This window comes from Hevea brasiliensis, chromosome 13, assembly GCF_030052815.1.
Source record: "Hevea brasiliensis isolate MT/VB/25A 57/8 chromosome 13, ASM3005281v1, whole genome shotgun sequence".
Lineage (NCBI taxonomy): Eukaryota > Viridiplantae > Streptophyta > Magnoliopsida > Malpighiales > Euphorbiaceae > Hevea > Hevea brasiliensis.
In genome coordinates this window covers 68,201,683-68,273,771 of record NC_079505.1, presented here as the reverse complement: position 1 = coordinate 68,273,771, position 72,089 = coordinate 68,201,683, and the positions used below count along the sequence as shown (strand labels likewise).

At 31.9% G+C, this 72,089-nt stretch overlaps 2 protein-coding genes across 3 annotated transcripts; one reads left to right on the top strand and one right to left on the bottom strand.

The window, feature by feature from the left end:
* Nucleotides 1-18,854: 18,854 nt before the first annotated feature.
* On the top strand, nt 18,855-41,026 carry LOC110660060 (calmodulin-binding receptor-like cytoplasmic kinase 3). Its single transcript, XM_058133125.1, has 8 exons — nt 18,855-18,971; nt 20,115-20,337; nt 21,576-21,827; nt 22,573-22,835; nt 27,965-28,130; nt 28,215-28,304; nt 38,913-39,211; nt 40,494-41,026. The coding sequence occupies exons 1-8, from the start codon at nt 18,855-18,857 to the stop codon at nt 40,701-40,703; spliced, it is 1,620 nt and encodes a 539-aa protein (XP_057989108.1). The 3' UTR covers nt 40,704-41,026.
* Nucleotides 41,027-54,386: 13,360 nt separating this feature from the next.
* Nucleotides 54,387-59,833, bottom strand: LOC110660061 (putative chloride channel-like protein CLC-g). 2 transcript variants are annotated; one of them, XM_021818219.2, is made up of 8 exons: nt 59,487-59,833; nt 59,178-59,378; nt 58,739-58,916; nt 57,506-57,768; nt 56,598-56,867; nt 56,325-56,497; nt 55,369-56,105; nt 54,387-54,922 (listed from the first exon to the last, which is right to left on the bottom strand). In XM_021818219.2, exons 1-8 carry the CDS (start codon nt 59,630-59,632, stop codon nt 54,788-54,790), a joined length of 2,103 nt encoding a protein of 700 aa, XP_021673911.2. In that variant the 5' UTR covers nt 59,633-59,833; the 3' UTR covers nt 54,387-54,787. The 2 variants fall into 2 exon arrangements, with proteins under 2 accessions (XP_021673911.2, XP_021673910.2); XM_021818218.2 differs by having other exon boundaries at nt 55,369-56,497.
* Between the last annotated feature and the right edge of the window lie 12,256 nt (nt 59,834-72,089).

The following is a 72,089-nucleotide window of genomic DNA, read 5'->3' as shown; positions in this document are numbered from 1 at the left end:
CTAAAATTGTTGGTATTGGTTGCCAATACCATTTCTAAGCTTAATGTTAATTGTTCAAAATTATCAGATTTCAAGCTTTGTGTTTACTGTTCCATTAGTCATTTTTGCAGTGGGAATTTGGCAAAGTGGTCAACATGAAAGTTGTTCCTTATTTTGTCTAGTTATATTTCGTTTTTTAAATCACTCAATTTAGAGTTTTGTAGCTCAAGTTATTGCTCAAAAACCACAACTGGCTGGATTATAAATTTTTCAGATTTTCTGGACTGACCAAATCTATAGTATTTTGAGCAGTGACTGCAGGTCACTTTTTGAATATGTTATGGTCATAATTTGGGTTAGGTTTCTCCATGAAAGTTGTAGGTCTATATCTCAGTTTGTTGCTGGTAAAATTTCAAGTCAATTGGACTTTTCTACACTGTGTTATGGCCAAATGACTAAACACTGTTCATTTGGTCATTTTGCTCAAGCAGAATGCAAGTCACCTGGATTAGGGCAATCTTTAGGTCAACTTGGTTTGGTTTTATGGGCATAGTTTCTTCACCAAAGTTGTGCCATTATGTGTCTAGTTTCATGTACAATTGGCCTTGCACTAATTGAACCTCTACAACTCCAGTTATTGCTGTTCAAACCTGCTGGACTCATGCCCAGTCCTGCAGGTCACCAAGGGCAGCCACACTAACCTCAATTCCCACTACACAAACCACTTCATTTCTTGTTTAAACATAACCAAATGGTTAACAATTGACCATTAAAACTCACTTTCACCATTACATAACCAAGGTCTCCATTTTATGCCCAAACCCTAACCCTAACATCACAAATCATGCATTTAACTTGCATTTCATCATTTCACTTAAAAGATTAATACTAAGGGCAGCCATACTACCATTTTAGCTCCATTAAATCATCAAAACCTTACCACATCCAAGGCTGCCGAAAATATGGGATGGGCATACATATAGTATTTATTAAATTTCTTTGTAATTTTGCACTCAATCATACTCCTTCAACATAAATTTAAAGAGAAAAACAAGTTTAAGTCACTAACCTCTAATGGAGCTAATCCAAAGCTTGCAAGAACTCTTCCTTTTGATTTCTTTTTGCTCCCAAAAGCTTTACTATGAGGAAAGAACAAGAATTTGTGTTGGGAACTTAGGCTTTAGTTGAGTGAAAACCAAGAAAATCAAGCCTTGGTTAGTTTGAAAATGGTGGACAAGGGAGAGAGATTTCGGCTTGAAGAAGAAGATAAGAAGCTTTTGATTTTTTTTTCTTTATTTTTCTGCCCATTAAGTCTTTTTAAATAATCCTGTGCCATGTGTCAATACTTGATTAGGTGGGAGAATTTTAATGACATCATTATGATGTCATAATTCCAATTTCTTTCATTTTTCCATTCTTTTCTTGTCTATTTAATTTCAATTAAATTTTTAACAATATTTATTCACATTTTATGTCATATAATTTATTTACATAAATGGACAAGTTAGTCAAAAATCATCTCTAAAGATGAAATGACCAAAATGCACTCCGTTTAGCTTAACGAGCCAAAATTATGTGTACCGATTGAAAAATTTTTCGAAGCATTTTCTTGGCATTCTAATGCATAGGAACCTTAATGACCCTTCTCTGGAGTCCTAAAAATTATTTTATAAATTTTTCCCCAGGTCTAGGGTTGTTAACGGCCTTCACCGTCACTTCCCCTTCAAGTTACTCATCAATGGGGTTTCGGCTCATTTAACTTTAGTGTATTTCATTCCTATAAATTTTTCTTGATTTTTATGAGTATTATTTAGTTTATTTATAACTCCTCACTCTAGTCTATTTATAATTTCAAACATTCTAGCTGCCCAGACCGATATTGGTCGCCGGAACAGTAGACTATATGGACTAGCTAAAGTGAGGATGTTACAACTCTTCCCCTCTAATAAAAATTTCATCCTCGAAATTTACCTGATGCAAACAGTTTAGGAAACTGTTGCCTCATTATCTCTTCATTTTCCCAAGTTGCCTCTTCAGTGTTGTGGTGCCTCCAAAGCACTTTCACCAGTGAAATTTGTTTATTTCTCAGTTCCTTCACTTCCCGAGCTAGGATCCATATAGGCTCTTCTGCATATGTCAAGTCCGGTTGGATTTCAATCTCTTCCATAGAGATGACATGTGAAGGGTCTGAGCGATATCTTCTCAGCATTGAAACATGGAATACATTATGGATTTTATCTAGTTCTGGTGGTAGAGCTAGACGATAGGCCACTGGTCCCACACGTTCAATGACTTCATATGGGCCAATGAACCTAGGGCTTAACTTACCCTTTCTTCCAAACCGTAGTACTTTCTTCCATGGTGAGACTTTGAGAAACACTTTGTCGCCAACTGTATACTCTATCTCTTTTCTCTTCAAGTAGGCATAAGATTTTTGTCTATCTGAAGCAACCTTTAAATTTGCTTTGATTATTTTCACTTTCTCCTCAGTCTGTTTCACTAGGTTTGGTCCTACCAGCTTATCTTCGCCCAATTTAGTCCAACATACGGGAATTCTACACTTCCTCCTATACAGTGCTTCATACGGGGCGATTTGAATGCTAGCTTGGTAGCTATTGTTATATGCAAATTCTGCCAGTGGGAGGTATCTATCCTAACTCCCCTCAAACTCAAGGACACAACTCCTCAGCATATCCTCCAGGATCTGGATTACTCGTTCTGACTGTCCATCCGTCTGAGGATGAAAAGCCGTGCTAAAAAGGAGTTGTGTGCCCAAGGCTTCTTGCAACTTTTTCCAAAATCTTAATGTAAACCTTGGGTCTCGATCAGATATGATGGAAAGTGGGATTCCATGCAATCTAACTATCTCACTGATATATAATTCTGCTAGCTTCTCCAGTGAGTAGTCAGTCCTAACTGGCAAAAAATGTATTGACTTCGTTAATCTATCCACTATCACCCATACTGCATCATGCTTCTTCTGGGTGAGAGGTAAACCACTAACAAAATCCATAGTGATTCGATCCTATTTCCATTCAGGTATGCTTATAGGCTGTAGCAATCCTGATGAAACTTAATGTTCTACTTTAACTTGCTGACATGTCAAACACTTAGTCACATAGTCAGCTATATCCCTCTTCATACCAGGCCACCAATAATGAGGCTTCAAATCATTATACATTTTTGTGTTTCCCGAGTGCATAACATAAACACTAGTGTGTGCTTCTTTTAGAATACTAGTCTTTAGTTTCCCATCATCTGGTACACACACTCTTCCTCTGTAATATAGACACCCATCTGCTTTCACCTCATAATCAGCTTCCTTTCCCTTTGGTTTTACCCACAATGGCCATTAATTTTTCATCTGCCTTCTGCCCATCTTGTATCTGCTGTAGCAGGTTTGGCCTCACTTGTAACTTGGCCAAAATAGCTCCATCTTGAGCTAAGGACAGACGGGCATTTAGTGATCTTAAAGCTATGATGGACTTCCTACTCAAAGCATCAGCAACTATATTTGCCTTCCCAGGATGATAATCTATCACATAATCATAGTCCTTTAGGAACTCAATCCATCGCCTCTGTCTAAGATTGAGCTCCTTCTGGGTTGGCAAATATTTTAGACTCTTGTGGTCTGTATAGATGTAGCATTTTTCATCATATAAATAATTCCTCCATATCTTCAGTGCGAAGATAATTGCTGCTAACTCCAGGTCATGAGTAGGGTAGTTCTGTTCATGTGGCCTTAACTGTCTAGAAGCATAGGCGACCACTTTCCCCTTTTGCATCAATACACACCCTAACCCATTATGCGAGGCATTACTGTAGACCATAAAGTCTTTTCCCAACACTGGCTATGTTAACACTGGTGCTTCTGTCAACATAGCCTTCAGCCTCTCAAAATTGGCTTGGCACTTGTCGTTCCAGCCAAATTTTGCATTCTTGTGCAACAACTTGGTCATTGAAGTAGCTATAAGAGAGAACCCCTTCACAAATCTTCTGTAATACCCAGCTAGCCCCAATAAACTTCTGACCTCAGTTGTATTTCTGGGAGGCTTCCATTCCATCACTGCTTCTATCTTTTTGGGATCCACTCTAATCCCCTCAGCTGATACTATGTGTCCAAGAAAAGAGATTTCACTCATCCAGAAGTCACACTTGGACAACTTAGCATACAACTTCTTTTCTCGCAGGGTTTGCAGAACAATCCTCAAATGTTCATCATGTTCTTCCCTGGTCTTAGAATACACCAGAATATCATCAATAAAGACCACTACAAACTAATCTAAATATGGATGAAAGATACGGTTCATAAGGTCCATAAATGCTACTGGTGCATTTGTTAACCCAAATGGTATCACTAGAAATTCATAATACCCATACCGGGTTCTGAATGCAGTTTTTGACACATCTGCATCCTTTACCCTCAACTGATGATACCCTGATCTGAGATTAATTTTTGAAAATACACCGGCTCCCTTCAACTGATCAAACAGATCATCAATTCTGGGCAACGGATATTTATTCTTCACAGTTACTTTGTTCAATTGCCGGTAATTAATATACAATCTCAAGGTTCCATCCTTCTTCTTCACAAACAGCACCGGAGCTCCCCATGGTGACACACTGGGGCATATGAACCCCTTATCGAGTAACTCCTGCAACTGAATTTTCAACTCTCTCAATTCAGTGGGTGCCATCCTATAAGGAGCAATAGAAATTGGTGTTGTACCCGGTATTACCTCAATAGCAAACTTGACTTCCCTTTCTGGTGGTAAACCAGGCAATTCTTCGGGAAACATATTTGGAAAGTCTCTTACTGTGGGTATATCACACAGATTCGGCTTAGCTTGCCTAGTATCAACCACGTGTGCTAGGTAAGCTTCACAGCCTTTTCTCATCAATCTTCTTGCAACTGTGGCTGAGATAACATTGGACAGGAAATCTGTCCTTTCACCCACAGCAGTAATCTCATTGCCCTCATAAGTTTTCAGAGAAATCCTCTTCAATTTGCAATCAACTATTGCCTGATGGCGTGATAACCGGTCCATTCCCAAAATCACATCAAACTCGTGGAAGGGCAATTCAATTAGGTATGCTAAGAATTTATACCCCTGAATCCTCAACGGGCAACCTTTATACACTTTATTCACTACCACACTGTGGCCTAGTGGATTTATAACTAGAATATCTTGATCACTCTCCTCTACTGAAACTCCCCTCTCTACGGGTAGTTTGATGCAGATGTATGAATGAGTGGATCCTGGATCCACCAATGCATGCACAAAAGTGTTGTAGAGAGAGAATGTACCCCTGATGACGTCCAGGGCATCTTGCTCCTCCTGAGCTCTGATGGCATAGGCCCTGGCAGGTACTCTGGACTCTGGCCTCTCAGCTGACTCAGATGCAGGCCTCAATGATGGACCAGCTGCTTCAGATTTACCGAGCTTTCCCTTTGTGGTGCAGGAGCAGGTTTGTCAACTTGTGTTGGAGCAGCTGTAGTAGTCCTCTTCAGACAATTCTTAATCTGATGTTCTGTAGATCCACACCGTAAGCATGCACCAGTCACTCACCAACAGTCCCCCTTGTGCCACTTCTGGCAGTGTGGACAGGCAGAAGATGCTGGGGCTGGTCCCCTAAACACCGTCCCTGGAGAGTTGCCCATTGATGGTGTGGACTGGCCTCTCCTAGGTGTGAACTGTGGTTTGGGCCCCTGGGACTGACCCTGACCTTGTGGTTATCTTGAACTCTGAGCAGGAGGACCTTTACTCTTCTTACTAGGAGCAGAAAATGAACTGGACTGACCTGGACCCCTCTTCCGCTGTCTTTCCCTTCTAATTTGCTCATTTATTCGGACTCTTTCTACTTTTGATGCAGCATATACTAATTTGGCAAAATCTGTGATCTCTAATGCCGTTATCATGACTTTGATATTGTCATTGAGCCCTTCTTCGAACCTTATGTACCTTTCTGCCTCTGTAGGGACTATCTCCCTCCCATACCGACTCAGTCTGACTAATTCTCGCTCATACTCTACCACTGATAGTTGCCTTTGTCTTAGACTGATAAATTTTCTTCTTCTCTCTTCTAAATATACTTTACTTACATATTTCTTCCTGAACTCTGTGAGGAAGAATTCTCAGGTGATTCGTTCCGGTTGCACCTCACTGGTTACTGTGTCTCACCACTGATATGCATCATCCTGAAGTAGGGACACAGCACCCTCCAGATTCTGCTTGGGAGTGCAATTAAGCTGTTTCAGCACTCTAATTGTTCTATCCAACCATTTTTCTGCTGTCATGGGATCATCCTCCTTCTTCCCAAAGAAATCCACAGCCCCATGTTTTCGCAGTTTCTCTAGATGGGACTTCTGTGGTGCTGGTGGAGGTTGTGGTGGTAGAATTGCCCCCATCATTTGCTGGTAAAACTCGATCATTTGTTGAAATAGTGCAAACTGAGGTTAGGCAGGTGCCTCAGCTGCTGGTAGAGCAGATTCTCCCCTGCCCCCAAATTCAGCCCTTGGTGGAGCGCGACTCTCCACCTCTTCATCAACTGCTCTTTGAGAAGTAGGATCCATATCCTAATCAAAATAAGAAAACAAACAGATCTGCATCAGTGTCACCTCAACACTTAAAAATGAAATACAATGGTATGCACTCTATCTAGGCCCAGAAACGCCTAAACCGATGCTCTAATACTACTAAATGTGACACCCCTTACCCGTCTATAGTGTAGCTAAGCACCAAATCATATTTCAATTCAATTTACCCTTTTTACTTATTTATTTACAATTTTTTTGATAAATATGAATTTTTTTACAAATTTTATAGAAAATCCGGCAGAGTGTCGGCTGTAAATTGGAAAAATAGTTCTTGTGAAACTGTTAAAAACACTTCTAATATAATCATAATTTCAATCTCAGCCAATCACCAACATATTTTCAACAATTTCTCAAATCTCTTCAGTATCTCAAAATTCAATTCCTTTCATATCACACTTAATTCAATGAGAAATGCTCACATCTATTACTAAACATAGTTCATAGATGATTACATCAAAAGCATAATTACATGAGTTTATAATATTCATTACAGAAGTTTACAAAATACAAAATATCAAAATACCAAAAGTGGCCTAATGTCCTACCAAATGCACTGCAAATGTGAGGTGACTCTGGACTCCGTGTGCAGATCTGAAAGCTCACCCTGCATGAGGTCTGCTGGACTCCCAAGCTATGTCTCCAGTACCTGCGCGTGGCAAAAGCGACGCGTTAAGCAATTCTGCTTAGTGGTGATAATATAAAATAAAATAACTAAAATAAAGTAAATATGCAGAATGTATGTTTACATTTTTTGTAGACTTAATTTCTGATATTTATTGCAGTATTATTCGATTAAAATTTGGTAAGATTTATTATCATTGCCCGAGTAACCCATACTAGTCGACTGGACTGGATAAATGGGTAAACTGGCACTGGGTACTAAGTACCTTGGACCATCACACTATCGGTCACATTGTGTTTCCCAGTGTGCAACAGAACAGCTAATAAGCTGTAATAATTATCAGGGATAAAACCCTAGTATAACAACTCAATCAACATAGCCAAACGCTATTATGTCACAGAATGGCACGTGAGGCCATAAAATATAGAATAGCATGAAGCCATATGTAGTACTACTAACAGAACCCTATTGGCATGCCAACCTATCCAAACCAATCTTGCTAGGTGTACTTGGGCATGTTACACTCTTAAATTATACAATTCTTGAAATTCAAGTTTAGGTGTTACTATTCAATTTATTAGTCAATAAAAATGTTGACTTTTACATAGACAATAGGTACATTGGTTTTAATACTCCCAACATACCACATTTTGCATTCTAAAATTGTTGGTATTGGTTGCCAATACCATTTCTAAGCTTAATGTTAATTGTTCAAAATTTTCATATTTCAAGCTTTGTGTTTACTGTTTCATTAATCATTTTTGCAGTGGGAATTTGGTAAAGTGGTCAACATGAAAGTTGTTCCTTATTTTGTCTAGTTACATTTCGTTTTTTGAATCACTCCATTTGGAGTTTTGTAACTCAAGTAATGGCTCAAAAACCACAACTGACTGGATTACAAATTTTCCAGATTTCCTAGACTGACCAAATCTACAGTATTTTGAGCAGTGATTGTAGGTCACTTTTTGAATATGTTATGGTCATAATTTGAGTTAGGTTTCTTCATAAAAGTTGTAGGTCTATATCTCAGTTTTGCTGGTAAAATTTCAGGTCAATTGGACTTTTCTACACTGAGTTATGGCCAAATGACTAAACACTATTCATTTGGTCATTTTGCCCAGGCAGAATGCAGGTCACCCAGATTAGGGCAATCTTTAGGTCAACTTGATTTGGTTTTATGGGCATGGTTTCTTCACCAAAGTTGTGCCATTATGTGTCTAGTTTTATGTACAATTAGCCTTGCACCAATTGAACCTCTACAACTCCAGTTATTGCTGTTCAAACCTACCGGACTCATGTCCAGTCCTACAGGTCACCAAGGGCAGCCACACTAACCTCAATTTCCACTACACAAACCACTTCATTTCTTATTTAAATATAACCAAATGGTCACTAATTGACCATTAAAACTCACTTTCACTATTACATGATCAAGGTCTTCATTTTATGCCCAAACCCTAACCCTAACATCTCAAATCATGTATTTAACTTGCATTTCTTCATTTCACTTAAAAGATTAATACTAAGGGCAGCCATACTACCATTTTAGCTCCATGAAAATCATCAAATCCTTACCACATCCAAGGCTGCCGAAAATATGAGATGGGCATACACATAGTATTTATTAAATTTTTTTGTAATTTTGCACTCAATCATACTCCTTCAACATGAATTTAATGAGAAAAACAAGTTTAGGTCATTAACCTCTAATGGAGCTAATCCAAAGCTTGCAAGAACTCTTCCTTTTGATTTCTTTTTGCTCTCAAAAGCTTTACTATGAGGAAAGAACAAGAATTTGTGTTGGGAACTTAGGCTTTAGTTGAGTGAAAACCAAGAAAATCAAGCTTTGGTTAGCTTGAAAATGGTGGACAAGGGAGAGAGATTTCTGCTTGAAGAAGAAGATAAGAAGCTTTTGATTTTTTTTTCTTTATTTTTCTGCCCATTAAGTCTTTTTAAATAATCTTGTGCCATGTGTCAACACTTGATTGGGTGGGAGAATTTTAATGACATCATTATGATGTCATAATTTCAATTTCTTTCATTTTTTCATCCTTTTCTTGTCTATTTAATTTCAATTAAATTTTTAACAATATTTATTCACATTTTATGTCATATAATTTATTTACATAAATGGACAAGTTGGTCAAAAATCATCTCTGAAGACGAAATGACCAAAATGCCCTCCGTTTGGCTTAACGGGCCAAAATTATGTGTACCGATTGAAAAATTTTTCGAAACATTTTCTTGGCATTCTAATGCCATAGGAACCTCAATGACCTTTCTCTGGAATCCCAAAAATTATTTTATAAATTTTTCTCTGGGTCTAGGATTGTTAACGGCCTTCACCGTCACTTCCCCTTCGGGTTACTCATCACTGGGGTTTCGGCTCGTTTAACTTTAGTGTATTTCATTCCTATAAATTTTTCTTGATTTTTATAAGTATTATTTCGTTTCTTTATAACTCCTCACTCTAGTCTATTTATAATTTCAAACATTCTGGCTGCCCAGACTGACATTGGTCGCCAGAACAGTAGACTGTGTGGACTAGCTAAAGTGAGGATGTTACATAAATAGTAGAAAAAAAATTTCCAATGAAAGTTTTACAATAAAAATTATATATAACAATTATTAAAAAATTATGTATTAAGTTTTTTATTAATTACTTATATGTATAATTAAAATTTTTAATTATTTATATTTATTAAATTTTATTAATTTTTATTTGCTTAAATTTATATTTTTATTATCAATGTTGTACATCGTGTTAGACCCACATACCCATTTTTATTTTAAGAAAAAATATTGCTTTCCCTTCTTATTTTGAAAAAATAAATACTAAATATAAGGTTTTACAAATTTTATATTTATTTAAATTATTAAATATTTTAATTTCAGTGACTGATTTTCTTTTAATTTATCTCTAAAAATTTCTCTCAAATTTAAGAATAATAATTTTATCTAATTAATTAATATTTAATATTAATTTTATCAACAAATAGATTAAATATTAAGTAAAAAATATAATTTTTATGGTATAAAAATTTATCTCTATTTATTTATACTCATAAAATCAAATTATTACTATTTATTATAATAATTATAATTTATTATTTTAAACAGAAATTAATTTAAAAATATGTCTGCATATACTGAAACTCTTAAATCTCAAATTTAATTTTTTTTATAGCATTTTAACTCTTTAATCTCTAAATAATAAATTAAATTCTTTAAAAATTAATGTTCTAATTGATGGCTAAAAATATTACAATAAATATTGATTATGGTTTATAAACATTCTTTATTAAGTTATTCCTAATTATTTAAAGTTAATAAAATATATAATTTATAAAAAAATAATTATTGTTTGATAAAAGTATAATTTATAAATTTTTATTAATTAAAATAATTATATGACTATTTAATTTTTCTTCTCTTCCAATTTTAATTCAGTATCCACCCCAATTGTATATAAAAACTTTTATCATATCTATATAGTATTTTAGTAAATATATTTAAGCCACCATATTACACATAATGTTGACAAAGGTTTGAAAGAATTTTTTTTCTTTCATTGCTGAAACCTTTTTATGATTCCACAAATTTTATTTTCCTTTAACTAAGTATAGTATTTATTTTTTTTGTCTGAAATTTAATTTCAATTTAGCTAATTTTATGTTTCCAAATTGAAATAGAATTGCGAAAAATATAATTTTATTAATTAAAATTTAGAGTATTAATTATTAGTGTAATTAAAAGCAATTTAATTTGAAATTGTTTATTTTTAAAAAAAAAGTAAATTCATGATTTTTTTTAAGGAAATATGAATTTATAAATTAATTTTTTTATAAGATTTTAATTTAAGTTGAAATAAATATTTTTATTAGTAAGGTTATAAATTTTAAATTTATAAAAACTCTAAAATTAATACAAATAATTAAAAATAATAAATTGTAAATAATATAACATTTAAAATTATTTTTATCCATTCAAAAGTTTGCCTATTCATATATATATATAGAGAGAGATGCTCTTTATCATTTATATTCTTTTATATTACTATGATAAAGCAATAAATTTTAATGATTAATTAAAAAGATAAATCTGAAAAAATAATTAAAATAAAATTAAAACACATTGAGTTTGATTTATATTATAATTATTGTTTTTATTATAATTATATTTAGAAAAGTATAATATCTGATTTTTATCTTTTTTTTTTTAAAATCAATTTTTTTAAACATGAAAATTACGATTTTTTTTATGAAAAAATGAATTTACAATTTTAATGAATTCTTATTTATAAAATTTTATTTTGGCTTACAGTTGAAAAAAAATGTAATTAAGTAGAAGTTGACCACAATTAGGACTATTAATTTTAAATTTATACAAATTCTAAAATTAATTTAAATAAATTATAATAAATTATTTGTAAAATTATAAATAATTTAAAAATTAAAGGTATTTGTATTTGTTTAAAAGTTCACATCCTCTTTCATACAATTATATAAATTAGATTAATTTATTTAATAGGTTAACAATATTATTTTTTTGAAGGTGTAATTAATTAACTTTTTGGCCAAACTCCATTAAATCAGAAAACTCTACTTATTTCCATGGAGCAAAACGCCAAACTAAAACTAAAATGAGATTATTAATTGCTTTGTGTCTACATATGTTTTTAATTGGTTTGAAGCTTAAATATATCTCTAGATATATTGAAGAAGTTTAATTTAATTATTTTTAATTTTTTATCTAATTTAATTCATAAATTTTAATTTTAATTTAATTTAGCTCAAAAATAAAAAAAAAAGAAATTAAGTTTCATAATTTTTGGGTTTAAATTAAGAAATTAATAAATTTAATTCCGAAATTAAGAAATTAAATTTCTTGATTTTTTATTTAAATCAAGAAATTAAAAAAATTTAACTCATAAATTTTAATTTTTAAGTTAAATTGAAACTTATAAACTAATTCAGATAAAAAGTTAAAAATAAGATAAATTCAACTTTCTCAATAAATACGGATGTTAAATCGAACATTTTGCCTTTTGTTATTCATTGTATGATGTGAGCATTAAAAATCTAAAATGGATTAATAATAATTAAAATTTTAGTTCAATTTACAATTATGACTAATATTTTAAACTTTATAAATAATATATTTTTTTTTATTTTAATGTTGAATTTACATTTTTAAAATTATTACCAAATTGTTAACATGATATATATTTTATTAGTATCATATATTAATTGTAAGAATTAGAAAAAAAAATTATTGATTATATTTAAAATAAATATTTATTACAGAAGATTTTGAAAAAAAAGAAAATAGAAGTGGGACAAAAATATTTTATATTATCAACACTAAAAAACTAGAAATATATATATTTTAATTTGTTTAAATAATTTATTTTTGGTGTGTACCTTTCCTGTCTTGTGTGCATGCATTTATTCTTAAATAATAAAATAAAAATAAAAATAAAATTTATTATATCCAAAGGCTAGATTAAGATTAATAAAACTAATATAGGATTTGCTAAAATGTAAAATATATATATATATATATATATATATATATATATATATATATATATATATATATTTATATTGTTATTAATAAACCTAAAAAATATATATTGGATTTTATTTCTTAAATTTGGCTGTAATTAATATTTATATAAATCTATATATTTGTGCAAGTAATAAAGTTAATAACTATAATAAATAATTACACAAATATTCAAAATTTTATTTTATTTTCTATCTTTACCAATTAATTTAATACTTAACATCATTATTCCCACATTCCTGATAAAAGCACAAGGAATAGATTGATTAGATTGATTAGGTATATACAATTTTAATTTTTTAATTATATTTTACAGAAATTTAAATTTATAATTTTATATTTTAAAAAATACTCAAATATTAAATTTAAATAATATTAACCAAATCTCCTTAAATCATTAATTTTTTTTTTCAACTTTTGCTAAATCATAATGAGAAAGAGAAAAGGAGGCAGTGGGGAAGAAAAGAAGTCAAATGAATAGCAGGCAGCAATAATAAGAAACATAATTATGGTATATCAGACCTGTAATTTTTAACCATACATGGGAAAGCAATACACCTCTATTCATTATTTTTCTATACTACTTGACATTTTTTAGACAATTTAAGTTTTTTTTTTTTTTTTTCAACTGTGATTTCATAAAGTATTATGAAGGAGAAGAAAAGAATTAAGATTTTATTATAATAAAAATAAATTTTAATTAAAAAAATAAAAAATAAACTATAATTTAATTCTTAAAATTTGCTTAAACCTACAATTTAATCCATATAGTTTTAAAACAAAGAAATTTAGTCTATAATATTTTTATAAAGCTACAAGTTAGTCTCAGTCATTAAAATTTTAATTAATTTACTATTAATTACAGCAAAAATAACTAAAATACTTTTAATTATATTTTTAATCTGAAAATAATTTAGTCCTAAGATTTTATTTTATATATAATTTAGTTTCTAAGATTTGACTAAATTATACATATATAATAAAATTAAATAACATTGATATCTCAAAACTTATTTCATATTAATTATAATTTATATGCCAATAAAACAATAACTTATTTAGATAAATTTTTCATTGTTATATGTATTACAAAACTAACTATAAAACATTTTTAATAACTTCAATCCTATATGTAGCTCAGTATTTAACTCAAAAATACCTTTTTTTTTAAATTAAACTAAATAAAAAATATGCTTAATTATATATGAAAAATACTAGCAATACCATTATATATTATCTTTTAACACTTTCTCTATTATTGAGCTTATTTTTAATGGGTAAATTAAATTTAGTCACTAAAATTTAGTAAAATCAATATATTATTATTTGCATTTTAAAATTTATCTATTTAGATTTTTACATTTGAATAAACCTATAAATTAATTAATGCTGTGTCATTAATTTTAGTAAAAATAATTAAAATATCTTTTATTATATTTTTTTATTTGAAACAATTTAGTATATGAGGTTTGACAAAACTATAAATTAGTCATCGCCAATTATAATTATTAAAAATATGGATTAATTTCTCTAAGACCCTTAAAATTCAAGTCAATAACAAAATTATCCATATATTTTACAAAATAATCCCTAAATTTGATAACTATCTACAAATAAGCCCTTATATATTTTAGTAATTAATAAAAAGATAAGGATTGATTTGTAAATAGTTATAATTATTAAAGTATGAATTAATTACTTTAAGATCATTATATTTTTGTTAATCACAAATTCATCCTTACATTCTAAAAATATAATATAAAACATAAATACAATTTAATAGTTATTTTGTAAAATTAGACACAATTTAAAAATAGTTAAAATTAGGATTTATCAATAGTTAATTTTGTAAAATTTTGCCCTACTAATTAATAGTTAATTTTTAATATAATTAATAATTAATTTTGTAAAATTAACTATTAATTATATTAAAAATTTTGACATGTAATTTATAAATTTTAAATTTGTAAAATTAAAATTAAAACAATTAAAATTTTTAGTTTTGTCAAAGCATGGACTATTTCGTTAATAAATCAAAATATCAAGAACTATACTATTTTTGTTTCATATTGAAATTCATAAGCATTTTTATTATTATTTTTTTAAAATTATCAATAATTTGGATGAAAAATTAGGAGGGACTAATCTATAGGTTTATCAAAATGTTAAAGGCTAAATAGATGGGTTCTAAAAATACAAAGATTAATTTATGAGTTTTGTCAAACCTTATGGACTAAATTATTTCAAATAAAAAATATAGTAAACGGCATTTGATCTTTTTTATTGAAATTAATAGCAATTTAACTATAATTCTAATAGTAGATATTAACTTGTAGTTTATTAAAATGTCAATGACTAAATAGGTAAATTTTAAAAATATAAGGACTAATTTATAGATTTTTTCAAGCCATAAAAATTAAATTGTAAGTTATCCAATTTTTTTTGATATAATTAAAAATATATTCTACAAGTAAAATAGAATTTGGCACTAATATTTATATTTTTCTATTTTTTAGTTGGATCACGTGAGAATTGATGAAATAAAAATAGCCAATGAAATATGATATAAACACAACACATCAACTAATTGAAGTTTTTGAGTTAATTCTTAATTATTAGATAATAAGACGAGCATGTTAGGTAACACTCTCCTTGTAGTAACTCCGTACATTCTATTGTTCCGGTGACCAGTGTCGATCCGGACAGCTAGAACATCCGGAAAAATATTTCAACTAAAGTGAGGAACCATAATTAACTCAAATATTCATAAAAAAAATTTAGGAAAAATTTAAGAAATAAAATACAACTAAGTTAAATGAGCCGGTGTCCTAACGATCGGTAACCTAGTAGGAAGTTGCGGTTCTCGCAACTAGGAGCCCTAGATCTGAGGAAAAATTCATAAAATAATTTTTGAGACTCCAGAGAATGGTCATTGAGGTTCCTATGGCATTAGAATGCCAAGAAAATACTTAGAAAAATTTTTCAATTGGTATAGACAATTTTAGTCTGTTAAGCCAAACGGAGGGCATTTTAATCATTTCGCTTCAGAGGTGATTTTTGGCCGACTTGTCTAGTTAAGTAAATAATTATCATGATACAAAATGTGAATAAATATTGTTAAAAATTGAATTGAAAATGAGTAAAAAAGAAAAAGGAAAGAAAATAGAATAAATGAGAATTTTGACATCATTATGATGTCATTAAAACCCCAATGACCAATCACATTGTGACACATGTCCTTAACCCATTTAAAATGAATAAAATGGGTAGAAAATAAAAGAAAAAACAGATTTTCTCTTCTTTCCCATTTTCAGCCGAACCTATCTCTCTCTTTCCCTCTATGGATGCTTTTCTTCTCACTAGATTCTCCTTGTAAATACACCATAAACCTTCTACTTTCCTTCATTAAAACTTGATATTACATCTTGAGCAAGTGTTTGGCTGCCAAGAAAGCTAAAGAAAGTGAAGGAATTTTAAGTGGAAAAATTCTGCTCACAAGGTTATGACCAATCTCTCTCTTCCTTTCTTTCAATAGATGTTTAAGGACTTGATTGAGCTAAAAATTTGCAAGGAATTGGAAAGAAAACTATAAGTATGCACTCTTCAAAATTTTGGCAGCCTTAGAGTATGTTAGGATTTCATTGATTAAATAAATTTATAGTTGTCCATGGCTGCCATTGAATATGAATTAGATGTCTTAATTCATTAATTGTATGTATATGAAGAATTGAAGTTGATGGAGTTAGGGTTTGGGCAAAACCTAGGGTTTTGCTCATGTGTTGGTGAATGAAAGTTTAAATGGTCAACTAGTGACCATTTGGCTGTATATGATGAGGAAATGAAGTGAGTTGAGGCTTGGCAATTGAGTGTGGGTGAGCTGCCTTGGCTGACCTGCAAGACTAAGCATGAGTCCAGCAGGTTTGGATAGTTATAAATGGAGTTGTAGAGGTTCAATTGGTGCAAAACCAATTGGACATGAAACTAAATACATAATGGCTCAACTTTGGTATAGAAACCCTGCCCAGAAAATCAAACCAAGTTGACCTAAAAATTACCCTAATCCGGGTGACTTGCATTCTGCCTGGGCAAAATGACCAAATGAACAATGTTTATTCATTTGGTCATAACTCAATGTAGAAAGGTCCAATTGACCTGAAATTTTAACAGCAGAAAGCTGTGACATAGACCTACAACTTTGATGAAGAATACAAATCCAAATTCTGACTATAACCTAGTCAAATTGCCAACCAAACTTAGGTTACCAAATCTGGTAGAACCAGTTTTGCCCAGAATTTTGGATTTTGTCCAATCTGGTCAGTTATGGTATTTAGGCTATAACTTGAGCTACAAAACTCCAAATAGAGTGATTCGAAAAAAGGAAATGTAACTAGATAAAATAAGGAACAACTTTCATGGAGACAACTTTGCCAAATTCCTACTGTACAAATGACTAATGAAACAGTAAACATAAGGCTTGAAATCTGAAAATTGTGAATAATTAACACTAATATTAGAAATGGTATTGGCAACCAATACAAACAACTTTAGAATGCAAAATGTGGTATGTTGAGAGTATTAGAACCAATGTACCTATTGTCTATGCAAAAGTCAACATTTTAGTTGACTAATGAAATAAATAGTAACACCTAAACTTAAATTTCAGGAATTGAAAATTTTAAAAGTGTAACATGCTCTAGTACACCTAGTACACCTAGTAAGATTGATTTGGATAGGTTGGCATGCCAATAGGCTTCAGTTAGCAGTACTGCACATGACATTATGCCATTCTGTGATTTCATAGCTTTTAGCCATTCTGTCATTATGTTGATACTTGGCCTTGTGCCTAATGTTATTACAGCTTATTAGCTGTTCTGTTGCACACCGGGAGATACATATGTGACTGATGGTGTGACGGCCCAAGGTACTTGATACCTAGTGCCAGTTTACCCTTTTATCCAGTCCAGTCATCCAGTATAGGTTACTTAGGCAACCAAAAATGAAAGTGGATAAATTTAATGAAATTATGAATATAACAAATACAAAATAATTAAGATTACCAATAATGATCGAAAAATTGTCTGTATAAGACATCAGAACATGCACTGCATATTTATTTTTTGTTATTTCTTTTCATTTTATTATTGGCACCATTAAGCATTATTGCTTAGAGCGTTACTTTTTGTCACGCGTAGGTTCTGGAGAGACCGACCGAGAGCCCAGTAGACCACAGACTGGGTGAGATCTCTTGCAGCTCTGCATAGTATCCGTGTCACCTCACCGACATCAGTGCATTGGTAGGACACTAGGTTTCATTTTGAGTATTTTGTAATTAACTTTTATTTTATCATATGAAATTGAGATTCATGTAATGTATTTTGTTATCAATATAAATAGTAAAAATTATGTTTATGAATGAAAAAGTGAATATTTATTAATGACCTTTAAATGAATAGCATATGAAATGAATGATTGAGAAATGGAAATGTTGTTAAAAAATATTGAGATTTTGTTGATGAAATAGAGTTTGGGATTTATTGAAAATTTTGAAAATGTTTTTCACAAGTTCTGAAGAATTGTTTTATCCATTTTTAGCTGGCACTCTGCCGAATTTTCTATAAAATTTGCGGAACCTTAAATAAATTATAATTTCAATAAATGACTTAAATAAATGATATTTCACGAATTATACTTCATAGTTATGAAAGAAATAAATTATGAAGAATAAAAAAATAATTGAATTAAAATAAGATGTTTCGATACACTGTGTGACATATCTTACTCAGCTATACAGTAGACGGGTAAGGAGTGTCACATATTATATTTATATTAAATAAGTCATTTTTTAATAATATTGAAATGATAAAATTTTGAATTTAAATTTAAATTTAAGAATTAAATAAATAAACAATAAGTCATATTATATTTGATATAATAATTGTTGGAAAATTTGATTGTAATTATATGCTTATTTTATAAAACAATAAAAGATAAAATTAATGTAAAAAGAGGGAAAGGAATAATTAGCAGCATGTGAGACACAGGGCACATCAGTCATTCTGACGCTGTCTGGAACCATAGAGAAAGGGCATGGTGCGAGCAGTGTGGGATGATGGTGGATGTGGCAAAAGGATATGGGGACGAGAGAGTGAAGGCACCGCGAGGGTTGGAGAGGCTGAGCCTGAGATGGGCCCTTGGATGAAGTGGGTTGGTGGGAGAAATGTGTATATATATATACTAAAAATTTAATATCTAATATTTTCTTCTATATTATTAGCATGTGATCAATAAATGATATATATTTTTTTATAAATGATTTCATAATTATTTAATAATTATTTCATTAATATTATAATAAATAATTATTATTATAAAATAATTTATAATATATTAATGTATATTAATTATATATATTTATATTTATATTATATATAAATAGAGTTTAATTATTTTTGTTATAAAATTTTTATTAAGAAATTTAATAGATAAAAATAATAAAATTAAAATTTAAAATAATTAATAAAAATTTAAAATATTATATTATTTTTATATATTAAAATTAAAATATATATATATATATAAATTAAAATTATTAATAGTCACGTGCATTAATATGAATAATTTTCTAGTGTATATATATAGAGAGCAATTTAAATTATTTTACAAGATTGCCATGTGTCATTTTAAAAAAAATTATCATATAGTATAGTGATGATATATTTTAATTATATATATATATATTAATAATTTATTTTTTTAATAAAATAAAATAGTAAAAAGTGATAAGAAGTGTGATTTTATTAAAAATTTAAATAAAAAATATAAAGATTAAAAATAAAGTATTAAAGTAAAAATATTATAATTACATGTTATATATTTTAATAATTAAAATTATATAAAATATTAAAAATAATTTAATAAAAAATAAAAAATTAAAATTAAAATTAAAATTAAATATATAAAAATTAATTTTTATTAAATTTGTACAAAGCAAACACATTTAACTAGTATGTAGGAAAGAGGGAAGTGAATTTTTCAAAATTAATGCAACTGAAAGAAAAGCATCCAACGGAAAACAAGTGACATTGTCCAAAATTCGGCTTCTCTTCTATTGTAGTTTTGTTCTAGCATTGTTTAATTTAGCCTCTAAATTATGATAATAATTATAATTTAATTTTTCATTTTAATTTAATTTTTCATTTTTAATAAAAAAAAATAAATTAATTTTTTAAATATATTTTATTAGCAGAATATTCATTTTATTAAAAATTATTGTTAATTAGTTATAAATTAAAGCATTAAGCATAAATTCAAGGAACTAAATTATTATAAACCTTTATTTAATATAATAATAATAATAATAAGAAGAAGAAGAAGAAGAAGGAGGAGACGGCAATCACTGCATCATTTCTCCACCATTTCCTCCCTTCCTTCCCTTCCCTCCTTTATTTCCTTCCAAAAGTCCTAACAAAATTTCTAGGCTGCTCAGTTTTCACTTCCTTTGATTCTTCTCTTAAAAAAAAAAAAGAAGTCAATCAATCATCTTATTTCTTTAGCCGCCCCCTTTCTTCAGGTTTGCTACTTTCATTGTTTTTATTTTTTTAATTTGTAGCTATCATGTCATATGAAGCAACTTAGGAATCGTTGTATTTGTTCATTGTTAATGTTGAATTCTGAAGTTTTGGTTGCTTTTATTATGTGGGTTTGATTCGTTTTATCGTTTGATTTTATGGGTATAGGAGGATTTTGTTCCACTGTAAGGTTTTTGGCACTTTTGAGGTCTTGGAGAGTTGTAGCTGGAATTTCGATCTACAGCTATTGTAGCAACTGGGCTTTGAACACTATGTTAGTTAGGTGAGCAGGAATAATTTTTGTTTAGCACAAATTTTGAGGGATAACAGTTAATATCAACTTATCAATCCTTTGCAGTTTTTTGAATTTGCTCTTGAAGATTGTATTTGGTTCTTTGGTGATAGGGAGAATTTGATATTTCTTGTTTAGGGCAGTTTGATTCCTTGAATTCGAAGTATCTTTGGGTGTTTGAATTTCAGCTACTCTCTTATCCGGGCTATACCTTCTGTCAACTTGGCAAATTGGAATTTGAAGAATTCAGTCGAGTTTCATGGTGATCGTCCAAAATTGAGCTCTGTTTGGAGCTCTATGAACCTGTGAACGCGAAGATTTGTGGGTTTTGAACTTCAAGCTATTTTTCTATCTTGGTTTCTCAACATAATTGATTGAGAGCAGTGGGTGTGAATTGGTTGAATTCTAAGGTTTCCGAGGTTGCAGTTTTGTGTTTTCTGAACTTATATTCATTTTATATAGCTTAGTTGTGGCTTGCAGAATATAGAAATGTTTTCATTATGTTTAAATTCTCAAAGATGGAAATGGAGCACAATATTTCATTGATGATGGCTTTTCTGCATTGGCTTTGTTTTTATTGGTGCAATTTCCAAGCATAATTGCCTCTGGGTTTGACACACAATCAAAGGTTTGTGGTACCGATCACAGTCTATTCGAATTTTCATTGTCAGGAATTGTTTTATGTTAATGGGAGTCCTGTAGGCAAAGTTTCATTCTGCAAGGTCCTCCACTTCTATTATACAAATGGTTGCATCTTTGAGAGCTATTACAGCAGTAGCTACTGTGGGTTGGACCTGCCATTATTTATGTGCTGATGCAAGATGCTTGCTTTGGTTTTCTGCTTTAGAAGTCTATATAGCTGTTTGTTGTGAGCTTGCAATTCTATGAAGTTCATTCAATACTCAATTCTCAAGTTGAATTTCTAATTAGCAGTTACTGTTTTGGCAGCTAACTTGTCCCTCAATCGAGGAAGAAAACTTTTGCAAAAGCAGATAGCGGAAGAGTCCAAAAGCCGTGATATTGTTCAGGATATTCCTCTAGAAGAGAAGAAAAATGATCCTACAACTTTTTCAACCCCAAAACAAGTAGGTTTAGTAGCAACTAGAATTGTTGTTATGGGTTGCGGTCTTCTGTGTCCCTGTTTTTACAGGAAAAGGAAAGCAACTACCCACTCTGTTATTGCTAAGGATCTGAATTCAAGTAAGTCTAGTATTTGTATCTCATCATTTATAATTTGGACAAACTCTTTTCTCAACAATTTTAAGGGTATGATATTTACCATCTGCAGTTATAAATTGACAGATTTAAATCAAATTTCAACTATTTTAATACTTTTGCTTTGTTTTGACTTTATTTTTTGTTTGGTCTATTGTTCCGATAACCAAATAAATCCAAGCTTCAGCCAAATTTTCATTTATGTTCAGTTCTTCTATTTATATCAATTATGCACATAAATTTTTAACATTTGTATCAATTATGGACAGCCCTACATAACCCCATGCTGAATGTGTTAATGCTGTAAAAGTCTTCCAAATATACTTTGAACTTGTACCTCTACCTCTACTCATCCCAGTTTCACATCTAGAGTTCATTTGCATTTCTCCTGAGTCCATTCACCTCCTTCTATTCTACTTGTATAAGCCATGCTATCTGCACTTTCCCCACCTCTAACTCAGATTACAAGTCTAGCTGCATCACTTTTTCCAACCACAATTCAAGTGTGCTCCAATCATATTTTAGATGTGAATTAGCACAACCGAGCTGAGAGCTGACAGGGCTGTTCATAAATTAAATCTGGCATATAGTTTATATAAATAAAATAATTGGCTATAATTGATGAGTTAATGAAGAAGTGGATTTATTTGGTGATCAACCCTTTTTTTTTTTTTTTTGTTAGTATGCTTTGATATAAACTTTGACACTTTACTCAATTGCATTGTTGCAGTGGATTCAGTATCCTCTTTGGATGTGAATTCTGGTCCTGAAAAAGTTCCACCCAGTCCACTTCGGGTGCCACCTAGTCCTTCTAGATTTTCAATGTCTCCTAAACTCACTAGACTGGCGTCAATTCATCTCAATTTGAATCAGGTTACAAGAGCTACACACAACTTTTCTCCATCACTTCGGATAGGAGAAGGAGGCTTTGGAACTGTCTACAAGGCCCAACTAGAAGATGGGCAGATGGTTGCCATAAAACGAGCAAAGAAGGTAAATAGTAATTTCCTTCATGAGCTTTACTAAAAGAACTTCTTAGGATTATCTTACTAATGTTAGACTGAAGAAATGTGTACTCCATCAAATTCAAATGAAGAGGATCATCCACTTTGATACTGAAGTGATGTCTGACCGGTTTAAAAGGATATTTGATGGCACATAACAAGTTGATTGACGATTGAAATGTGGAAACTGTGTTGGAGTTTTAAGACAGAATCGAGTGGATAGAGTTTAGGTTGTTTATATAGGAGATTCGATGATGCTGAATTGAGTGGATATTAGCACAAATGATGTAAACAAATGCAAAGAGAAATTACTTATAATAAATCAGTGTAACAACAACTAATAACAACTATGCCTTGTCGCCCTCATCCCAAACTAGTGGGGGCGTTATATGGATCTCTTTTCGTCATTCAATTCAGCTTTGTTTGAAATTAATTCCGCATCAATATTCAAAAATTTATAAATCTTTCAATACTACTTTTCTTTGCGTCATTTGAGGTCTTCCTCTTTTCCTTTTCACTTCATGTGCTACTAACTTATTACACATTTATATTGAGGCATTCGATACTCTACGTTGGACATGACCAAACCATCTCACTCGATCATCTCTTGTTTTATCTTCAATATATGGTACATGCACCCTCAAGCGGATGTGGGCATTCTTAATCTTATCCATTATTGTGTTACTAGACATTCATCTTAACATTTACATTTTTGCTACACTTAATATATTGTACTTTAATGCCCAACATTAACTCCCATACAACATAGTTAGGTTGACCATGGTTCTATAGAACTTACTGTTCATTTTGTTAGATCCTATGGTCGCATAGCACACTTGTCGCACTCCTTCGTTTCATCTATCCTATTTTGATCCTATGAGCTACATTCTCATTTATTATTTCGTTCTTTTGGATGATATAACATAAATACTTGAATTTATTGCATTTTGCCACCAAGACTCCATCCAATTGAACCTCAACTCCATTACTTCTATTAGAGTTAAACTCACAATGCATATATTCTGTTTTACTTTTACTTGGCCTAAAACCCTTACTTTCAAGAGTCTTTATGCATAACTCAAACTTTTTGTTAACTTTTTTACTAGTTTCATCCATTAAAATAACATCATTTGCAAATAACATGCACCACGGAACATGCATTTTGAAAATGGTTGGTTAGCTCATTTGTAATTAAATTAAACTAGTATGGACTAAAAGTCGATTCTTGATGTAAACCCATAGACAATTATGGGAAACTCATCCTTATCATCTCCAACTGTTTTTACATTTATAATCACTCCCTCATACATGTCCTTAATGACATTTACATATTTGAGATGAACTCATTTCTTCTCTAGCAACAATCAAAAAATTTCTCTCGGTACTTTATCATATGCCTTTTCTAGGTTAATAAATATCATGTGGGAGATCCTTCTTCATCTCTCAATAAATTTCCATTAATACTCTCAACAGAAAGACTCTATTGTAGATCTACCAAGTATAAAGCCAAACTAGTTCTATGATACTTTTGTAGTGTCCCTAAGTTTACGTTCAATCACTCTTGAACTACAATCTTTGGCTCTGAAACTAAATCATTTCCTTCTATCCAAGAACTTGAAGATTAATAGAAAGGAAGCTTAATTGAAATGAATCAAAAGTTTCTTTTATGATTGATCTGTGTATATAGCAACAATTCAAAATTGGATCAAAAGCCTCAACAAATAAGTGCATGGGCCAATGAAATCCTACCTAATGGAGACATTGCTAGAGAAGTGACAAAAACCTTGAACTTTTTTTTTTTTACAAAAACCAATAAATTTGAACTAGATGGTTATTTTGGAAATTGGGCCTTTTCAAAATAAAAATAAATATTTTGGAGATTAACTGACATGTTCACAAAAAAAGTCCCTTTGTCCAAATGGAAAATCCTTTTCTAGACAATTATACTCAACTCAACTAATCATTTATCCTAAAAATTTATTGGGGTCGGCTATACGGATTCTTTCTCTAATCTAAACGATTTTGGGTTAAATCTTCTGAAATGTGTAATGCTTTTAAGTCATGTTATACTACTCTCCTCCAAGTCAGTTTTAGATCTACCCCTTCTTTTCTTTTTATCCTCTAACCCAATGTGCTCTACTTGTCTAACTGGAGCCTTCGTATGTCTATGCTTCACATGACCAAATCACCTCAATCTCCCTTCTCTCAACTTATCCTCAATTGACACCACTCCTACCTTTTCTCTAATACTCTCATTACGGACTTTATCTAGTCTAGTATGGCTACTCATCCATCTTAACATTCTCATATCCGCAACTCTCATCTTAGACACATACGGCTCCTTCATTGCCCAATACTCACTACCATATAACATAGCCGATCGTATGGCTGTACGGTAAAATTTTCCTTTCAACTTATTGGGAATCTTGCGATCGCATAAAACTCTCGTGGAACGTTTCCAATTCAACCATCCGGCTTTAATCCTATGACTAACATCCTCCTCACATCCCCCATCTATTTGCAGGATTAAGCCGATATATTTAAAGTGATTACTTTAGGGCAATACCACTCCATCCAAACTAACTTCTTCCCTATCACCGGTTCGGCCTTCACTGAACTTACAATGTATGTATTTTGTTCGTTCTATTTAACTTAAAGCCCTTTGACTCTAGAGTACTTCTTCAAAGTTCTAGCTTTCTATTGACTCATTCTCGCGTCTCATTTATCAGAACTATATCATCCGCAAATATATGCACCAAGGGATACTCTTTTGTAAATGTTTTGTCAAATCATCTAGAATTAATGTAAAAAGGTAACGGCTCACAGCTGAACCTTGGTGTAATCCAACTGAGATAGGAAAATCTCTTGTATCCCCTCCCACTGTGCGCACAATAGTAGTTGCTCTTTCATACATATCTTTTAACACTTGTATGTACTAATAGATATCCCCTTTTGTTCTAACACTCTCCATAAGATATCTCTTGGAACACTATCATAAGCGTTCTCCAAATCGATAAAAACTATATGTAAATCTTTCTTCCCATCTCTATATTTCTTCCCATCTCTTTTGAGGGTAGTCTATATCCTCTAAACTCTCCAAGTACTTTTCTAGTTACTTCTCTAATCTTTGATGTCATCTGTATCCATATATCATTAGCCTCTACATCCAACTTCCATGCTTCAGACTCGAGAAGCTTATTTTTGAACTTCACTTGCTTTACTCTTTTAAACTCCCACCACTTTGTTCGAGCTATCATATTTCTCCTAACCTTACTTGAATTATTCCTAAACTTGACATCTAAGACCACTAATCGATGTTGACTTGTTAAAGCCTCTCCCGGAATAATCTTGCAATCCTTGCATAGAGCTTTATTTGTCTTCCTGGTTAAGAGGAAGTCAGTTTGGCTTTTATGTTGTTCACTTTTGAAAGTCACTAAGTGCGACTCCCTTTTTACAAAGTAGGTATTTGTTAGCATTAGTTCGTACACCATTGCAAAATCCAAAATGCTTTTCTCTTCCTCATTTCGGCTACCAAAACCAAACCTTCCATGAACATTCTCATAACCTTACCTATCACCTCCTGTATGTCCATTCAAATCTCCACCGATGAGAACATATCGGTATGCTTTGCATTAGATCATCCATATCTTCCAAAAATTTTTGTTTACTCTCACTATCTAGTCCTATTTGTGGGGCATAAGTACTAACTACATTTATTGTTTCTCCTTCTAGTACTAGCTTTATTAGTATAATTCTATCGTTTACTCTTTTCACAGCTATTACGGCATCTTTCAATATCATATATATAATTATGCCCACTCCGTTCTTGTTTTTCTCCTTTCCGGTAAACCACAGTTTGTATCCTGGATTATCCACTTCCTTGCTTTTCTCTCCTATCAATTTAGTCTCCTGAATGCAAGCAATATTCATCATTCTCCTTTACAAGGTATTCACAAGCTCCATTAATTTTCCTGTAAGTGATCCAATATTCCAAATACCAACTTTGATTCTCCTCCTATCCTGTTCCTTCCTAATTGATCTCTTTCTATGATATCTTCTATCGTTCTCTATGCCTATCTTATATTTTGTTCCACTATCCGTTCTACTATCTGTTCTATGGATTAATTTCTTTACCCACACCCATTCATGATGTGGGAACTCTTGCTCATTTAACATTACACCCGGGAGTCGGTATGACGCGTTGATTTCGGCGAACACCCAACACGCTTGCATATTTCACACCACACCCGGACTCTGATATAACGCGTCGTAAGTAGAGGACGCCCCAACGTTTATATCGTAAGAATCAATATCATGAGATGTGATGAAATTTTTACGCTAGTTATCACCTATCGCAACCCTCCTCCTTTATCCGAGCTTGGGACCGACTAAACACAAACTATTTAGGGGGAGTTTTTCTAGACAATCAAATCTTTAAAAAAAAAAAGAAAAGGAAGAGCTTCAAGCGTAGCGTAGAAAAATGAATAATGTTAGCATGGTCCTAGTAATGTGGGATAAGGTAGTGAAAATGGATGATGTGGCCCTAGGCTTTTCTGCAAATTTATCTCTAAATCGGGTATAATTGAGGAAAAATATCTAATTGGGAACATTGTTTTTATTTTGTAAGGACTTATTTTGAGTTGACAAGGACACACATTTAGGGTCAATTTGGCATTGTGTTTTGGAGCGACAAAAGCTGTTTTTATTTTTGGAAAAGCGACATTCTAGATGCTGTTGAAAAAGTGGTTTAAAAGTGCTGGTTAGCTATTTTAGAGATTTTATGACCAAAACAAATCAAATTTCACTTAAAAATAAATTTTAGTAGCATGTAATTACCATATTTAAGGTGCTGCTTTTCTAAACAACAGTTCAAACAACAATGCGAACCTAGCCCATGTGTGCGTGCATGTTAAATTCGCTTCCTGCACCCCACACCCCCCCCCCCCCCCCCCACTTTTCTTCCTTCTCTCTTTTTTGAGTTGGCTTTATTGTTCATGAATGTTAAAGGTGGCTTGAGTGTTTAGATAATTCATTTTATCTTCCCATCACTGGATCTGTAAATTAGTCATTTTATTTTCTTAAGCCTCTTTTGTTGGTTGATGAGAAAACATTGTATAGGAACACTATGAGAAATTGCAAACTGAATTCAGCAGTGAAGTTGAGCTTCTAGCAAAAATTGATCATCGGAATCTGGTGAAGTTACTTGGTTTTGTTGATCAAGGAAATGAGCGTCTTATTATTACAGAGTATGTGCCAAATGGTAGTCTAAGAGAACATTTGGACGGTAAGCTTATGTAAATAAGATCATAAGAAATTTCAATCTGGACAATAACCTTTATACTAATGGTCTTGTTGTAAGTCTCTGCAGGTCAGCGTGGAAAAATTCTAGACTTTAATCAAAGGCTTGAAATATCCATCGATGTGGCACATGCATTAACTTATCTCCACACGTATGCAGGTTAGACGAGGTCAATTTAGTTTGTTTCTGAAGTTCCATAATTCTATAAACTAGGATATCAGTTGAACTCAAATGACAAATCTAAGAAACATCTGAGAAGAATATTTTAGAATTCTTTTATATTATATATGTAGTGGGAGTTCTTGTACATATATTAGTTAATAGTGTGGCATTTTGAAGTTTATTAGTTTGCTTTTACAAGCTAAAGCTTTGTATGGCTGCTAAGATAAAACATTCGCATGCAGAATCACTTATAGATGCTTTAGCCTGCAAGTATTTAAGTCACAACTGCATCAATTTGTTTCTGTAATATTAACACTTACACTCTTTGCGTGTTTTGACACATGGGAAAAGAGCTAGTTAATGCAGAATAGGAAGTTTAGAATTTTATTTAGGAATTTTAATTATTATAGAATTAGAAAATTTAAAGAATTTTTATATTTTAGGAATTTTATTATTATTAGGTTTATTATTTCCTAATTTATTTATTATTTAGGAATTTTATTATTATTAGACCTATTATTTCCTATTTTATCTTATTTAGTATTCCTAATTAGAGTTGATTAGAGTTTCTATTTCTAAATTGATTAGGGTTGTAAGTTCTATAAATAAAGCTAATTTTATATTATTTAATAGCTTTGACTATGATTATTATTGAGATTAAATAAAATTATTGAGAATTAGTTCTCTTTTCAAGGATTGGTCCTTCATTTTTTTGTTCTTTCTCTTTGTTCTACATAAAATTTGGTATCAATGCCTAAAATTGATCTAAATTCTATTGTTTTTCTTCCCATTCCTTAGATTCCCACCGATATATTTGTCCTTCAAAATTTTTCCTTATTGCCTACAGTTCAAAAAAAAAAAAAAAGTCAAAAACCGTAAGAACCCAATAACTTGCTATTAGCCGATCTGTCTCTTTGCATCATTGGAATTTCAGTCCGACCCCCCTGGAGATTTAACTTGACGGCAATAAGCTCATCTAGCTTTATTGTGAGTCTACAAGTAACGAATTTGGCCCTAGCAACAACCCACATCAAATAGCCACATCAACTTGTTTCTTCAACGCCACATCACCTACCATCACTGCCATGTTAGCAAAATTTTAAGAGTTTCTTTCCTTACTAAGTTCGACACCTTGCATTTGATTTTGTAGCTCGTTTTCAGTAGAAACAACTCTTAAAAGCTGAATTTTGAGTTTTTTTTTTCTTCAAGACATGTTTTTTTACTTCAAATGCCATAGAAATTTATATTGAAAGGCTAGAAGAGGAGATCAATACTACAAAAATATTCTCGAAGAAATAAATTATGACATTCGATTTCATAAGGGTCAATTACTATCTCTACGTCATTGAATAGATAATTATAGTTATAAACGTGATCGTGAAAGGTGTTCTTTCTTACATGGTGAATATCGAGAAGTTAGATAGATTTTACTAAATAAGAAAAGGGAATATGAAGATTTACAACAATTCTTACAAGTTAAGAAAAAAGAGCTTGAAGAATGCAAGAAAGAACTTGTGATTTCAAGTGTAAAAAAATTGAATGCACAACTTGATAAGTTTCCCAAAGTAAAGCTTAATGAATTATCAAAAGTAGAGTTTAATGAATTATCAGTAGCATTGCAAGGACATAAAAAATAAATTCAAATTATAAATCAAGGAAAAAAAATTTGATGTTGAAGATGAACAAGAAGAAGAATTCGAAGAGCAGCTTGAAGATGAGAATGAGGAACAAAAAAGTGCAAAGTGGAGAAACTAAGCTTAAAGAGTATGAGATTAAAGAATCTGAAGATTCGAGTCTTGAACATTCATATGTTGAAGAGCCTATTCCAGAGCAAGAAGTTGATAAAACTGTACAAGCAAAGCTTGAGGAAGATATACTTGGGAATGAAGAAGATTCTATGAAGAAATCAATGAAAATTGAAGATCCTGTTGAGTTAAAGGGCATTTTAACTATTGTTTTAATTAATTTTATCAATCTAGATGTTTCCAAGAGTACAAACTTCTTCAATTCAATCTTGCTGCTATCATAAATGAAGATAGTACTGTGTGTTCTCTGCATTTAATTTGTGATTCTTCAACACTTCAAGACTCGAGGGCGAGTTTTCTTTAACTATGGGAGAATAATGCAGAATATGAAGTTTAAAATTTTATTTAGGAATTTTAGTTATTATAAAACTCAACTCAACTAAGCCTTTATCCCAAGAATTTGGGGTCGGCTATATGAATTCTTTTTTTCCATTCTAAACGATTTTGAGTTAAATTATCAGAAATGTGTAATATTTCTAGGTCATGTTGTACTATTCTCCTCCAAGTCAGTTTAGATCTACCTCTTCTTTTCTTTCTATCCTCTAACCTAATGTGCTCTACTTGTCTAATTGGAGCCTCTGTATGTCTACACTTCACATGACCAAACCATCTCAATCTCCATTCTCTCAACTTATCCTCAATTGGCACCACTCCTACCTTTTCTCTAATACTCTCATTACAAATTTTATCTAGTCTAGTACGACCACTCATCCACCTTAACATTCTCATCTCCGCAACTCTTATCTTAGACACATACGACTCCTTCAGTGCCCAACACTTACTATCATATAACATGGCCGGTCGTATGGTTGTACGGTAAAATTTTTCTTTCAACTTTTTGGGAATTTTGAGATCACATAAAACTCTTGTGGCACTTCTCCACTTCAACCATCCGGCTTTAATCTTATGACTAACATCCTCCTCATATCCCCCATCTACTTGAAGGATTGAGCCAAGATATTTAAAGTGATTACTTTGGGGCAGTACCACTCCATCCAAACTAACTCCTTCCCTATCACCATCAATTTGGCCTTCACTGAACTTGCAATGCATATATTCTGTCTTCGTTCAACTTAACTCAAAACCCTTTGACTCTAGAGTACTTCTCCAAAGCTTTAGCTTTTCATTGACACTTTCTTGCTTCTCATCTATTCAGTGTTATTAAAGGCGCTCAAGGCGCCCTGGCGAGGCGAGGCGCCACTCTCACGCCTCGCCTAGCACCGCCTGGGTTCCCTTCAAAGAGGCGAGCGCCCCGAAGCAAAGAGGCGAGAGGCGAGAGGCCCCTTGAGGCGACGCCTCTGTAATGCAATGACAATTTTTTTTTTTAATTATTTAAAGCCAAATAAAAGAAAAATCCCTAAGCCACCTGCCTCAGTTCTCACGAGAAAGGAAGATCGGCACTCTCAAGTCTCAACTGTGGCATTCAGCAGCACTTTCAGGTTTCTCTCTCTCTCTCTCTCTCTCTCTCTCTCTCTCTCTCTCTCTCCCTCTTTCTTCTTCTTCTTCTTCTTCTTCTTCTTCCCCTATTCCTTCTTTTCTGACACTGGAAACCCTTTTTTTTTTTTTTCCTTGTCCTCTCCTCCTCTGGTGCTGTTGTTTCTTCGTCTTCTTCTTCTTCTTCTTCTTCTTCTTCTTCTTCCCCTATTCCTTCTTCTTTTTCTGACACAGGAAACCCTTTTTTTTTTCCTTTTCCTCTCCTCCTCTGGGGCTGCTGTATGGGCATTATTCACCAGGGAAACCATTTTTTTTTTTTCCTTTTCCTCCCCTTCTTATATAATTTTGCTGTATGGGTATTAGGTGTGCAGTAGTCTAGTTAATTTTCTATTTTGTTCAGTTTTTTTTTTTATTTTAATTGTTAATTTGTTTACTTTTTTATTCTTTTTATTCTTAATATTTTGTTGTTAATTTGTTAATTAGTTGGTAATTAGTTGTTTAAATTATACGGATAATGTTAATTTGTTAATTTTTTTTACTTTAACTTTGTTAATTTATTAATTTGTTATTATTCTTGTTACTTTAACTTGATATTCTTATTGATTAGTTGTTTAATTTATATGGGTGTTGTTAATTTGTTTACTTTCACTTTGTTAATTTGTTCTTATTTTTGTTAATTTAATTTGATATTCTTGTTAATTAGTTGTTTAACTTTTATAAATATTGTTAATTTGTTGTTATTCTTATTACTTTAACTTGACATTCTTGTTAATTAGTTATTTAATTTATTGTTTAATTTGTTAATATTTAGAAGTACACACACACATATATAATTTAGGTAATTTAGACTATGGCGCCTTGCTTTAAAAAGGCCTCGCCTCGCCTCGCCTCTCGCCTCTCGCCTAAGGCCATAAGGCCCCCTGTCGCCTTAGTGTCGCCTTTCGCCTTGATAACACTGCATCTATTAGAACTATATCATTTGCAAATATCATGCATCAAGGGATACTCTCTTGTGTATATTTCGTTAATTCATCTAAAACTAATGTAAAAAGGTCAGGGCTTACAGCTTAACCTTGGTGTAATCTAATTGAGATATTAAAATCTTGTGTCTCTTCCCACTGTGCACACAATAGTAGTTGCTCTTTCATACATATCTTTTCACACTTGTATGTACCTAATAGATACCCTTTTTTGTTTTAACACTCTCCATAAGACATCTCTTGGAACGCTATCATAAGTCTTCTCCAAATCAATAAAAACCATGTGTAGATCTTTCTTCACATCTCTATATTTCTCTATCAAGCTTCTAATGAGAAAGATTGCTTCCATAGTTGAACGACCGGGCATGAAGCCAAATTGATTAGGAGAGATAGAAGTGTCATGACGTAGTCGATGTTCAACAACTCTCTTCCATAATTTCATACTATGGCTCATGAGTTTAATTCCCCTATAGTTTGAGCAACTCTGTATGTCTCCCTTATTTTTAAAAAAAGGTACTAAAATACTCCTCCATTTATCAGGCATTTTCTTTGAGTTTAGAATCTTATTAAATAATTTAGTTAATCATGTCACTCCCATATCTCCCAAATACTTTCACACTTCAATTGGTATTCCATCGAATCCACAGACTTTACTCACTTTTATTCTCTTAAGTACTTCCTTTACTTCTAAAGATCTAATCCTTTTAGTATAATTCACATTCTTTTCTATTGCTCTGTAGTCTATATTCACGCTATTATCACTTTGACTATTGTTAAAAAGATCATCAAAATAATTGCTCCATCTTTCTTTAATGTCCTCATATTTCACCAATACTTTTCCTTCTTTATCCTTAATGCACCTAACTTGATTGAGATCTTGACATTTCTTTTCTCTCCTCCTTGCTAATCTATAAATATCTTTCTACCCTTCTTTAGTTCCAAGTTTCTCATATAACTTTTCAAAGGCCTGCGCTCTTGCTTGATTAATTATCTTTTTTACCTCTTTCTTTGCTATCTTGTACTGTTCATATGCCTCATTATTATCACATTTAGGTAATTTCTTATACCATTCCCTCTTTCTCTTCACTGCCTTTTGTACTTGCTCATTTCACCACCATCTCTCTTTTAAGGGTAGTCTATATCTCTAGACTTTCCAAGTACTTTTCTAGTTGCTTCTCTAATCTTTGATACCATCTGTATCCACATATCATTAGTCTCTACATCCAACTTCCATGCTTCAGACTCCAGAAGCTCATTTTTGAACTTTACTTGCTTTACTTCTTTGAACTCCCACCACTTTGTTCGAGCTATCATATTTCTCCTAACCTTACTTGAATTATTGCTAAACTTGACATCCAAGACCATTAACCGATGTTGACTTGTTAAAACTTCTCTCGAAATAACCTTGCAATCCTTGCATAGAGCTTTATTTGTCTTCCTGGTTAAGAGGAAGTCAATTTGGCTTCTATGTTGCCCACTTTTAAAAGTCATTAAATATGACTCTCTTTTTATAAAGTAGATATTTGCTAATCTTAGGTCGTATGCCATAACAAAATCCATGATATTTTTTCCCTCTTCATTTCGGCTGCCAAAACTAAAACCTTTATGAACATTCTTATAATCTTGCTTATCACTTCCTACATGTCCATTTAAATCTCTACCGATGAAAATATTCTCTTCATTCGGTATGCTTTGCATTAGATGATTCATATCTTTCCAAAACTTTTGTTTACTCTCACTAACTAGTCCTATTTGTGGGGTATAAGCAATAACTACATTTATTGTTTTTCCTTCTAGTACTAGCTTTACCAGTATAATTCTATTTCCTATTCTTTTCACAGCTACTACAGTATCTTTCAATGTCTTGTCTATGATTATGCCTACTTCGTTCTTGTTCCTCTCCTTACCGGTAAATCACAGTTTATACCCTGAATTATCCACTTCCTTGCTTTTCTCTCCTACCCATTTAGTCTCCTGAATGCAAGCAATATTCACCATTCTTCTTTCGAAGGTATCCACAAGCTCCATTAATTTTCCTGTAAGTGATCAAACATTCTAAGTACCAACCCTGATTCTCCTTCTATCCTGTTTCTTCTTAATTGATCTCCTTCTATGTCTATCTTGTGCTTTGTTCTACTATCTGTTCTACTATTTATCTTAAGGATTAACTTCTTTACCCACACTCGTCCATTATGTGGGAATCCTTGCTCATTTAACACCACACCCGGGCGTTGACATGGCGCGTCGCTTTCGGTGAACGCTCTACACCCTTGCATATTTCTCACTACACCTGGGCTCTGATGTAGCACGTCATAACTAGAGGACGCCTCAAGTTTATCACTAGTTTATCTCATTAGATTTTTTTTCCTTAGTTTAAAAAAAGGTTTTTGGGCCAGAGAAGGTGGTAGAAGGTCATTTCACCTGTGCTAATGTCATTGGTCAACAGTTATGATATTCTCACCCTTTCTGTAATGAAATGTTATGATGATGGCTATCAACCTTAACTCTCCACTGAACAAGAAAGTTAAAAGACCAATGATAATTATTACCTTCGATAATCATATGACTGACTAGTCAATTTTACTTTGAGATTCTAGCTTATGATTTTCACTTTTGCAATCTCACTGACCAACATCTCATTTCGTGGAAACAAAACATGAACCATACATTTAAAAGATCTATTTTTATCCTTTCTGTCAAGAAGCTAAATGCTTAGAGTGAAATATGCTGTCAGCCAAGTGCTACTGCAACTTTCTTATCCCAACCATTAATTATCTCACTAGCTTCCATCTCAATGCATATGCCATCAATGACATATTATGCCAATTCCAAATAGCTCTCTTGGAACCATGGCACTTGCTAGCAGGACCTAATAAATGCCATCTTCCTTCATCTTTTTTACATTGTTTGAGGAAGGTAGTTTAGCAGCAAACCTTATCTTGGATCAAAGCTAAACTGATTACATGATGCAAACCCCATACATACAAAGGAAAGAAAAAAGAAATCATATTAAGAAACCCATGATGTGTTTGATGCAGAACACTTGACTAAAATTGCCATGAATCTTTTGCTCTTGAAGATCCATTTTGCTGACCTTTTAAACATCAACACTTCCACTAGTGGTCTTTGGGTTTAAGGGGAAAATTCATGTTGAATTTCCAAAGTTATGGGAAGCAGGTCTGTTGCTTTTTATTTCTGTTAAATTTAATGACCATGCAAATTAGGGAATCATTTCAAAGGTCCTTAATAATCTCATATCTTAATATTCTACAACTAGGGGTCCACAAGACAAATTTGGATTTTGGAGTTGTCTGTGTCCAGTTAAATATGAAACACATATGTGAATGTGAAAAATATGAGATTTTAATTGATTATATACCATTGTCCTTTGAGTAACTCAAGGTACATTTGGAATGCCGGTTCTTGAAATCCTATAACCTTTTCAAATCTTAGGAATTGGAAAAAAAAAAAAAAGTAAGAATATTGAATCATAGGAATCACACAATTCTCTCGTTCAGTATACAGTCCGAATTCTGGAAACTGAAGGGCAGTTTGGTAATTTAAAAGGGTCTTGAAATCTCTTATCTCTTTTCAGTGAGAGATTTAACCAAACCCATCTAGGAGGTGGCATTAAATACCCCACATTTTCTAGAGATTTCCAAAGACAAGGGAATCATAAAAAATTCACCAATTCTCTGTTGATTTGGGCATTTGGCTATTACCAAATAATGGGAATTTTTCCGTACAGGTGTGAATGAAGTATTAAATTTATGGGAAAAGGTGCAAATGAGCTAAATTATAGAAAGGGGGTGAAAGAAAGTCAACTGACAGAAAGACGCCAATCAAAATAGCGTACAAACATCAAAACGCTAATAATAATAGCGTTTATACATTGTGGCCCACTTCTAAACTGGCAGCACAACAAAATGCTAACAAAAATAGCGAACAAAGAGTAAAACGCTAATAAAAATAGCGTATATGAATTGTGGGGTAAAACGTTGTTGGACTGTGACCCCAAAACGCTAATGATAATAGCGTTCCTCCTACACAATCCTCTTCTGATCCATTTATTTAATATTATTAAAATAAGTTTTGTTTTATATTATATTATTACTGTCCATTTATTTAATATTTATTATTTAATGTTTAAAATAAGTTTTTGTTTATAAATAAAACTAATGATGTATTTTTTTTTGTTTTATTTTTAAAATATATTAAAATAATAATTTTTAAAAATAATTTTTAAAAATTCAAAATTAATATATTTTAAAAATAAAAAAAAATAAGTACATTATTATTTTTATTTATAAACAAAAACTTATTTTAAGCATTAAATAATAAATATTAAATAAATGGATGGGAAGAGAATTGTGCAGGAGGAACGCTATTATCATTAACGTTTTGGGGTCACAATCCAACAGCGTTTTACCTTGCATATACGCTAATTTTATTAGCGTTTTACTCTTTGTACGTTATTTTTATTAGCGTTTTGCTGTGCTGCCAGTTTAGAAGTGGGCCACAATGTATAAACGCTATTATTATTAGCATTTTGGTGTTGGTACGCTATATTGATTAGCGTCTTTTTGTCAGTTGACTTTATTTCACCCCCTTTCTGTAATTTAGTTCATTTGCATCTTTTTCCCGTAAATTTAATACTTCATTCACACCTGTACGGAAAAATTCCCCCAAATAATGGATTCATTCAGTTTGCTCTCCCAAGGTTCCTCATGCGAAATGTTTCTGTTTGAACCTAAGTTAAGGGGCCCACGTGGAGAGTATTGACCCATGATCCATGCACAAGTAGTGAAGCTGAGTCACTTAATAAGCAGCAAGTGAATGGTTAAAAGATGGACAACAATTATTGCAATGTGGATGACGGGCAAAAGCAACGCCAAAGCTAAATGATAAGACAGCAGTTACCGCAACGTGGATAATGAGCAAAAGCAGCACTATAATTAAAAGTACGAGGCAATTACTGCAACGTGGTTTCTATAACGTTGAAAGGTAGGAGCAACACTATATATGAGTAGTTGGATACAACAAGGATCCCCTTCTAATCCAACAACTGCAATAGACAATACTCTACAGCAAGTTTAGTTTAGCAAAGCTAACAACAATTTCCTTTAGTTTTAGCTCAGCTTTAGTTTAGCTCAGTTCAGTCTCTAACCATTTTCAATTTCCTGATATTTCATTTCAATTATTTGTTATTGCACTTCAGTTTTCTCATCAGTAAATATCCATTTCAATTCCAATTTCAGTTCAGTTACTTTTCAATCTGCTTTTATTGCTCAGTCCTTTCAGTTATTCATTTTTGTACTTTTGACTGCATTTCCTTTATTTTCTTTAGTACATATTCAATTCCTGCAATTTACATTTTCAGCACAAGCAATTTACTTTTTCAAGCTCAGCAATTTACAATTTCAATACAAGTAATTTGCATTTTCAACTCCTGCAATTTACAATTTCAATACAAGTAATTTGCATTTTCAACTCCTGCAATTTACATTTATGCCATTTTAGAAAACTGTAGAATTTGGACAATTTTCGTTTATTATTTCTGTTACACAATCATTTTGCCTAGAAGTCTAGGCGAACTTTTCATTTTAATTTAAATTTCGAGATTCTACCATCTTCAGCATGCCTTTCAAATAAATTTTTGGCATGCTTAGCAGTTCAATACCATAGAACCATGTCATCGTTTTCCTAAGCATCTTACCTTGTCACTAGCTAGTAATGCTTATTGTGTCGCTGCATTTGGTTGTATCCAAATGATAGTCTTCCAAAACCACAACTAGTCGCATTCACAGTGAAGGCTATTTTTTTTTTAGTGAACTTGGCAAGTTACCTTGATCATGCAGAAATGCCCACAAGAATCATTGCTGGAAAGTGGGCAATGTGGATTAGGTCTTATACAATGCTAACATGAAAATCTGATCCACCACATATCAGCTGAATTTAACTAAGGTTTAATTTCAACTTGGAAATTGTTTAGGCCTCTAGGAGAGAGAGGGAAAAAATAAAGGAGTGATATACTAAAATATGTATAGGAATTTCTATGAACTGTTTAAGTTGCCTTTGTGTATGATTCAGATGCTAGAGTATAAAGCATACTAGACCTGCAAGGCCATAGCATATATTACTCTATAAATTAATATGCTGTAATTTCTACATGTCTGATGTATCGTCTTGTATTGGTATTTTTTACATTTTTTTTTTTTAAATATGATCGAAACTTATAGTACCCTAGAATTATATTCTTATCATCCTCTTGCTGACCTGTTTCTCAGATGCTTTGTATTCTTATTAATTCATCATTACTGTATTGGTTATTTACTTGCGAGACCCTTGGTTTGTGTTTGATTATAAGTGTTATTTACTCACAACAGAGAAGCAGATTATCCACCGAGATGTCAAATCATCCAACATTCTTTTGACAGAAAGCATGAGGGCCAAGGTTGCTGATTTTGGATTTGCAAGACTTGGTCCTTTGGATGCTGATCAGACTCATATTTCAACCAAAGTGAAAGGGACAGTGGGTTACCTTGACCCTGAATATATGAAGACTTATCAACTCACCCCAAAGAGTGACGTATACTCATTTGGGATTTTACTTATAGAAGTTCTGACAGGCCGCCGTCCTGTGGAACTGAAGAGACCTGCAGATGAGCGGGTGACACTTAGATGGGTAAGCTTATCCTCTCTGCGTGTTGCATGTTTTATTTTTTCCGTAATTATGATTATTGGTGTGCCTATTCAATACCTTGCCACATTTATAATTTGCAAAAACATGGGTTATTGTCATTGAGTACCTTCCATGTTTTTAGTAAATGATTGACTATTGATAGTCAATAAGGATCTTCCATGCCAAAACTGTAGAATGAGATGACCAAAGCTTCATGTTTTGGAGGCAACTAGAAGTTATATCAGACTTTCTGTGGGAAGGCCCTGCCCAACTTTAGCAATTGCTTTGCAGTGAGAGTTATGCCGCACCCCCAGCCTTTGTGCTGACAATACTCATGGGTATATTCAATATTGATTGTTGAATTTTGAACCCAGGAGTGTAAATATCAAATTGGCAAGCTACAGATTGAGCTTGAGACTGGGCTCCCCATAAGCAAAATGACCTTAGCCATTTTGGTTTGGTTTGCCAACATTTATATGCACTTTAATTTTCTTGTACATTACTGATGCGGAACTTGTTCCCACAAGTGATATTCCAACATAGATAAAAGAGTTAAACAGTTAGTCTGATTCACACTTTGGTCTTTTTCTTTTCCCCTTACCAAAATCAAACATTTGATTTTGGTGTCTGAATTCTATAACATTCTCTTTAATGCTTTAATAAAACAAAACATTATCATTTTGGACTTATTTTAGCCCAAGAAGACTGAAGTGTTGATTTTTATGAAGTTCAAGAGCTGATTTGGTTTTGAAAAATGGAGGACCAGTGTATATTTGGCTAAACCTCAGAAAGTTTCCTAGATGATATGGTAGTCTACTTTTGTATCATGATCTAAGTGTTTCCAATATACTAGGTTTTCCCCTCAGGGGTAAGAACGCTTGCATTAAGTATTTGATTATTGAACTTGCAAGGACAAATTGTTTCCAAACATATATTGAAACTTAGCCAAACGAAAACTTTTGTTCTGTGTACTAGAGTAACTGCTCGTAGAACTTAGATTCTGTTTTGTCAGGATTAGCTTTTGTAGATCTGTACGCCATAGTATTAAAGCCTTGGTGTGTTGTTGGTAGTTTGTTCTTTAAGGAGGAGATTCTTGCTCTGTAATTAGCTAATTGGAACTTTTTAAAACCTGATTGCCTTTCTAACATTGGCACAGTAGTGAGGTTCCAATTTCAGAGACCACCTTTGTAGTGTTGTTCGTTAATCCATCCCACCCAGTATGTAGCCTGCTAGTTCACTTCCAAGCACTAAAACTTTCATATGATTTAATTTCAAATTTGTGCAGGCCTTCAGAAAGTATAATGAAGGAACTGTAGTGGATATGGTGGATCCATTATTGGAAGAAAAAGTAGATGGGGAGGTACTCATGAAATTGTTTGCTTTGGCAATCCAGTGTGCTGCACCCATTCGCACTGATCGACCAGACATGAAAACAGTCTCAGAGCAGCTGTGGGCAATAAGGGCAGACTATATGAGAAGTGCAAAGCGTGCTTAAAAAAGAAAAAAGAAATATGAATGGCCTCCTCGTATTAGTACAATTAGCTTGAACTTGGGACCTATTGCCGTAGTCACTGAGCTAAAACTCATTGGTGGCCTCCTCATATTCTATTGTGCTCTTTTTATCACATTTTCAAACTCCATTTGAATGTTGATACAAAAGTTACTTCAATCTTGGCCCAATAATCTTGCTTCACTATTCATCCTTTTTAGAACGTAACTGGCATCTTGGATGCTTTTTGTATTTTAACTTGTTATGTAACAAGAAGTCCTGTTATGAAATAGACAAATGTATAAAGATGAAGCTCATTTGCTTTGGAAGATTGCTCTGCCAAGTGACAGGTTATTTTTATACAACAAATCACTAGTTTATGGATTGATTACTGTAACAATTTTCAAAATAATGTTACATTCTTGAGTATTAGATTGAAAATCTACATTTTCAAGAAAAATGACTTAACACAGAAATATTGAATTTTGACAGTCAAATGATAAAATAAATTATAATATCTCCAACAAGCTCCCTCAGCAGGAGCATTATAATATATTCTTAAACTCTTGCCTGTAAGTTTTGAGGCTTCAAATTTACTGTTTTTTTTAAAAACAAAAAAAAAAACAAAACAAAACAAAGCAAAATTCAAGCCAACTTTTTTCTTGTTGAGTTTAGTTAATAAAAATGGGATAATTATACAACACACTGGAGCATTGGCTTTTAGTATTCCTTGGACACAATTTTCACCTTTTCCATATTTTAAGGGTTTAGGATACATGATTTTATATAGAGAAATTTTAATAGCCATTCTTAAACTTTATAGGTTATAATAGAATTGTCTTTAAACTTAAAAATATAACATACTTTAAAATTTTACACAATAAAATATTTTTGATTTTCAATAATCGGTTTATAAGTAATACGTTAATGTAAACAATCTAAAATAGTGATAATGTGAATAATTGCTATTATTTTTTTAATGCATAGTCTCTCTAATAAGCTTTTATGCATCTAGTGTGTCATTATTCCATATGATTGAAATTCTTTTATGGTTATTCTGAGAAAAAAATTATAGTTAGTTTTGCCACTATTACGTAGAGGAAAAAAAATTATTCACATCACTATTATTCTGGATTGTATAAATCGGCTATTGAAAATTAGAAAGATTTTATTGTGTAAAATTTTAAAGTTCAAGAGGTTTTATGTCACATTTTTAACTTTATGGATGATACTAAAGTTTAGTGACGACTCTTTAAATTTACCCTTTTATATAAAGATAACATGAATTTTAGTTGTATATAATAATTTTTCATAAAAATGAGTATCCAAATTTTATCTTCTCACCTTTTGTTTCAAGAGGCGCTGATACTAATCTAAAGCTTGAAGTTTATGATTAAGAATATGAGAATAAATTTTAAATATCTAATAATTATTTATTTCTTTTTCTATGTATAAAATTTGCATAACTTTCCCATGTCTAAGTTACAGATTTTTTTTAACACAATGTATAAGTTAAATATTGTGAGCAATAAGCATCACAAACTTTGTATTGTAATTAGCTTTTTTTTTTTTTTTCTCAATCTATCAATGCTAAATTTATTCTAGTCGACTATATATATTTCTTAGAAATGATTTACTGATATTAAAAAATACAACAAGCTACAAGACTATGTTTTTAAATTGACCCATCCTTGCCTAATTATTAGTATTTTCAATTTAAAAGTTATGAAATATTGGGGAAAACTAATTATTATAGTTATTCGGATAGCACAAATTTGTTTTTTTTTTTTAATTTAGCTAGTGATATTAGGGTCCATTTGAATGGCAGAATTTAAATCTTATATTATTTTTATTATTTGAGTTTTTAGTTCAAAATTATGCAATTTAGGATTTAAACTTAAAAATGATATAAAAATAAATAAATAAATATGGTGAAGCCAAATTTTAGAGGGTGTAATGGGAAATCCTTGTAGGTATTTGTTCATATTCTTATTTTCATTTCCACTTTTTTAAGGAGACGAAACACAACCTTTTAATGTCTTCTAAAGTGGCATAGAACAGAAACTCTGCAAATTATGTAAGATATAGCATGGCTCAGGCTAAGTTTTTTGAGAACTTGAGGCATAATTATTAGCAGGGTCAGCAAGGAATGCATACCACACCAGCACCCTTTGGTGGCGGCGAACGTCATGTTATACCCTTTACAAAGATATTTTAGCTGCCCGAGCAACTTTAGTGTCATTGGTGGGTTTGATATTTTATTATTGGTCTCAAGCTGTTAATGGAATGGAAGCAACAGCAATTTTTTTTTTTTTTTTTAAGATAGAAAATTTCATTAATGTAACAATAATACAGACGAGAATAAGCTCATTAAAAAGTTGAAAGAAGAAAAATATAACCCTTATAAGTATATGGGGTCTACCTTTATATACACAAATGCTGTAAACAAGTGAAAAATACATTGATCTCTGAGTAAATCGGTTTAAAGGTTTTATACCATTTATAATCCGATGGCATTACATAAGCTCACCTTAATTTTTGCTTGAAAATCTTATTGTCCATCAAGTAAGCTGAGACAAGGATCTTCAAGACACTGTAAACATATAACTCTCTTCATAGCTTAGAAATTCCACCAACAGTTATGGGAGGCTAACTCCACAAAATGAAAAGAAAACTAAGCAAATCTATGAAAACATCCATGAATATGAAAAAGAGAACTAAAGGGCCATTGCCAACCAAAGAAAGGCCAGTAGCAGCCCTTAATGGTGCTGCAAGAGAAGGGAACGCCAAAAAAATAGAAAAAGCAAATTAACTAGTGAATTTGAGAAAGTTTAATATTGTGCTCTTTTTATCACATTTTCTTTTCAGCCTCTGTAAACAAACTCCATCTGAATGTTGAGACAAAAATTACTTCAATCTTGGCTCCTTAATTTTACTTCACTATTCATCTTTTTTAGAACAGAATAATCTTGGATACGTTCTGCTCTTTAACTTGTTATATATAACAAGAAATCCTATCATAAAATAAACAAAAGTATAAAAGATGAAGGACATTAGCTTATGAAGATTGTTCTACCAAATGAACAGGTTATTTGTACACAACAAATCACTAGTTTTTGTACTCATGATGACATATAATAGCGTGAATTGTGCTCAGTAATAAGTGTGACAATTTCAAAATAATGTTACATTCTTGAATTATTACAATGAAAAATCTACATTTTCAAGAAAATTTTAAACCGAAATATTGAATTCTGACAATCAATTGATAAAATAAATTATAATATCCTCAACAAGCTCCCTCATCATAAGCATTATAATATGTTCTTCAATTCTTGTAGGGTTGAGTACTATTCAGTTTGAACAGAATAAATTCAATCAAATCACCTTAATTTAGTTCGATTTTACATTTTAAGAATTTTAGTTATTTCGGTTCGGTTTGAGTTTACAAAGAAAAAATTGATTGTACAAAACCGAACTGAATTGTTTTATTGATTTTTAAATTAATTTATTTTTATAAGAAATTTATGAATTATATATATATTTATATTTATATATATTGTTTAATTTCATTAATTAATGGTTATTAATTTCAAATTAAGGTCAAAATCAAACTAAATAACTTAAAAATCATTTCTAAATAAAAAAAAATCAAAACTCAAAAACCAATTAGTTGAAATTGAATCGAACAGAAATAGAGAGCGGTTCGGTTTCATTCGGTTTTTTATTTATTTCAATTTGATTCATTTTCTAAAATATAATAATTTTATTAATTCGATTTTGATTATTCAATTCAGTACAGTTCGATTTGAACCGAATGCATTTTTGCTTGTAAGTTTGAGACTTTAAATTTACTGGTTTTTTATAAAATAGGTTTTGAAAAACACTAACTTCAGGCCAACTTTTTCTTGTTGAAGCTAAATTAATAAAAATGAGTGTCCAAATTTTAACTTCCCACCTTTGGTTTCAAGGGGTGCTAATACTAATCTAAAACTTGAAGTTTATAATAAAGAATATGAGAATAAATTTTAAATATCTAATAATTATTTTTTTTTTTTTATCAAATTTGCACAACTTTTCCATGTATAAGTTACCACAATGTATAAGTTAAATATTGTGAGCAATAAGCATCACAAACTTTGTGTTGTAGCTATTTTTTTTTTTTCCCATTCATGCTAAATTTATTTTACTCGACTATATATTTCTTAAAAATGATTTACTGACCTTAGAAAAATATAATAATCTAAAGATTATGTTTTTAAATTGGACCACACATATATCCTTATCTAATTATTAGTAGTTTCAATTTAAAAGTTATGAAATATTAGAGAAAACTAATTATTATAGCTATTTAAATAGCGATTAGCATTGATTTAAATATTTTCGACAGTAATTTAATACACTATTGCGATTGGAGTAAAATTTTTTAAAAGAGACAGAAGAAAAATTAAGCATGAATCTCGATCTTTGTCACAGCACTACGCAATTATCAATCATGTCGCAGAGCCAGGAAAATCATAATGAAGTGCATAAAACATAAGTGAAATGTTGTGCAGCAAGAGAATGAAGAATTAAAGAGAATATTGAGTATAGAGAATTACTTTTATAGCAATCATTTTAATATTTTAATGTACTAAAAAATTATAAAATATTTTAATTATTAAAATTTATTTTTTGAGATTGAATTTTTTATTTATTATTGATTGGTTTATTTCAAATTTTAATTATGGTTAAAAATTTATTATTTATATGTGTAATTAAAATTAATTAATTAAATAAATGATCCCACAAGATAAAATTTCTAATGAGCTCGGAGCCTTTTGTGCGGCGGTCGACCCACGCCCATGGTGATGGGGCCAGGCCCCATCCTGCCAATTTTTTTAATTGATGTGGTAATTTGCAATTCTATAAAAAAATTAAATTTTAGTAATTTGTATATTTAAATTATTAAAAATTTTAATTTTAATGATTAGTTTTATTAATGTCTCTAAAAATATTCTTCCATAAGAATAATAATTTTATTGAATTTAATATTTAAAATTAATTTTATCATTAATTATAAAAATAAATTAAATAATAAAAATTTAATTTTTTTACCATAAAAATTTACATCAATTTATTTTATTTTTATGGAATCAAAATTTTTAGTTATTATTTATTATAATAAATTATTATTTTAAGCAATAATTAATTAAAAATTATCTCTATGCACACTTAAACTTTTAAAACTTAAATTTAGTTTTTTAAAACACCTTTAACTCTTTAAAGCATCATTACAAAATTGACATTTTGATGTTGTGTTTTGACTTTTAATTTCTTAAACAATAAATTCAATAATCATACTATAGAATTACTTATTCTTAATTTAGTTTTAGAAATTCATAAAAAAAAAATGTGTACATTAGAATTGATGGCATTTGCCAATTGAAAATAAATTTCTTTTCCGCTACATGCTATTTTGTATACTCCACTTAACTCAACTCAACTAAGTTTTTATCTCAAAAATTTATTGAGGTCAGCTATATGGATTCTCTTTCTCCACTCTAAACGATTTTGGGTTAAATCATCGAAAATTTGTAATACTTCTAGGTCATGTTGTACTACTCTCCTCCAAGTCAGTTTAGGTCTACCTCTTCTTTTTTTTTTCTATCCTCTAACACAATGTGCTCTACTTGTCTAACTGGAGCCTCCGTATCTCTACGCTTCACATGACCAAACCAACTCAATCTCCCTTCTCTCAACTTATCCTCAATTAGCACCACTCCTTTCTTTTCTCTAATACTCTCATTACGGACTTTATCTAGTATAGTATGGCCACTCATCCACCTTAACATTCTCATCTCCGCAACTCTTATCTTAGACATATACGACTCCTTCATTACCCAATACTCACTACCATATAACATGGCCGGTCGTATGGTTGTACAGTAAAATTTTCCTTTCAACTTATTGGGAATCTTGCGATCACATAAAACTCTCGTGGCACATCTCTACTTCAACCATTCGGCTTTAATTCTATGACTAACATCCTCCTCACATCCCCCATCTACTTAAAGGATTGAGCCAAGATATTTAAAGTGATTACTTTGGAGCAATACCACACTATCCAAACTAACTCTTTCCCTATCATCAATTCGGCTTTCACTGAACTGGCAATACATGTATTCTGTCTTCGTTCTATTTAACTTAAAGCCCTTTAGCTCTAGAGTACTTCTCCAAAGCTCTAGCTTTCTATTGACTCCTTCTTACGTCTTATTTATTAAAACTATATCATCCGCAAATATCATACACTAAGGGATACTCTCTTGTATATGTTTCGTCAATTCATCTAGAACTAATGTAAAAAGGTAAGCGCTTATGGGTGAACCTCAGTGTAATCCAACTGAGATAGGAAAATATCTTGTATCCTCTTCTACTGTGCGCACAATAGTAGTTGCTACTTCATACATATCTTTCAACACTTGTATGTACCTAATAGATGCTGACTTTTGTTCTAACACTCTCCATAAGATATCCCTTGGAACACTATCATAAGCCTTTTCCAAATCGATAAAAACCACATGTAGATCTTTCTTCACATCTTTATATTTCTTCATCAAGCTTCTAATGAGAAAGATCGCTTTCATAGTTAAACGACCGGGCATGAAGCCAAATTGATTAGGAGATATAGAAGTGTCATGACATAGTCGATGTTTTACAACTCTCTCCCACGACTTCATAGTATGGCTCATGAGTTTAATTTTCCTATGGTTTGAGTAACTCTGTATGTCTCCCTTATTTTTAAAAATAGATACTAAAATACTCCTTCTCCACTCATCAGAGATTTTCTTTGAGTTTAGAATCCTATTAAACAATTTAGTTAACCATGCCACTCTCATATCTCCCAAACACTTCCACACTTCAATTGGTATTTCATCGGGTCCACAGGCTTTACCCACTTTCATTCTCTTAAGTGCTTCCTTTACTTCTGAAGATTTAATCCTTCTAGTATAATTCACATTCTTTTCTTTTGCTCTAGAGTCTATATTTACGCTATTACCACTTTAACTATTATTAAAGAGATCATCAAAATAATTTCTCTATCTTCCTTTAATAATTAGGTAATTTCTTATATCATTCTCTCTTTCTCTTCACTGCCTTTTGTACTTTCTCATTCCACCACCATCTCTCTTTTGAGGGTAATCCATGTCTTCTAGACTCTCCAAGTACTTTTCTAGCTACTTCTTTAATCTTTGATGCCATCTGTATCCACATACCATTGGCCTCCATATCCAGTTCCATACTTCGAACTCAAGAGGCTCATTTTTGAACTTTACTTGCTTTACTCCTTTGAACTCCCACCACTTTGTTCGAGCTACATTATTTCTTCTAGCCTTACTTGAATTATTTCTAAACTTAACATCCAAGATCATTAATCAATGTTGACTTGTTAAAGTCTCTCCCGAAATGACCTTGCAATCCTTACATAGAGCTCTATTTGTCTTCCTGGTTAAGAGGAAGTCAATTTGGCTTCTAAGTTGCCCACTTTTAAAAGTCACTAAATGTGACCCCCTTTTTATAAAGTAGGTATTTGCTAGTATTAGTGTGACACCTCTCACCCGTCTACAGTGTAGCCAAGTAAGGAATGCCACACAGTATGCCAGAGCACCATATCTTATCTTATTCCAATTTACAGTTCTTAATTTGTTGATTAAAAGGCTTTTGAGTGAAATTCATGACATTTATGTCATTTATTGAAATTTTGATTAATTCGAATTTCCGCAAATTTTACAAAAAATCCGGCAGAGTATCGGCTATATATTGAAAAAATAGTTCTTCGGAACCTGTGAAAAACACTCCCAGTATGTTCATCATATTCTCAACTCCAATAACCATCAACAAAGTCTGAACAATTCTCAATATTTCCAAAACTCAATTTCACGCATATCATAATTAAACTCAATTTCATGGAGAAATACTCAAATTTTATTAATTAACAAAATTTACAGATAATTACAGTAACATACAATTACATGAGTTTATAATGTACAAAATAAAAACTAATGTCTATTACAAAATGCAAAATACAAAATACAAAAGAAGCCTAAGAGTCTTACCAAAGATGCACTGTAATGGAGGTGACTCTGAACTCAAAGCAGGTTTAAATGCTCACCGAGTATGAGATCTGCTGGGCTCTCTATCCGTGTCTTCAGGACCTATGCATGGCAAACAGTGACGCGCTAAGCAATATAGCTTAGTAGTGCCAATATAAAATAAAAATAAACTACAATAAATAAATATGCCAAATTTATGGTATTATTTTATGCAGACTGAGTTTTTGGCAATTATTCATAATATTATTAATTTTAGAACTTTTTATATTCATTATTTGGTTATAAATTATTAAGACTTATTTCTGGTTGCCCAAGTAACCTCTACTAGTGACTGGACTGGATAAACGGGTAAACTGGCACTGGGTATCTAGTACCTCGAGCCGTCACACCATTAGTCACAAAGTGTTTCCAGGTGTGCAACAGAACGGCTAACAAGCCATAACAAGCATCGGGCATAAAGCCAAGTGTATCAAGCATAGCAAAATGGCCATAGGCCATAATATCATAAAAAGGACAAAAAATATCACAAATCACAGAATGGCATAAAGCCATATGCAGTACTGCTATCGAAACCCTATTGGCATGCCAACATATCCACACTAATCATTCTAGGCGGTATGTTAACAAATTAATTGTTTATTTCTTTACATGTGATGTTTGGTGATTACTATTCACTTTACTATTTATGTATAAATGTTGACATTTTCATACATAATAGTTATGTTAGTTATTATTATACCAAAATCCTACATTTTGAATTTTAGACTTGTTGGCATTAATAGCCAATCTCAATTCAAAATTCATTTAGAGTATTTCAAATTTTCAAATTTCATTACTTAGGTTTACTGTTCTATTGGACCAAGCTACAGTGGAAATTTGGCTAAATGTTCTTCATGAAAGTTGTTTCTTAATGTGTCTTCTTTAATTCTCTTTTCGAATCACTCCATTTAGAGTTTTGTAGCTCAAGTTATGGCATTTTTACCATAACTGGTCAGATTAGTTCATTGTCCAGATTTTCTGGGCAGGATTTGATTCTGGCAGTTTTGGTGTCCTGAGTTTGGCTAGTAATTTGAATTAGTTATGATCAGAATTTGAGTTTGTATTCTTCATGAAAGTTGTTCTAAATTGTCTAATCTTTCCATTGGTTCAAAAATCAGGTCATTTGGACATTTCTACACAAAGTTATAGGCATATGAACAAATACCATTCATTTAGTCATTTTTACCAGGTCTAGAATTGGTTACCCGGATTTGGTCAATTTTTAAATCATCATAAGTTGGTTTTCTGGGCAGGGTTTCTTCATCAAAGTTGTGGAATTATGACCCTAGTTTCACCTCTAATCAGCCTTGCACTAATTGAGGCTACACAAACCAAGTTATGACTACCCAAACACACTGGACTCAAGTCTAGACCTGCAGGCACAACAGGACAGCATACCAAATCCCTAATCTAATGCCACAATTCACTTCATTTTGTGGTTAAACCTTACCAAATGGTCACTAATTGACCACAGAACACTAATTTACCATCAATTGAGCAAAACCCTAATTTTGCTTTTGCTCAAACCCTAATTCCCAATTTTTTCATTTATCACCATATATACATAATCAAAGTTCTCACCCTTATATTCTCATCAAGGGCAACCAATACACCAATTTAATTCACTTAAAATCATCAAAACCCTAACAATTTTATGGCTGCCGAAAATTTGAGGTTGCTCTATCATGCATAATTTGCTTCAAATTTCATAATTCTTAACTTAATTTGATGTTTTAACAAGGAATAAAAGGAGAGAGAGGAAAAAGTGGCACTAACCTCTTGAAGTTAAGTTTTCAACTCCTCCAATCCTTCACTTTCTTAGCTTTTCTTGGTTATCAAACACTTTAGCAAGAGTAGAAGACAAGCTTTATAGAAGAAATTTATGGATTTTGTGGTGAGAATTTAAGCAATTGGGAGGTAAGAAGAAGAAATGGCTATGGAGGAAGAGAGAGAGAAGAATCGGCCAACAAAGAAGACGAAGAAGAAAATGGCAATTTAATTTAATTAGTCTTCTTTTTGGCTTTTTATACTCAAGCTTGTTTAATGGTGATTGTTCAAAAATCTTTTATGACATCATTCTATATCATGCTTATGTAATAATGGAGTTTTAATTTCTTTTTCTTTCTTTTTTAATCATTTTTAATTAAATTTTTATCAATATTTATTCATATTTTATGTCATATAATTCACTTACTTAAATGGAAAAGTTGGTCAAAAATCATTTCTGAAGGTGAAATGACCAAAATGCCCTTCGTTTAGCTTAATGAGCTAAAATTGTCTGTACCGATTGATAAAATTTTCTTAGCATTTTCTTGGCATTCTTTTATCATCAAATACTCAATAACTCTCCGCTTGAGTCTCAAAAATTATTTTTCAGGGTTCCCCTCGGGTCTAGGATTATTAACTGCCTTTACAGCCGCTTCCCGTTAGGTCACCTATCGCCGAAGTACCGGCTCATTTAACCTTATTGTATTTTATTTTTAAAATTTTTTCTAAATTTTTCTTACCATTATTTGGTTTATTTATGACTCCTCACTCTAATTTACATATAGTTCTAGACATTCTGACTGTCCGGACAGATATTGTTCATCGGAACAGTATAATGTATGGACTACCTAAAGTGAGAGTGTTACAATTAGGTCATACACTATAGCAAAATTTAGGATGTTTTTCCCCTTCTTATTTTAGCTACCAAAACCAAAACCTCCATGAACATTCTCATAACCTTGCCTATCACTTCCTACATGTTTATTCAAATCTCCACCAATCAAAACATTCTCTTCATTTGGTAAGCTTTGCATTAGATCATCCATATCTTTCCAAATCTTTGTTTACTCTCACTATCTAGTCCTATTTGTGGAGCATAAACACTAACTACATTTATTGTTTCTCTATCTAGTACTAGCTTTACTAGTATAATTCTATCTCCTACTCTTTTCACAGCTATTATGGCATCTTTCAATGTCTTTTCTATGATTATGCCCACTCCGTTCTTGTTCCTCTCCTTTCCAGTAAACCACAGTTTGTATCCTAAATTTCCTACTTCCTTGCTTTTCTCTCCTACCCATTTAGTCTCCCGAATGCAAGCAATATTCACCCTTCTCTTTTTCAAGGTATCCACAAGCTCCATTAATTTTCCTGTAAGTGATCCAGTATTCCAAGTACCAACCCTGATTCTCCTCCTATCCTGTTCCTTCCTAATTGATCTCCTTCAATGATACCTTCTATTGTTCTCTATGCCTATCTTGTATTCTGTTCCACTATCTGTTCTATTATCTGTCCTATAAACTAACTTTTTTACCCACACTCGTCCATGATGTGGGAACCCTTGCTCATTTAACACCACACTCAGGCGCCGGCATGGCGAGTCGCTTTCGGTGAATACCCTACACTCTTGCATATTTCTTACTACACCCTTGCATATTTCTCACTACACCCGAGCTCCGATATAGCGCATCATAAGTAGAGGAAGCCCCAACGTTTATATCATAAGAATCCGTATCATGAGGTGTGATGAAATTTTATGCTGGTTGTCACCTACCACAACCCTCCTTTATCCGGACTTGGGATCAGCTAAGCACAAACTACTTAGTGGAGTTTGCTATTTTGTATATATTAAAAAATCATTGAAAATTTATTGAAAAAACTACTATAAGTTTATTTATAAATAATTTTCGTGACATAAAAAAATAAAATATTCTTTTTTTAATATGTTACATGTAATAATGAATATAAATTGATATTTAAATTTTAGCCCGCTCAATGTTCATTCCTGCGTCCACCCTGCTTTTTGGAGAACTTGAAGCAAGATGGCTTGTTACAAGAAAATTGATTTTTTTTTTTTAAATAGCGTTGGTTATAATTTTGATAATTTTTTTTTTTACTAACATTTAAATAGAATTTGTAATTTTAACATTCTTCAACGAATTTTTTTGGTATATTCTAAAAAAATTATTCTTTTAGCTCCATATATATATATATATATATATATATATATATATATATATATATATATATTTGGAACTTGATTTTTATGGGTCAAGATATCGGGTGATTGATGGCCATGGTTGCTGAAACAAGATGGAGGTCTAAGTTTGCTCCCCGGCCGAAGTTATTTCTATTATTGGCGAAAATAGGGAATGGAGAAGTGACATTATTCGTCAGGTTTTTTATCCTTTTGAAGCCGATCAAATATTGTCCATTCCTTGGAATTATCAGACTTCCTCGTAATAAAATATACTAGGCTCACTGTGCAAATGGTGTTTACTCCGTGAAAAGTCGATATCATTTTGCACATATATAAACAGGCCTCGCATGCTTCAGCTTCCTCATCCCGTGATCATGGCGTTGTTTGGCAACGGCTATGGAGGCTGTCAGTTCCACCAAAGGTGCAGTATTTTCTTTGGCATGCTTGCCATGATGCTCTCTCAACTAATGCCAACCTAGCTCGTCAAGGAGTTGCTGTTGATCCCAACTGTGCTGTGCTGAGATGAGGTTGAAACATTGTCCTATTTGCTTGTTCAATGCCCCAAAGCAAAGCTATATCGATTTGGTCAAGTAGCCCTTAAATTAAACGTCTGTCCCAATTTGATTCCTCAACGGTCTTTAAGAATTGGAGGGTGGCAGCTTCTCAGCTTTCCAGTTTGTGCTGCTGCTTTTTTTTTTTTCTCTCTCATGGAGCCTTTGCTATGATTTCCTGGACAATATGGAAATTGTGCTCAAGGGAACTGCCAATAGTGAACCGTGCTTATAAACTTCTTCATGATTATAAAGAAGCCACATGCCTATTCGAGCCGGCAAGTTTGGAGTTGAACTGATGCTCTCCTCTGTGGCGTTGGTAATTTCATCTTCGGGAGGGACTGCAAAGTTAATATAGAAACTGCTGATGGTGGCCATGAGCAGGATCCCTATGAAGGTCTGCTGATAGAAGACGTTTGCTCTCATAAGCTTTTGTTGTTTTTCTTATGTTCCTAGAAATGCTAATTTGGTAGCTCATCCGTTAATATAGACACTTGTTTGCTGAGTCCAATCTTGAATCTGTTTGGAAGGAAGAAGGTCCTCCAGGAACTGCTACTGCATTATTAGCAGATGTCCATCTTTCAATTTTCAATTAAAAAAAAAAAAAAAAAAAAAACAGTTACTCTCTTTCCCTAAGATTGTTCAGAGATTCTTCTGTCTCACTCTTTCTTCTTCTTCCTCCCACATTTTCCTTGTTTTATTGCCTTGCCCAACCACCAGATGAAATAAAAAGGGGGTAGGCACTAATAACAGCGCTGATCCAAGGGAAGAAACAGAAGCTCAATGCATTACTGGTCTGGTCCAATGCAAATCATCAATTATTCACAAGACTAACGATGACCTAATCGTCAACACAGGCAACAAAAATATGCAGATGTATGGCTGTAATGATTGTGATAATCTAAACTACATGACAGTTTGTGAACAGAATACTGGATAAGATTTATGCAACACTATACATACAAACGATTAACCATGTTGCAGTATAAATATGACGGTTTCAGATGCTTTCTTTTTTCTCCAAACATATGGACAAATGGGAGAAATTTAACTTCGAATATCATGTAAATAATCCTTTAAGTGCAAAATATTTCAAGCTACAAAAAAAAAAGTGCAATATTTCAGCAGAACAAAATCTATTCCCCCAAATTATCATGAGAATGATTTTCACATCATACTAATTATAAACAACAGCTGGATGATTTAACATGATTGTCCTTATCTGATCTTCTTGGTTCTGGCCAATTAGCATAAAGAAGCTCAAAAATAATGTCACTGGTCCTCAAAAACATTGTGTGTTATGGAGCTCAAATAGGAGTACGGACAACCTCATTTTCAAGAGCAACCTCCATTGCCTGACTGAGATGTCCAAGGTGGCCAGATTCTTTTCCACCTGCTCCTAATCAGGAAAGGGCGCACACCCAGTATGTGAAAGACACCCTAGAAAATTTTAAATAATTGGGATAACGGGATTCTTAATCTTTCCCACCTGCTCCTAAATAGCAAAGGGTGCAAACCCAGTATATGTTCTGGCATGAAGTCATGCCTCGTCAATATACCCACAACAGGAGATCTCTGCAATTAAGAAGAATAGCAATAAAAAAGACTGTAAGTGAATTATTATGCAAAGTAAAATAAAATAGCATGGTCATTCCAAATAATTAGAAGAAGAAGAAAATAACATGGCATTGCGCTCAAAAAGACACAAGCATGGGCAACCAAATAATCACGCCATATAGGAACTCCCACAGTCAGCAAGTGCAAATAATTTGCAACAAAATTGATAAAATTTTGATTAAACAAAAGTAAATGCAGAGAGCTTTTAAATTGAGATAAAAAAGCAAACAGGAAGATATCATGTCGACAGGCAGATACAAGAACAAGGGACCAAGTATGAGGAAAACCAGCAAGACAGGTTGACATATCAAGCTCACAGCAATAATAACCTTGCAAATGCCCTGAATTACCTAATCTTCAAGTAGAATTTGTAAAGAGATGACAGATAGGATAGAAGATCTTACACTAGAGATCTTGGGTATCACAAGCAGGTGCCTCAAACCAAGTTCTCGAAATAGCACGCGAGCCTTAGCTAGTGACATTGTCTCCACAACAGTATAAGGTGAAGCATTAGTGAAAGGATGCAAATCTAAATACATCTCCATCTCTTCTTCAGTAATTTCTATATCTTCTATCTTGTCACCATTGCCTGAGCCCTTCTTTGAAAAGTCACTAGCTGAGAATTGATTAAAGGCATCAGCACCTATTGGCACTGGAGTTGATGAAAAAACCTTCTTCTTTAGCAATTCAATAAGATGAGCACGGAGTATTAGTCCATAAAGAACTGGAGATTCAGAAAGTGGAGAATCATCAATTACAGGAAATCCATTATGCGTTGTTGTTTGGAGAACATGTACTATATTACCAACCTTCTCAAGGCCATGAAACAGCTGAAGTGGACCTGTGACTACATCACCAACTGTCAGCTGCCTCATGTAAGGCTCAGAATGCATTTCTAGATAAGGAAAACCCTTCACTTTCATGATAAGGTCATATATGTTACCATTAAAAGCATCAGCCACAGTCTTGGAAACAAGAAGAACCAACATTATCAGGGGTAGTAGCAACAGATTATTGGTCAATTCTAGGATAATGACACATAAAGAAACTGTCATCCTCATAGATCCACCAAGAAATGAAGCAGCACCTAGCACAGCATAGAGGCCATGATTAAGACTAGATTCTGAACCAACTAGCATTCCTACAAAACGTCCATAAGATGCGCCTGTCACAATAACTGGTACAAAAAGACCCGCAGGAACAACAATCCCATAGCTAAAAATACTGAGAAAAAAGCATGTTACAAAAAATATGAGAATTGATGAATATTGAAACTCAGAATCAGTGTCCCTGCTGAAAAGATTTCTAATAGCATCATCATTTGTGTTAAAAATGAGGCTAGCAAGATCATTGTAATGACCAGGTTGGCATTGAAATTTCTTGTAGTTGCCAGACCGGCCTATTGTTGGACAGGCTTCGGATGCATCAGCTGGACAAGGTTGGCATGAGGCCAGCCAAGGTAATCCAAAAAGAAGACAGGATGTGAATATAGAGATTGAACAAGCAAGAAAAATTCTGTAAAAAATGCCTTTCCTGAAAAGGGAAAACAAGGAGGATGAAGTCAGAAATAGGATTTTATAACAATGAAAACACAGATTTCATGCAAATATTAAAAACTAAAATGGGAGCTTACTCATTAATAAGGTTGTAAACCCGAAGAACCATATCTAGAAGAAAATTATACAAACTTCCCAATATGCCCCCTATGACTCCAAGGAGAAGCACCGATGGCACATCAATGAGATGATATGTAACATTTGCAGAATAGACGTCAAACATTATGAGCCCCCCTGTACCAAATAGCCCACATTTGCCACTCAAACACAAATCAATCAAAGCCCGAAGCACTATTGCAACTACAGCTGTTACGAAGAAAGCTCTCCACAGAAGGGCACTTCTCCACCTGCAGAACGAAATCCTGGCATTAATATTTAATATTGCAATAGAACATTTATATCTAGGCAATTTCACAGTGGAAATGGATCAATCTAATTGCAAAGAGGTTCAACCCTGACACATTTACTAAAAAGAGTTTTATCCTTTATGTATGGAAAACAGGGTGTCTGTGTAAAGATCATTTAAATCAAAACGCAAGTCAACCAAAGAAAATACACATTTAAAAGTAAGAATTGTGAATAACGATCCATGATTGAAGGATCAAAATTACAAATGAGTAAATCTGATGATCAATGGAAAGTTAGTGGAAAACTACTGAAATTTTTGTAACTTAAATAAAGCAACAACCCAGAAGGAATAATACTGAGTAGCGAATGAAATGGATGTGGCTCAAGCGGACAAGTGCTTTAAGACTTGTATGCTAAGCACTGAAAAATATTACATGAAGATTAATGCAAATAAAATCAAGAAAAGTGTCTGCCTATTGATCTGCATGGTTTAGCTCAAAATAGAGCCTTTCTCAACCCTTGCAGTGGAAGATGAGGCAAAAACAGTTGCAAACATGAAAAATGCAAGATATCAACAACTACAAACAAGAGTAAAAATGTTCAGTTTTTTCGAGCTTTCCATGAGTAATAAACATACCAAGATGCCATTTCTTCAAGAGCAAACAGCACACCACCAACTGGGGCACGAAAGGCAGCAGCGATCCCAGCAGCTGATCCACATGTTACAAGATCTCGCCGATCTCGGTCATTTTTGAAAAAGCGTAGCCATTTCCAGGTTAATCTATATTTCTTAGACCCACCCTGACCCAACAATGATGCAACACATGCACCAATGTGCACCATGGGCCCTGCCTTTCCAATATGAAGAGATGATGACACTGCAGAAATGCTTCCAATAATCTGCCAAATGAACAAAAATGAGACTTTCACATATTAATTGAAGAAAACGAGAAGTCTCTTACATTAGTCATGAGAAATATGGAAAAATTTAAGCAATTCCAATTGAGAAAAATTTAGGCCTTGAGGACAATGTTTGCTCATGATGCCATTTTTTTTTCTTCTTAAAAGTGCATAACATTAATATGCATGAGTACATAAGTTCAGTAATAGGTTAAATTGGATGAATAAGATGAACATGAGAGTAAAATGTGGGTGGAAAGGCAAAGGACAACCCACTCACACTCTCACAGTGGCCAAAGCTATACTAGTTCAAACATCACATCTATGCACACGCTTATGATATCGTAAAGTAACATATTTTAAACCTTAGATTTGTGCATTCTCCATACCATAATACAAAACTAAGAAGGTTGTATCAAAGTAATAAACGCCTTTCTTCAATCAACTCACAAATAAATATATCTCGAGAATATATCAAGTAAAATGGTAGTTAAGAGAGAGAAAGAGAACAATTTTCAAAATTCCTAAGAAATATTAGACCATTGGACATTAAACATGCATAAAAAACATTCAACAGCAAACTGACCTCAATAAAACCTTCTGCACACTATAGCAAACAATTATACATCAATGCGATTCAGAATGTAAAATGCTTTCAGAAAGCTCTCCTTACATTTCAAATATCAGGGTCATTTATACAATATTGAACTGAAGCCCAGCCAGTGGCATATCACCCTTATAACAGTGTGGATTGGTGATGCAGTATTAGAAGTAGACTAAACTTACGAATTATATTCATTCTTCTTCCAACTATGCATCAATTGGACTCAGCTCAAAGAATTAAGATGTTGGCAAAAAGAGACAATCGCTAAGTTTCACACTTCACACACTATCCAATTCAGCATATCACTTCTGGTCTTATGTCACTCTAATAGGCATAGTCATTCAGCAAGCTCACAAACACACTTGCCTTGACAAACAAAGTTCGCAAGGAAAGAATTCCGGGTGCATCCACACCATTCAGATAAGCTTTCACTTCTGGTATACCTGAACCAGCAGCAGCCGGAGCTACAAAAGCCGTGACTATGGATGCGAACAGGGTAAGAACCAAATTAGAGACTGAGAACACAAGAAATGCCATACCATACCTGCACAAATTTCCGCAACTGCATACGTCAAAACTTTTCTCAAATTTTTCATTAGAAAAAAAAAAAATCTTGAATTTCCTGCTCAAGTCAAACCCTCTCCCACCCAGTCAAAATATATTCGAGACAAGCTTAAAAAAATAACTTTTCAGGGAAAATTGAAGTTATTTCCATCCAAATACAACTTGATTTTCCATGAAATCAAACACAACCCAAGCCGCATCCAATAAAAACCGAAAAATTCAGAGAGTAGCCACTGCACACCTATTAAAGAGCATCATATTGGAAGTGATGACAAACTTAATACCAGCAATATTCTCAACAGCAATATTATTAAAAAACCCAATAAGGCTAACGATAACCCCAATCAAGAAGCAAAGCGACCACTTCATGAACACGTATTGAAAAATCTGGATCTTTCCACGGGTCCTCCAGTCCTGCTTGAAGAAATCATTCTCCGCAATCCTACAATCATTTAACCAATAACCAAACGGATTTAAAACTTGCCAGAAAAAAAATATTAAGAAAAAAAAAATCTCAGTGAGTGCAGGAAAAGATAAACAGTAATTATACTCGTAGTCGAGGCTTTCAATAGGGCAGACATTGGCGCCGACGATAGCAACCTGAGAGGTGGAGTTGGCGAGGGAACGATGAGAGGTGAGAAGAGGAAGTGTGAGAGATTCTTGGTCTGTTGCTCCATTGATGGAATTTGTGGACATGGTGTTCCCTTACCTGGAGCGTAATGCAAGGTTTCAATTAGGGAACACTTGGAGATATTTATTATTCAACAGAGGGACAGAGAGAGTTGAGAATTCAATTGTTTGAAGGATGAAGAAGGAGACGGGAGTTTGAGAGAGAGCAAGAGTTTGCAGTTTCTGAGTTTGGTGGGGAAAGTGAGGTGGGAATAGAACTGCTGGGTAATGATTTATTGTCCCGAGCCTACAGTTAGTATGTTTATATGAAACGTAAAGGAATTTAAAATAATGAAAAATATATCAAAAATTTCCCACTAATTTAGTGAGTGTCTGATTTACATTTTATAAATGGTTGAAAAAAATATATATTTTTAAATATATTAATTAGATAATATTAAAAAAATTTAAAATTAAATTTAATAAATATATTATTAATTTAATGTAATTGACATGTGACTATTTTTAATAATTTGTTTAATTTCGAAATTTCAATTATATAACGGATAAATTTGAGTAAAAAAAAAAAAAAAACTCTCTTCCCATTACTCAAAAAATAAATTACATTCAACATTTTTTAACTTCTTTAAAATAAATGCTGCCTTAACTCATTGATTTTAAATTAATTAATTTACTGTTAAAACTGAATCATTTATATCTAATTTAGGAATTGGGGTGATATAATTGAAATAGGTTTAAATAGTAGGGGAAAAAAATAATTAAGTTTCAATTATATCTTTTTTATAAAATATTCTGTCTTAATTCACAACCATATATATCCAATTCGTTGTACACAGTTTCAAATTTTACAGTTATTTATAAATTAAGACTTTTTTTTCCTATTAATAAGGCAATTGTCCCTTAATTTCCACAAAATTTGCTGTCCTAATTCACAATCCTGGATAATTTTATTATTCAAAGAAAATTTAATAAGTAATATAATAATTGATGACTAATAATTTTTTTTATTATAAAGGTGATTAAACTTAAATTTAATAAATCAAAAATTTTAAATTTAAGATCCTTCGTATTCTCTTTCACCTTAAAAATGAAAAAAAAAAATAATGGAAGTACTCTAATTGACTCATTTATGTTTGAACTTTTGATTTATGTTTCAACTCTGATAATCCTTCATTTGTTAATATTCATCCCAAATCTTAATATTCAACTTTGAAGCTAATTAACATTGAGTCTAGTTAGGGGGGATGGTAAACAATCAAGCTATTTTCAGCATGTTTTGGAAGTATTATCACATCATGTTACATAATGCAAAAGTTATTCAAAAAATACTATTTGAAATGATATTTCTTGAACTATTTGTCCAAGTTTGCTTAAAAATTTAGGCGTTTAAAATGGTGTTTTCTCGAATAATTTTTACACTATCTATTGTTTCAAAAAATATTATTTTAAATGTTATGATATTTTTAGCATTTTAATATGGCGTTACATCATTTAAAAATATATTTTTAATCATTTTTTTTACGTAAACACTATTTTAATAAAATAATTTCAAATTCACATTAGATTTGTAAATAATTTTTTAAATTACATTTTTTTAATAATTAATCCTATTGTCTAAGTGTAATAATTTAGAATAAAAATAATTTTGCATAATATATTTTAAACATGTCTAAATGTTAAAAAAAAATCTTTTAATTATAAGTGAATATAAATAATTAATAGATTAAATTTAAATTTTTTTTTTTGGACCCTTGGATTTTTTTTGTGTTTATGCTAAAAGGTGAAAGATGAAGATTAAAATGCCCTTATTATTTATATTATTTACAATTTTTTTTATTTAATGTGTGTGCCTAAAATGCTATTCATTATTTAATATTATTTATAAATTTTATTATTTAAAATAAATATATTAAAATTTATATAAATTTAAAATTTTTAATCCTACTTATATTTAATTTTAATTCAAAATAAAATATAATAAAAAATAACTAACTAAAATAAAAAAATTTATGTTTTCTAAAAAAATAAAATATGTGACTAATTTATTATTATTTAAAAACTTTAATTTAATTGTTTATGCTCTTTTTTTATTTAAATTGAAATTTTATTTCATTAAAGAATATTTTAATTAAAATTTCAACTTATACACTAAATAGACATGACAATAAACTTAGATATCTTAGTTTTTAATAAAACCTAATAAAATTAATTAATAATTTTATTATTTATAAAATAAGTTCTTAAGTAGACAAAATTCTATATATAAACATTTTTTTATAAATTATAATTTTAAACTAAATCACGTTTATTTCTTCTATAACTAATTACTTCTTTTAAACTCAAACAATTTTATAGAAGATAAATAATAAATAAAAAATTAAGATCAGTTTTATATGTCATGTATATTATTAGAATTTGGGGGTGATTATGTTTATATATATATATATATATAAACAATGAAAAATATTATAATAAAATTCATATTCATTATTAGAAAAATATTTAATTAATATGGAATAAATTTTTCATAATAAATTTCATTTTATAATTTTTTATTTTTATTAATATATTTTTATTTTTATTAATTTAATTTAAAAATAATAAATATATATATAACATACATGTCATAAAAATTAAAAAATTATTATATTATCGTAGTAATAATCAACATGTTATAATAATATTATATTATATAACAACATTAATAAAAAAAAGCATATATAAATATTACATTATGGACATATATAATAAATATAGAAAATATGTAATACACATTTAAAAAAATTAATTTATATAAAATATATCCTACCCATCTCATTGTAAACCTCTTTGTTTAAAAAATAATAGAAGAAAAATTAATAAAAAAATTTATGTAATTGACATGGGTATAAATTGAACCCAATTTGTAGAACATTCAACAGGCACAACAAGTTTCATAATATTTGGAAAGAAAGTTAAAGATTGAATTATCAACGAATTTCAATTTAAATATATTGTAAATTTTAAATTTAAGTTTTAATTAAATTAATTTATAAAAAAATAAAGATTAAATTAAAATGTTCCAGCATAACAACATAAAGAGAACAGTGCATGACAAATGTTTCAAATCATTATAACTAAACCAAGAAGTAGATCCAACTACTTCAAAATTTAAAATTTTTTAGCATTATCAGAGAATGAAAGTCTACCCAGCTGGTGGAACAAACAGTCAAACGTCCCTCAGATCGCCAACAAGATCCAAGATGCAACAATTATGTATAAAAAAAAAAAAAGATAATTAATACTGTACATCTCACTGATTGTTGCTGGTAAGAGTTTTTTGTCAGTAGAATTATAAATTTTTAATAATTTATAAGTTCTCTCTAATTTGAACTGATTAAACTTCTATTAAAAAATTATCACTAGGTCAGATTTTCTTTCATTAAAAGGTTAAATTAATCCTTTAATTTCATAAAAAGAGTCTGTTAAATTCGGAAAGAATACTGATGAAATTATAATTTAATTCAATCTTACATAAGTAATTAGATTGATTTACACGTCAAAATGACTAGCTAAGTTAACGTTACAACCCAATCACTTATATATTATCCTTTTACTTCAATGTGAGATTCCAACACTCCCCCCTTAAGTGTAATCACATAGTTGTCACTTGACAATTAGTTTGTATTTTTATTTTTAATCTAATACGAGCTCACTTATATAGCCTTATGGGCCTTTGAAACGCACAATATAGTCTAAACTCTGATACCATGTTAAATTCGAAAAGAGTGTCGATCAAATTACAATTTAAATCATTTTAATTTGAATTTATATAAGTGATTAGATTACTTTACACATCAAAATGACTAGTTAAGTTAATGTTGCAACTCAATCACTTATATATTATCATTTTATTTCATATTATTTCAATGTGATATATATATATATATATATATATATATATATATATATATATATATATATATATATATTAAAAAGTTAATAATAAAATTTAAACTTAAAATCTCTTGAATGAATGAAGTTTTTTACTGCCTGAATTAACCTATTGAGGGTTGTATAAAAAAATAATTTTTAATTAATATATAAAAAAGAAAATTATGAAGAGAAAATGGATCATGTCAAAGGTAAGCTACATACCCACGCCACGGTAGATAATTAGAAATTTGGTAAGTGGCAGTTAGCGTGGAAGACAAAAATTGCCAGGTAAGATGCAATGATTAATTGTTTTGTTTGTAATATTTTAGCCTGTACATGATGAAGAATTGACATATCATTATGAGTAATAAAATTATTATATTTTATTACAAAATAATTATTTTTTAATTTTTTATTAGTTAAATATACAAATTTTTTTTTTATACTTTGATATATTTAAATTGTTTTACACATTCATCAGTGGTAATATGTTTAATTTAATCTTTTTACTTATTAAAAAAATTTATTTTATTTTATTTTTAATTTTTATTTAAATTAAATAAAAATTTAAATTTAAGCTTAATTTAACTCAAAATAAAAAATTTAAAAATTTAATTTGTTAATATTAGGATTAAATTTCTTGATATGCTTAAATTTAACAAACTTAATTTTTTAATTTTAATAATTTTTAGATTAAAATAAACTTAAATTGAAATTTTAAATTAAATTGAATAAAAAATTAAAAATAATTAAATTAAACTTTTCTAATAAATATAAGAATGTAATTAATTTTTATACCGATTATAGGATATTTAAATACATGGCTTGGGTGGAATTTTCTTTATTTTATTCTTTTTTTTATGCTAATAAGTTATAAAATTTATTAAAAAATAATATATTATATATATTAAAAAATTATTTTTAAAATTAAAAAAATAAAATTATATCATTATAAAAGTGATTGAATATATATAAATATACACGCCTACGCATGCGCTGATGCAAATATAAATGGATTAATTTCATCATGCGGGTCTCAAGTGTAACTATTTACATATGTACTACTGCAAAAGTATCGTTCTTGTCATGAATTTTTTTTTTTCTTATGATATTGCATATTTTTTTGTTAATTTGAGATTTCTACCATAATTAATTAATATTATATATAGAAGTGAGCATGTGATCAATTCGATTCAAAACCAAATTAAATTAAAAAATTAAAAATTTAAATTTCACTTAAAAATAAAAAATCAACTCGAATCGAAATATATATACTATCAAATCAAGATAAATCAATGAAATTTTTTTAATTCAAACCGAGTAATACCTACTCTTAATTATATAATTTTTATTTCTAAATTATCCTTTTATAATTTTCATCTCTTTTCTTCCCATCTTATATCCATATATTTACAATTTCCCCTTCTCCCATTTCTTTCTTTTTTTTTTTTATTCTCCTCTTTCACTCTCTATTAATTAGCTTTGTCTTTTTTTTTTTTAAATTTTTATGTTAATAAAACTATACTAATAAATTTTATTTCAGAAGTTAATTATTTTATTTTATTTTATAATTCATATCCTGTTATTTTATTAAAAGAACATTTTTTATAATGCAAATTACAATAACTCATTAATGGAATCAATGGGAGATCAATTATGAAATAATTCTTTGATTACATACATTAAAAAAATTATTAAAAAGTATTAATAATAAAGTAATTATGCAATATTTTTAGAAAATAAAAATAAAACTCGTGGAATATAACTATAAATTTAAGAGTATAATAAAAAATTATTATTTCCAAATTAATTTTTTATACTCAATTGTAGTTTTATATTAAAAATCTGAATGGATTATTATATATATATTTTCTTTCAATGAATACTTAATTTATTATTGTATAATAAACAAAATATCATGTTTTGAAATGAAATATATTTCACATTTTTTTATGGTAGTGCCATGTGGCATTCCCCATAACAAAAAAATTTACCTTATAATTATTATATTTTTACACAAAAATTAATTTTCTTTTATTTTTCTTTAAAGTATAATTATTATTATAATTACTATCTTAATTTTTATGATTTGAATGATTATTTTCTTTAATAATTGATTATCAAAATTCAAGATTTTTTTTTTTATTGAATTTGTTAGTCAAGTAAGAGCGCAGGCCTTTGAAAAGTTATATGAGAAACTTGAAACTAAAGATGGAGAGAAAGATATTTATAGATTAGCAGAGAGGAGAGAAAAGAAATTGTCAAGATCTTAATCAAGTTAAGTGCATTAAGGATAAAAAAGGAAAAGCGTTGGTGAAGGATGAGGACATTAAAGAAAGATGGAGAAATTATTTTAATGATCTCTTTAATAATAGTCAAAATGGTAATAGCGTGAATATAGACTACAGAGCAATAGAAAAGAATGCGAATCATACTAGAAGGATTAGATCTTTAGAAGTAAAGGAAGCACTTAAGAAAATGAAATTGGATAAAGCCTGTGGACCCTATAGAATACCAATTGAAGTGTGAAAGTGTTTGGAAGATATGGAAGTGGCATGGTTAACTAAATTGTTTAATAAGATTCTAAATTCAAAAAAAATGACTGATGAATAGAGGAAGAGTATTTTAGTACCTATTTTTAAAAATAAGGGAGACAAACAAAGTTGCTCAAACATAGGGGAATTAAACTCATGAGCCATACTATGAAGTTATGGGAGAGAGTTCTGGAACATCAATTACGTCATGATACTTTTATCTTTCTCAATCAATTTGGCTTCATGCCTGGTCGTTCAACTATGGAGGCAATCTTTCTCATTAGAAGCTTGATGGAGAAATATAGAGATATGAGGAAAGATTTACACATGGTTTTTATCGATTTGGAGAAAGCTTATGATAGTGTTCTAAGATATGTCTTGTAAAGAGTGTTAGAATAAAAATGGGGGTATCTATTAGGTACATACAAGTGTTAAAAGACATGTATGAATGAGCAACTACTATTGTGTGCACCGTGGGAGGGGACACCAAAGATTTTCCTATCTAAGTTGGATTACACCAAGTTTCAGCTATAAACCTTTACCTTTTTGTATTAGTTTTAGATGAATTAACGAAACATATACAAGAGAGTATCCCTTGGTGCATGATGTTTGTGGATGATATAGTTCTGATAGATGAGACGCAAGAAGGAGCCAATAGAAAGCTAGAGTTTTGATGAAGTACTCTAGAGTCAAAGGGCTTTAAGTGAAGTAGAACGAAGACAGAATACATGTATTGCAAGTTTAGTAAAAGCCAAACTGGTGATAGGGAAGGAGTTAGTTTGGATGGAGTGATACTGTCCCAAAGTAATCACTTTAAATATCTCGGCTCAGTCCTTCAAGTAGATGGGGGATGTGAGGAGGATGTTAGTCATAGGATTAAAGCCAGATGGTTGAAGTGGAGACGTGCCACGAGAGTTTTATGTGATTACAAGTGTAACACCCCTCACTCGACTACAGTGTAGCCGAGCAAAGTGTGCTACATTCGGTGCCAGAGTACCCTATCTTATCTTACTTTATTCCTTTAATAATTTGATCTCGTTATATTTTAATATTAATTATTTTTAGAAGGAGAAACCAGCAGAGTTTCCCCTATTTTATTATCAGTTAGTGTACTTTACTATTCACCTGCTTGAAATTTTCAATAATATTTTACAATAAAAATCTCATCAATTATTCTCATAACCATTTCATAATTCACATCTCATTCATATATCTCAATTTCATATTCATTTCCATGCATTCCCATTCATGCACAATTTATATATATAAAATTTCAAGTTTCATTAATTTACATGATTTACAGACTGATTACATAAATTAATAATTTACATGATCTACAAATTAATTACAGTTTCATAATCTATATTTCAACATACAATTCATAGTTTACATTACAAATAATAACTAATTATAATGTACAAAATACATAATATGATCTATATGGGCCCTATTTACATGCATTGCTGAGGAGGTGACAACCCTGAACACTCTGCAGATCAAAATTCCAAAATCTCTGTTTGGTATTCGCTGGGCTTTAATTTCAGTACCTGCGCGAGGAAACAAATCCATTACGCTAAACATTGCTGCTTAGTGGTGCAATAATATAACAAGGAAATAATATAACTAGTAAAAATAATTGGAGTATATTTTCTATACTCAAGAATTTTACTGGGTTCATATGAAAATTTTCATACAATATATCTTTTGTCATTTATGTTGCTCTCTAGAATCACTTCTTTCATAAGTTTACAATAATCATTTATATAATATACAAATAAATCTAAAATTTATACTTATACTTATATTCTTATGAAAGTCATATTTGTAATGTTATTGTCGCAAGGGGTTTTGCGGTCGCCTGGACAAACACTCACCGAAGTGGGAAAAGTGAGGAGTCGCCACTTTAATTTTGAGGGAAATTAAAGAAAACCATTTGTGAAAGTAAGTTAGAATAAAACCACTTTAAAAACAGAGATTCTAGGTTCGGGGTCCATGAACTGGTGGGGAAGGTGTTAGGCACCCCACCTCGTCCCTCAACGAGGGTAAGCAGATTTAACTTCACGTTCTTCATAGTTAGGAGGGTTTGAATGGAAATGTTAATCCTTTTGACCAAAAGGAATGTTTGATTTTTCACTAATCCGGGTTACCCAGATACATAAGTAAATGAGATGACCTTAGTGAGTTGCTGTTGCGTATTAATTTTATTTCAAGGGGGATCATCTTACGTATTTGTTGAATTTTAATTTGGAAATCGGATAAGAACTCTCCTCCGATCTCCTTTTAAATATTTATTAAAATTTTTAAGCTTGAGAATCGGATAAGAACTCTCCTCCTATCTCCTTTTTTAAAGTATTTTAAGCTTGAGAATCGGATAAGAACTCTCCTCCGATCTCCTTTTAAATATTTATTAAAATTTTTAAGTGGAAACCAGATAAGAACTCTCCTCCGATCTCCTTTTAAATATTTATTAAAATTTTAAGTGGAAACCGGATAAGAACTCTCCTCCGATCTCTTTTATTTTAATAGGGATCGGATAAGGACTTTTCCGATCTCTCGAAACTTGATTACGGCTGCCCGTCACGAAATCCTAGAACTAAGGGTTTTGGCATTTAAAGATGCAGGGGCTCGGAATAAGGCTTCTTTTAACTCATTGGTACCTTGTATCTAGTCAGGAGATACCAAACCGAATTTTCCGACCTTCCTATGTGGTCGCCTTACCAGTACCTTTTGATACCCGATCTATCCCATTTATCTATCTTAAAGTTCGGTTTTACTCTGCCTTGTGTTGTCTTACTCAATTGTCTTTTGCATTATTCTAGTGATTCGGCCTTACTATTTTCCCGACTCATTGTTTAGACCTTTTATTATTTTTAAAGAGACCCTTTAGATACGGTTACCTACATTTTACCCGACCCCTTATACATTACTCGAGACTAGAAGACTTGCATTCAGAAATAACAAAGATTAATAAAAAGAATGGACTGATCAACAAAGAAGTAAACCCGAGAGTAACCTTTCAGTATTCTTTAGCGCAATATAAACTTAGAAAAAAAAAACTACGTACATAAAAGAACAAAGGAAATACGAAAAATGCAAACGAGCACTTAATAAAATGGCAATACGAGCACTTACCTATAGGGAGCCAAATCTACTAAACTAAGTATTGAATTACAAAGCTTAATAGAACTGCAGGTTGGTAACCGGAAGGTTAAGGCCCGCCTTGAAACGAAGGATGCTTCGCTAAAATACAATCGGGTCGAAATAATACCCGAGTTTAAATGAGGTTGAGCCTAGACAATGGGAGTGGAACTAAAGAAAACAATGAGCTGAAAATGAGAGCACCACAGGATAATGAACGAACTGAAAATAGAGAGTTTCAGTATTCAAGAATCCCTTTTGCAAGAAAATACTTTAGAAAACTGATTTCAAAAGTTTTTCTTATGAACGCTAAAAAAAGAGTAACGAACTCAATTAAGTTTCAGAGTTCTTCCACTATAGTCACTGCCCTCTTTTTTTTCGTCCTTGAACAGTTTTTCATGCAGGTATTTATAGAAACCGGGTGCTCCCCATGAAGGGTCAGGATCTGTTTGGGGGGAGATGGAGGGTTAAGATTTTGAAGGACATGATCTAAGGGCTTAGGAATTAAAGAGAATCAGAACGGACGACTGGGATCCCTTCCGGAGTATTTGTCCTTTTCTCTCTTCTAATATGACGGCCCAAAATTTCTTGTCAAGAGCGATCTGAGGGCTAGGAGTGAAAGGCGCTGATCTTGTCGTTTTCTTCTTCGATCCGAGGGCTCCGAGCTCGTCCTTACAAGTAAGATCAACGGTGGAGATTAGGATGTACAGCGCTGTCCTGACGTACTTTGGCACATGTCAGTAGTGCGGGCGATTTTGGGGCGTGCGGTTGAGATTTCGCCTGCAACGCTTTAACTACCTCGGCTCTGATTATGACGATAATCGGCAGGAGCTGTCTTATTCTCTTTGTCTTCCGATCTTCCCTCCTTTCCAGTCTTTTCAACGTGATCCTTTTCAGATCTCTCATACCGGGTTCCCCTCTTTCGATCACTCCTGACACGCTCTCTTCCGATCTTTCATGCCAGTCTCCCTTCTACTGATCTTTACCACACCAGTCTTCCTTTTTATTGGGTTCGGTCCAGTCAAAGCATTTATTTCCCTCAATTCCCGAGGCGTCCGCTTCGTTTTCTGCTTGCAATAAATGCTCAAATTTTCCTATATATATACCTTCAACCGGGAAGCCCTACCTCACTTGACTTTCTCCCTTATTCTCTTCATTTTCCTTGTTCTAGCTGCTCCGGCAACAATCCCAGACAAAATGACTGCCTTTAATCTTTTTCCGGTTGTCCTCTTTGTTCCTTGCCTGAAAATTTATGATCCCGGTGATCGAAAAATCATGATGACCTTATCTGATGACAGTGAGAGAACTGGACTAATTAACCGATCTGGATCGAGGACCTCGATCATGCCGATCTCGAATCGTTCGCCCGATATAATAGGCGAACTGGTTTCGGGCGAGAAGACTGCTAATATTCCCCTCAACACCGGTGACTGCTCTTTGGCGTTCATCTGGCTCCTCTCCACACTGGGTGTTCCGACAGCGGCTCGGTTTCAAGCGGTAACTTTGATGACGACCTCTCTCATTCTCATGAGAGTCATAATCCCCCCAGCCGGTCTCCTGGTCAAACACATCTTTTGACTCAGCCACGAGACTAGGCCTTTTAGATAGGATGTTCCGCCGGTCTCTAAAGATCGCCCTTATGATGTAATCAGACCTTTAATGTAATCCGATCTTTAGAGATCGCCCAAATGATGTAATTAGACCTTTGATGTAATCCGATCTCCAGAGATCGCCCAAATGATGTAATCAGATCTTTTCGGAAATAAAATTTATTTTGACAATTGTTCTTTTATTATTATTGCATTGATTATTTTCCGATCTCTGAAGTATTTATCCGATTCGACTCTTAATTTGAATGACACCTATCCGATCCGTAATTCAAAACACCTTAATCTGCCACTCTATAGTTAACCGATCTCTTTATGGAATCTCCGGAATATTCGTGAGACGTGTCAGAACAGCTGGCGAGTCCCGCTATTCGATGCACTACCTGAAACATCGTGAGCATTAAATGCTCGGACGAGTATAAATAGGGGTGGGGTTAGCCAGTTGCTCCTTTATGTCATTTTCAGTCTCTCGCAAACAACTTCCAAATTCTCTCGTTTTCTCAAGTTCCTCCGACACTGATCAAGCTCCGGTAAGGGTTTTGATCTTTCTTTTAGTTTAAATTTTCTGTTTCCTTTGAAAATGAGCGGTGCCGAGGGTCAGAGAGCAGTAAGCCCCCCTTCCATTCAGTTCTCGTGGTCGTCCGATGAGGTAGAGGTGGTCGGACCAAGCGCGCAACCTGAACTTCCTAGAGTCTCTGTTCCAGCTCGGGGACAACCAGTACCATCAAGGCATGTGCCTTCTTCGGGGAGGGAAAATCTTCCCATGGACGAGCTGCCATCAATCTTGCAAGAAACCGACCTGCAGTCGTTCAGCCAGGAGTACAACATTCGGCCTGATTCGTATGAACTTATCCGGTGTCATGGCGACCTTCGAGCAGATCACTTCTTTGAGAAGAAAGATATGATCATGGTGAATGAAGAACAATTAAAAGCCGGGCTACGGTTCCCTCTTGATGACTTTTTTAAAGAAGTTTTAAAATATCAACAAGTGTGTATCGCCCAAGTTCACCCGAACTCATGGCGGATCTTAGTAGCCTTCCGAGGCCTATGCCGAGCTAAGGGGCTCCGACCTACCGCTAAGGTGTTCGCTGAATTGCACAGGCTAACTCGTCGAAAGGACGATGAGTATTGGTTCTTCCAGGCGAAACCCCATTGTGGGCTTTTTACCGATCTGCCTTCCTCCTTAAAGAATTGGAAGAACCACTTCTTCATCTTGAGGAGCAAAATCCCGAATGGTTTTGAGGGCTTCCCTTGGAGCTGGCTGCATCAGGGTCCCTTGCTTACGAAGCACATCGCCGTAAATAGGGAAGAGGGTGCAATGGTGATGGA

Bases quoted from the DNA above. Each gene is read 5' to 3' on its own strand.
- LOC110660060 (XM_058133125.1), top strand. From the start codon at position 18,855: ATGGTGCGAGCAGTGTGGGATGATGGTGGATGTGGCAAAAGGATATGG. The intron at 18,972-20,114 runs GTTGGTGGGAGA...ATTTAATATAAT, and splicing joins TGGGCCCTTGGATGAAGTGG to AATAATAATAATAAGAAGAA. The intron at 21,828-22,572 runs GTAAGTCTAGTA...GCATTGTTGCAG, and splicing joins TGCTAAGGATCTGAATTCAA to TGGATTCAGTATCCTCTTTG.
- LOC110660061 (XM_021818218.2), bottom strand. From the start codon at position 59,632: ATGTCCACAAATTCCATCAATGGAGCAACAGACCAAGAATCTCTCACA. The intron at 56,868-57,505 runs GTATGTTTATTA...TTCGTTCTGCAG, and splicing joins CTTGAAGAAATGGCATCTTG to GTGGAGAAGTGCCCTTCTGT. The intron at 54,923-55,368 runs GTAAGATCTTCT...TCTTAATTGCAG, and splicing joins TGATACCCAAGATCTCTAGT to AGATCTCCTGTTGTGGGTAT.